Source organism: Haliotis rufescens, unplaced genomic scaffold (assembly GCF_023055435.1).
Source record: "Haliotis rufescens isolate VD_foot unplaced genomic scaffold, xgHalRufe1.0.p SCAF_8, whole genome shotgun sequence".
Classification (NCBI taxonomy): Eukaryota; Metazoa; Mollusca; class Gastropoda; order Lepetellida; family Haliotidae; genus Haliotis; species Haliotis rufescens.
The window spans coordinates 52,784,549-52,856,637 of record NW_025964372.1 but is presented as its reverse complement, the minus strand read 5'-3'; the positions used below and the strand labels follow the sequence as shown (position 1 = coordinate 52,856,637).

Here is a 72,089-nt window from a genome sequence, read left to right as displayed (position 1 = left end):
GCACAAGCACTCTAAGACAGGTGTGAGGTCCAACATGTGAGTCATTGCACGACACACCCTCTAAGACAGGCGTGAGGTCCAACATGTGAGTCATTGCACGACACGCCCTCTAAGACAGGTGTGAGGTCCAACATGTGAGTCATTGCACGACACGCCCTCTAAGACAGGCGTGAGGTCCAACATGTGAGTCATTGCACGACACGCCCTCTAAGACAGGCGTGAGGTCCAACATGTGAGTCATTGCGCGACACTCCCTCTAAGACAGGTGTGAGGTCCAACATGTGAGTCATTGCACGACACGCCCCCTAAGACAGGCGTGAGGTCCAACATGTGAGTCATTGCACGAAACGCCCTCTAAGACAGGTGTAAGGTCCAAAATGTCAGTCATTGCACGACACGCCCTCTAAGACAGGCGTGAGGTCCAACATGTGAGCCGTTGTACGACACACCCTCTAAGACAGGCGTGAGGTCCAACATTTGAGTCATTGCACGACACGCCCTCTAAGACAGGCGTGAGGTCCAACATGTGAGCCGTTGTACGACACGCCCTCTAAGACAGGCGTGAGGTCCAACATTTGAGTCATTGCACGACACGCCCTCTAAGACAGGTGTGAGGTCCAACATGTGAGTCATTGCACGACACGCCCTCTAAGACAGGTGTGAGGTCCAACATGTGAGTCATTGCACGACACGCCCCCTAAGACAGGCGTGAGGTCCAACATGTGAGTCATTGCACGACACGCCCCCTAGATAGGCGTGAGGTCCAACATGTGAGTCATTGCACGACAAGCACTCTAAGACAGGCGTGAGGTCCAACATGTTAGTCATTGCGCGACACGTCCTCTAAGACAGGCGTGAGGTCCAACATGTGAGTCATTGCCCGACACGTCCTCTAAGACAGGCGTGAGGTCCAACATGTGAGTCATTGCACGACACGCCCTCTAAGACAGGTGTGAGGTCCAACATGTGAGTCATTGCACGACACGCCCCCTAAGACAGGCGTGAGGTCCAACATGTGAGTCATTGCACGACACGCCCCCTAAGACAGGCGTGAGGTCCAACCTGTGAGTCATTGCACGACAAGCACTCTAAGACAGGCGTGAGGTCCAACATGTTAGTCATTGCACGACACGTCCTCTAAGACAGGTGTGAGGTCCAACATGTGAGTCATTGCCCGACACGTCCTCTAAGACAGGCGTGAGGTCCAACATGTGAGTCATTGCACGACACGTCCTCTAAGACAGGCGTGAGGTCCAACATGTGAGTCATTGCACGACACGCCCTCTAAGACAGGTGTGAGGTCCAACATGTGAGTCATTGCACGACAAGCACTCTAAGACAGGCGTGAGGTCCAACATGTTAGTCATTGCGCGACACGTCCTCTAAGACAGGCGTGAGGTCCAACATGTGAGTCATTGCGCGACACGTCCTCTAAGACAGGCGTGAGGTCCAACATGTGAGTCATTGCCCTACACGTCCTCTAAGACAGGCGTGAGGTCCAACATGTGAGTCATTGCACGACACGCCCTCTAAGACAGGCGTGAGGTCCAACATGTGAGTCATTGCACGACACGTCCTCTAAGACAGGTGTGAGGTCCAACATGTGAGTCATTGCACGACACGCCCCCTAAGACAGGCGTGAGGTCCAACATGTGAGTCATTGCACGACACGCCCTCTAAGACAGGTGTGAGGTCCAACATGTGAGTCATTGCACGACACGCCCTCTACGACAGGTGTGAGGTCCAACATGTGAGTCATTGCACGACACGCCCCCTAAGACAGGCGTGAGGTCCAACATGTGAGTCATTGCACGACACGCCCTCTAAGACAGCTGTGAGGTCCAACATGTGAGTCATTGCACGACACGCCCTCTAAGACAGGCGTGAGGTCCAACATGTGAGCCGTTGTACGACACGCCCTCTAAGACAGGCGTGAGGTCCAACATGTGAGTCATTGCACGACACACCCTCTAAGACAGGCGTGAGGTCCAACATGTGAGTCATTGCACGACACACCCTCTAAGACAGGTGTGAGGTCCAACATGTGAGTCATTGCACGACACGTCCTCTAAGACAGGCGTGAGGTCCAACATGTGAGTCATTGCACGACACGTCCTCTAAGACAGGTGTGAGGTCCAACATGTGAGTCATTGCACGACACACCCTCTAAGACAGCTGTGAGGTCCAACATGTGAGTCATTGCACGACACACCCTCTAAGACAGGCGTGAGGTCCAACATGTGAGTCATTGCACGACACGCCCTCTAAGACAGATGTGAGGTCCAACATGTGAGACGCTCTCTAAGACAACAGGTGTCATTACCAACGATTTGTTGTGTTCTCCCATGAGTTGTATTGCAACCCCATACCATAACACTTCCACAACAGACGACGTTGAGGAACGCAAGCGTCGCTAAAACGTTCACCAGGACGCCTGTAGACCCGTGAACGACCACCAGACCTGGACTCATCTGTGAACAGTATACTGTCCCAGCCTTGTCTTCTGAGTCCCAGACGCTGTCTACATCCAGCTTGGCGGTCCTGACGGTGACGTGGAAACAAAACTGGGTGGATCTCTTGACGTCAGGGCCGGATGTTGCGCTCCTTCAAGCGGTTGCGTTCGGAACTGTCACTAATTGGTATCAATTCCGTAGATGCACCAACCGATTATGGTTGTCTTGTTAACGTGATGTCACACATGGAGGACCGTCCCGTGGCAAGTTATGCGCGGTGCCCAGCTGTAGATAACGTGAGTGAGTGAGTTTGATTTTACGCCGCTTTTAGCAATATTCAAGCAATATCACCAGAAATTGGCTTCACACATTATAACCATGTCGAAAATCGAACCCGGGTCTTCGGCGTGACGAGCGAACGCTTTAACCACTGGGCTACCTGACCGCCCCCTGTTGATAACATCTCTAAAGGGATGTTAGTGTATTTCGATGAAAATTGATACAAATGATGCAAGATACAAATGAGTTAATTCGTAGTTCATGACAATAGACCAATAATACAAAGTTACATAGTTACACATGTTGTCTGCTGAGAGTTACACAAAGTTTACAATTCTTCCCGTATTTTAAATACACATGTGAGATTTTGGCAAGTGTAATTATATAATATGAGAATCTAGATTAGAGATTGAACAAACAGATGTGCTACGTGTTTGGGGGAGTAACACATCTCTTATACTGTTATATAACACATAGTTATACAATATATGTGTTTCATCTTCCGGCACTTTACACATTTTACATAACGCATCATCGTTATTTAACTCACATAGTCCTCCCCAGATGCCTGGGCTATTGTACCGACTTATAAATTATGTTAGGATTCTTTTATATCTAAATTATTCTGCAAGTAATAAATAATATGCACAGGCAAGGATAGATGTAAAGGTGCTGTACATTTCTAAAGATTTGTTGTTAAGCTTATCAGACCACTTTTAGAAAGCACAGTCTTTCATTCTTTGGTGAAATGTATACAGACATCTAACAGGATCCCCCACTTGCTTAGTGCAATCTTCACATACCCAAAACCATGATGGAATGGTATCTTTGTGACGTTGGTAGCTCAATTTTGGCGTTTTCTATCAATTATGCATTGATATCGGCGCCTCTGATGTGACATTCTCAAGAGACGAAGCCAGTATCTGAGTTCAAGATTTATAATAAATAGCGGTTGTCTACCAGTCTCCCCATATGTAACACAGTTTGAGGTTCTATAGCCTACAGCCAAGATAAATTTACAATATTTCCTATGTACAATTTCATTTCTTTCATTACAGTAAATCCGCAAATTTCTTAACCATATGTCAGAATAGGTACGTTCTTCTTATCAAACATCTGGAAGGCAATCGAAATTTTCAGGGAATATATTTAATGTCTGATTCACTCAGGGAATATACATAATCCCTAACATTTTCAGGTATTAAACATATTCCCTGATTTAACAACAAGTTTTTTAGACATATTCCCTGAAATTATTTTTGAGGCTCTTATATAGTCAAACTTGATAATAATAAAAAAAATTATTTATGAGAAGACAAATTTATTTGACATGATAACAAATACCTTTCACTTAACTTAACAATTACTCTTCACTGTAATCAAAACAATGCTACCTCAAACATAGGATAGACTTAACAAACAATTTTTTCGGAAATTCTCCTCTAACTACATCTTGAAATTGTGAGGTAATTCTGTACTGTACTGTTTTGGGGGTTTAACGACCGCTTCGGGGTAGGTGGGGAAAATAAAAAATAAATAATATTTTAATATAGGTAAACACCATACCCCAGACCCGGTGAGAGGGGCATAAACCTAATCCTAAACTACGGCTATAATGTACAGCATGTGTATTAAAATATATAAAGAAAAGATAAGTTAAATGGTAATATAATAAGAGAGTAGAAAGTGCTATATAATCTATCCTAGTAATTGTAAGCTATACTTGAAACAAATGTAAATCATAGTCGGAGGTAACAGTTGTTGCATTAAGTGTTTAAGAAGTCGCCTTCTGGCTAAGCACTTTCGTCTGACCTGTCCCTCTTTGGGACTCCTGTGTGTGAGTAGGGTAGACATATCTATTGTGAGTTTGGTATTTACATAATTTCTGTTTTCGTATTGATATAATTCCTATTTTCGTATATTGATATCATTTCATTTTTATCCTTGGCTGCTCTGTTTATATACGTTCGAGTAGTTGTCCATCTCTCAGAAATAGAGTTAGTTTGGCCTTCGCTATTGCATCTCTTGGCTTAAGGAGATCTATGACAGATGGCAGATCTAACTGCAATTCTTGTTTTATCCAAGCCCGGGCTGGGGCGTGGTCTTAACATTCTAGTAACACGTGAGCAATGGTTTCAGCCTGATTGCAAGAGGAACAAGCCTTGTCATAGTGCTTTTGACCGTGTCTGAGGCATCAGATGGCAATTTCAATTTTCCTTTCATTTGAGTAATGTCACTATGAGTTTGGCTTTTGTTGGACCTTGGGTTGAGGTAATACATAATGTCAGCAGTTTTATACCTTGAATTTCGCATGTTGTTGCAGCTGCAAACTCGTTTGTTTTTAAAACTATTTTTGTATTTCATATGCTAACACTGATTCTTTGATGGCAATGATAACCATTTGTTGTTACAACAATTACTGTAAATCTTGTCTTTGTTCTTTGCGACTGCGTCAAAGGCCGACATGTAAGGTTGGATTAAGGTCAGGATTCTCCTGTATTTCCTTTAGATATAAATCCACTGATGCTTGAGAGGAGGGGTGTCGCATTCATATTGAGTATTATAATCTCATTTCTACCTTAGGTCTTGATTACAGTTAAGACTAATTGTTAAGTTAAGTGAAAGGTATTTGTTGTCATCTCAAATAAATTTATTTTCTCGCTTTTTTTTATCAAGTTTGACCATATGAGAGCCTCAAAAGTAATATCAGGGAATATGTCTAACAAACATGATGTTAAATCAGGGAATATGTATAATACCTGAAAAATTAGGGATTATGTATATTCCCTGAGTGAATCAGACATTAAATATATTCCCTGATTATACTTATTTCCTGGAACATATTTACTCCGTCTTGAAATGAACTGTTACAATGGGTACCGAGTTCATTGATGAACAAAGAGAATAATATGGGACAAAGTGCACTGCCTTGTCTTCCACCACAGGCACTCTAGAAGATGTTGATTTGACATTTTCATACATATTCTTTATAATCTTAAAGTATTTGCCATGAAAGCCATTCTGAAGCATGGAGTATAGGAGCTTGTTTCGGTTAACCATACCAAAGGCCTTTCTAAAATCTATAGGGGGGCACGGGTGGCCCAGTCGTCTTTGGCGCCGCGATTCGCTGTGCAGAGTTGCGTCCCTTGGGCACGCCAGAAACCTATGATTGTAGGTTCGAATCCCGGTTCGCCCCAATTATGTTTCTAGGTGTGTCAGCACCATACCCGAGCTCGTGGAGTTTCACCGAAGTGGTAAACGTCTTAGACCTGCATCACTTCGGGCCTTCCTCCCACATTAAGCTGACACGCCGTGATATAACTAGAATACTGTTAAAAGCGGCGTTAAACCCAACTCACTCACTCACACTCTAAAATCTATAAATGCACAATATACTTTTCCTTTCTGACTCTTTGTAATACAAACACATTGTTCACTGCTGAATGGTCCTTTTTGAAACTTCCATATTTTTGTATTGAAATGTCCAGCAACTTTGCGCCATTCATGTTTGCAGCATACCCACGGCGTGTAGACGCTGATTTCTCAGCAAGTCGAGGCATTGCGTGGACATTATTTACGGTTAAACTAAAGTGCTATTATGAGCTCCTGACAGCTTTACAATTATTGTGTGATGTTCACGTAAAAAAGCCATGTGTGTGAGTATCATGATGCCAACACGGTGAGATGAGATACGGTTTAACCTCGCCACCAGATTATTGCACTGATATAGCGACGTGCATGCATGAGTGTGTGTGTGTGTGTGTGTGTGTGTGCGTGCGTGCGTGCGTGCGTGCGTGCGTGTGTGTGTGTGTGCGTGCGTGTTTGAGTGTGTGTGACTGCTTGTGCTAGTCTGCACTAATGCCGATGTTATAGTCAACCAACCAGCCAACCGGTCCTTGTTTTAGCCCCTTAATGCCGATGGACAGGCAGGGTAACAATAGGTACCATATTTTAACGTCTTTTGGGATGACCCAACCCACGACGACAGACGCGCTATCCACGAGACCATGGAGGCGGTCTATGCTCCCACTAAACACGCACCCATCCAAATTGTGTGTCGAGCATTAACATGCACGTGTAAACTGTGAATTAAAGGAGATGTCTTCAATCTATATTTTAAAGATTATTTCTGAACATATGTGTTTATATTGAACTGTATATGAAATACAGTTGCTTGTGTCCGTCAGTAGAATGTCAACACATTACATCACATTGCAACATAACTGTATTTATTCCTGTAGTAGAGCGGCGTGGACACATGACACAGCTGTGGGTGGTAAGGCGCTGTATCATCCCACCAGGATATGGTCCACTATGGGCTGAGTGCCTGTTGCAAACAAACATAGATAGAGATTAGTACCCAGACATGTGCCTCCTACTCAGTTCACGGACATCGTACGGTCCGAAACAAGCGAGTTAACCAAGCACGAGTATGATAATGTTTGTTTGTTTACCACTGCACTCAGCAATATTCCAGCTATATGACGGCGGTGTGTAAATACAATCCAGTGATTCACATCATGAGCATCGAACCACGCAATTGGAATACGATGACATGCATCAACCAAGTCAGCGAGCCTGACTGTCCGATCCCTTTTGTCGCCTCTTACAAAAAAATATATTTAACAAAAATGCGATGTACATCCAAATATATACAAGTCTATCTAAGACACAGGGGTCGACATGGCATCAAGAATACTGGCTGTGATGGCATAAATATTGTGTCATCACACATGGCATGAACCATCTGTATGACGACTGACACAGACCGCGTGACATCATTACTACACGCGTGTAGACATGGATTTATATCAACTTGTCTTGTTACATTTAAAACAAACCGCTCATTACGTTACCGTCCACATATCGAACACGCATGCATACATACACGTCGATACGCCTACACAATTAGGGAGAGGATGAGTGTAGTTTTACGCCGCTTTTAGCAATAGTCCAGCACTATACCAGAACATGGGCATCACACATTGTTTCCATGGAATCTAACTGGACTTCCGTGTGGAGAGCGACCACTTTAACCACAACGCCACCCGCCTCCCCAGTGATCTTCGGACACTGGAGACACTCACCTGATCCGCTGAGAGACACCGTCAGATCCACACCCGCCTGCCCCAGGGTGAAGTCCTCCTCGCGGATAACCTTCCCATGATGCTTCACTCTCAGTTTGTACTCTCCCTTGAATGCCCGTATGTTAACGTCGTGGTCACGTGATATCGGGAGTGTCTGATTGGTTCTCCAGTCTCCCCAAACTAACTGGCGAACAATCTTGCCGGCAGCGTTCGGCTGAAAATATATATATATTTTTTTAAGAAAACGTACAACTTTAAGGATAACAACTTCTGGTTTAATGCATATAGCGACGTTTCGATGCAGATTCTAAACGGAGTAAGACTCTACATCAAAAAGTCGCTAAATGCCAAAAATAAACCAGAACTTGTTATTTATATAATTGTACGTTTTCTTACTTACTCGCCAACTTCAAGAATGCCAATCAGACAGTGTGTATTATCTTTTCTATATGAACTGTTCTATTACATATAACCGTTCCATAGAGCATGTATGGGAAATATTCACTGCCTAGTCAACCATGTGATAAAAAGAACTTAATATGTTTGTGCAGGTTACGTCTGATACCGAGTAAGTGAATTAATATGGTTTTACGCCGCTTGTAGCAATATTCCAGCAATATCACGGCGGGGGACACCGGAAATGGGCTTCACACATTGTACCCATGTGGGGAATGGAGCCCGGGTCTTCGGCGTGACGAGCAAAAGCTTAAACCACTAGGCTACCCGACCGCCCCTTCTGATACCGAAAACGTATGATGTGAGTTCGGGTGATACTATCTAGCTACGAAGAGTCTGGTATGAAATATTAACCTGGTAGAGCAATACGACATAGCGAGGTATTCACAGCCCTATTAAACAAAGTCATTATGTTTTTATCCATGGAGGAGATTGTAGAAAACCAATAAAGCCTTTAATACATGACATGCTAGAGACTCATTGAACGCCCCTGAATTGCAGGAATTCCCATCGATCAATATTACCGTGACGTTTGGCCCCGAGGTGAGGCTAGCGTTCGGCTTCTTGATGCCCCTGTCCCAAAAGTGCCACTGCGTGATCCCCTCCACGGCGGGGTGGCTGAAGTACAGACGGTACAGGGACTCGTACATCCGGGCCTTCTTCGTCACATCCGGCTGGTTCACGTTCAGAGCGGCGATCATGATAGGAAGACCGACCTTGGCCACTTGGTCCAGCCGGAACTGTGACAGGGAGACAACAAAGTAGACCCAATGTATGGATAACAACTTCTGTATTTACTTAAGGCTACGTTTTGGTATAGATCCTTATACCGTTGTCAAGCAAGGCTGAATAATGAGCATGGTACAAAATATATATAGTATCAAAATGCTGTTACAGTATTATCCTTATGTTGTCATTACCTAACCTACTCTTGTTAATCTCTTTCACATATACAATTATTGTTACTGTGAATCCTCCTCCTACTATATATATATATATATATATATATATATATATATGTCTTGAAGATGTCTTGTATGTGTATACATTCTTAACAAATGTTTTACAGTGTGTTGTAAGAAGTGAGTTTTACGCCGCTTTTAACATTATTCCAGTTATATCACGGCGTGTCAGTTTAATGTGGGAGAAAAGCCCGAAGTGATGCAGGTCTCAGTTGTTTACCACTTCGGTGAAACCCACGAGCACGGGTATGGTGCTAGAAAACATAGAAACATAATCGGGGCTAACTGGGACAAACAATTCATGAGACATAGGGGTTTGGGACCAGCTAGGAATGATGGACCTGCAGACCCTCTTCACCTCATAAGACACAATATTAATTATTTGTCTATGGTGTATGAGGTATTTCATGGACACTCTTTCAGCATAACATTTACACTGAACAAAACCAGTTACAGATCATTTTGGGGGGATATTATTATATATATTATGAAAGTGTGTTCACGATCCCCAACTTCCTTTTGTTCAGTATAGATCATTTTGCAATGCTGACATCTTCGGCGCTGTCCACACAGTTAATACTGAGAGAAACTTTTCCGAGATGATATAACTAAACGCTCACTGAAACCACGCTCACTCACAAGAAAATCGTGAACATTATACTCACAGTGACTGACACAAGTTCACATAGTTATATTGACTCACACGCTTGTACTGACTCACATCCCCACTCTGACTCACGTTCTTACTGACTCACACTGACTTAAATCGACTCACATACTTACACCCATTTACATACCTGACTTACATTGATCCACATCCCCACATTGACTCACATATTCGCACTGACTCACTCACTCACACTGACCCACACTCATATTGACTCACATACTCACACTGACTCACACACTCACACTGACTAACATACACACACTGACTCACATATTCACACTGACTCACACTCACACTGACTCACACACTCAAACTGACTCACACTCACACTGACCCACATACTCACACTGACTCACACACTCACACTGACCCACATACTCACACTGACTCACACTCACATTGACTCCAGACTCACACTGACTAACATACATACACTGACTCACATATCCACACTGACTCACACTCACACTGACTCACATACTCACACTGACCCACACTCATATTGACTCACATACACACACTGACTCACACTCACACTGACCCACACTCACACTGACCCACATACACACACTGACTCACACATTCACACTGACTCACATACTCACACTGACTCACATACTCACACTGACTCACACATTCACACTGACTCACATACACACACTGACTCACACTCACACTGACCCACACTCACACAGACTCACATACTCACACTGACACACATTCACACTGACTCACATACTCACACTGACTCACACACTCACACTGACCCACATACTCACACTGACTCACACTCACATTGACTCACATACTCACACTGACTCACACTGACTCACATACTCACAATGACTCACATACTCACACTGACTCACACACTCACACTGACTCACACTCACACTGACTCACACACTCACACTGACCCACACTCACACTGACTCACATACTCACACTGACTCACACACTCACACTGACTCACACTCACACTGACTCACACACTCACACTGACTCACACTGACTCACATACTCACACTGACTCACATACTCACACTGACGCACATACTCACACTGACTCACACTCACATTGACTCACATACTCACACTGACTCACATACACTGACCCACACACTCACACTGACCCACATACTCACACTGACTCACACTCACATTGACTCACATACTCACACTGACTCACATACACTGACCCACATACTCACACTGACTCACACACTCACACTGACGCACACTCACACTGACTCACACTCACATTGACTCACATACTCACACTGACTAACATACACACACTGACTCACATATTCACACTGACTCACACTCACACTGACTCACATACTCACACTGACTAACATACTCACACTGACTAACATACACACACTGACTCACATATTCACACTGACTCACACTCACACTGACTCACACACTCACACTGACTCACATACTCACACTGACGCACACACTCACACTGACTCACACTCACACTGACTCACATATTCACACTGACGCACATATTCACACTGACGCACACACTCACACTGACTCACACTCACACTGACGCACATATTCACACTGACGCACACACTCACACTGACTCACATACTCACACTGACGCACATATTCACACTGACGCACACACTCACACTGACACACACACTCACACTGACTCACATACTCACACTGACGCACACACTCACACTGACTCACATACTCACACTGACTGCTGCCAAGTCCATGTCCTCCTCAAAGTGACTCTGTATCCCAACACCATACACGGGCACTCCAGCGGCAAGGAACGTCCTGGCCTGGTCGACGTACGACTACAACATGAAGAGCAAATTCAGCTGTAGCTGATCTACGTTTCAAGTGAGTGAGACCCGTGAAGATCCCGTAGAATAGGTCTTCAAGCAACCCATGCTTGCCATAAAAGGCGACCATGCTTGTCGTAAGAGGCGACTAACGGCATCGGGTGGTCAGGCTCGCTGACTTGGTTAATGCATGTAATCGTATCCCAATTGCGTGGATCGATGCTCACGATGTCAATCACTGGATTGTCTGGTCCAGACTCCATTATTTACAGACCGCCGTCACACGCTAGAATACTACTGAGTGCGGCGTTAAACAACAAACAGCCCCGACCGTATATATAATGTCTAATCTTTCCGTGACCACATTTAAGAGTCAAAAAAGTGTCGGTAGCACATAATAAGACATTGGGATTTTTCGCACCAGAGTGTAGTGGTGGTTTTTGCTGACGATGCCGAAGTCGTTGAGGAAAAGTTTTGTGTTGGGGTCGGCGGCGTGAGCTTTTTGGAACATCCACATGGTGATGTTAGGATCCTGCAGATGTTGCTCGTAGAAGTCGTTGTGTTGGTTCTCGTTGTTGATGTCCCAGTGCAAGACTCTGAATAACAGATGTGAAGTTGACATACGTCGGGCTACTGCTCAACCCATACAGTTAGGTCAATAATGTATATGGTCAATGTTGTATACAGCTAGCTCAATGATGACTTTAGATGGGTCTCTTGTTATATGGCAGTGTATTTTATTGTTTGACAATGATTGTTACTGTTCCTGTTGAGATTTGGTTGACGCTCGTTGCATTGTGTTTGGGCAGTGGGCAGTCGTCAGGAAGTTACTATATTTAGATGCCAGTGTGGTGTGTAAACTTCCGGTTATCACGGACGGTGATAAAATGTTGTGGAACGTTCTTTAATGTTCTCGTGCCGCTGGACTGGTGAGGCAACGGTGGAACTTTCCAGGATCTGTTTAGACAATGTAATTGGACAATAGTATGTTTCCTCATGCTCTCACACGCATTGTCAACACGTCAAGACTGTCAATGTAGTGGGACAAAAGCGTGTTTATCTCTCACACATTTCGTCGCTCACGCATTTTCATCGCTTTGATACCAGCTTTTATGTGAGGATCGCTCATCATCCCTGTCTTCCTGCCTAGCCCATCTCGGAAGCTTGACCACTGTCGCCGCTGCGTGAATATATATTAACACTGACTTTTGCTATCACCACTGTATTTTTATGTTTGATACTGACCACTGCCACATATTATTTATTGCCACTGAATATTGTACTACCACTATATCGTTTACTGCCATTGTAGTTACTGTGCAGTTATTGGTTTGTAACTTGTTAACTGGATTAACATATCGTTTCAATTTAGGGATCAACACGTAACACTATGTTGTACATAGCTGGGCCAATTAAGGTAGCACTTAATTTGAAACACGTATCGCTCCAGGAACATGTATGATAAACTTGGTCGAAAGATACACGGTAGACGTGTGACGGTCGCCATGAGATCAAATGATGGCTAGCAGGTTTGCCCTGCTGCCCTTGCCACCGGAACAAAACACAATCTTTGAAATCACAAGGGTGTAAGTGTTGACATTGTCAAGGTCCTACTTGCAACAAGGACTTGAAGAACAGTCACGTCAGTGACGGTGTACAGTGTGAAGCAGTAGGGGACACTACTTGTAACGATGTGGATGCTGCATCTAGAGTATGTGTGTATCAGGTAGCCTCTGTTCTGTGTCCTCGTATATAAAGCATGTGTGAATGTTGTTCACAGAATGACCTAACTTACCTCCCCTTGAATCCACCAATTACTTCCTTGGTCCTCCTCTCCATTGTAGCCCGGATGTCCGCAGCAGGCTTGTGTTTCAGCCAATTGGGGATGTGTTGGGGGTTGTCCCAGAACAGATTGTGTCCTTCAATCTTCTTTCTGGCAACATCGAAAATCAACACCTGAATGTAGTGTTCTCTTCTAACCACACGTCTGTGTCCGTGGAATATCCAACAGTTAACACGGGAACGTGTAGGGCCCTTTCATCTTTTTCCTTGCAAAGTTATCGCGAAAATGTACTTGTTGGTTTAAAGTGAAAGACATTTTGTCCATTGAAGACATCATTGATATGCGTCTGTTCTTTGTTAAATCAATTGGGAGTTTCTGTACCCTGGCGAAATAAAAACACATATTGATTCTACAATTATTGATACTACAGTATTGTAATTACAAGTATCTGTACGACAGTCACTCACACTACAGCTGTTGTTATAACAAGTATTGATACTATAGTTGTTGATACACTATGTATTCATACTACAGCTGTTGTTAAAGCAATTCATAACACCACGGTGGGGCGGTCGGGTAGCCTAGTGGTTAAAGCGTTCGCTCGTCACGCCGAAGACCCAGGTTCGATTCCCGACATGGGTACAATGTGTGAAACTCATTTCTGGTGTCCCCCGCCGTGATATTGCTGGAATATTGCTAAAAGCGGCGTAAAACCATACTCACTCACTCACTCATAACACCACGGCTACAGCTGTCGATACTACAGATATTGTTATAACAAGTACCGGTACGACAATCACTGATACTACAGCTATTGTTATAACAAGTATTGATACTATAGTTGCTGATACAATATGTTTTCATACTACAGTTGTTGTTGTTGTCGATACTACAGTTATGTTACTACCCATGTGCTAGGAGTATATCCACTGTCTTGTTGACCTTGCTGTAATCCGGGTGGCCCTGGAATAAGAGTTGCAGTTTTGGAAAGAATGTGATTATAGACAAAACAATGAAACTATGTGTAACAAAGTTAACGACGCCAGCTGACAGTAAGTCTATACCCGGTGATATTGGGGTCCCGCCACGCCCGTCTCAAACAAGGTGATGGTATTGGAGAGGTGACCCAACTGATCACAATATGCATATAAACAATAACTATCGTCTCTAGATCACAAGGTAGGGTATTCACCAGCATCATGGACCACGACCTCCACTGCATCTGTGTGTAGTAGTGTAGCTGTGAGTGCACCAAGTACACTGACGGCTTCCTTGAACACGTGGGGGAAGAAAGTCTCTAGGGCCAACAGCAGGTCGACATCATCCTTCACTAAAGGTGAGACATGAGAACCGTGGTCGCGTTTAAAACTCACCTCGCACAAACCTGCTCAGAGCCACATAGGGATTTTAGCACTACAGTTGTCGTAATCCTATGTTTCAGGCTGGGAGTTATTGTGCCTCGTGGCCCAGGTGGGTCAATTAAAAAAAGGGGGCGGATTTATCAGGTAAATATTCGTCGGGGAGGGGCGTCAATATACCGGGGACGAATATCTTTCACGACACCGGAAAACGTCCACCCGTTTCCGGAATATCTGGTGTCATCTTTCTTTGAAAGACACCCGGTGTCGTCAGTTTAATTATAAAAAGAAACCTCAGAGTATTGGACTCTTTCCTTGAGGTTGAGGTTTGTTTTGTTTGACGTCAAGTGTGGGAAGTGCGGTTATTGATGACGGGGACCTGCAGATCTCACCTCCCTGCTCTCTGACTGGTGCCACTGGAAGCCGTCAGGTACCACCCACTCGAAGTTGTCGTAGAGGTAGTCACGGTAGGCCGTCAGAGTCGGGTCCAGGAACAGTTTTGAGTCAACAGCGGATCCGGTTATAAACTCACTGTATGTCTGCACAAGCTGTTGGATAAACACAGTATCATCATGACGTCGCACCCTTAAAACTGGCAACCAACTTTCCATTTCGGAGATAAACATACTGTATTTTGAAATGTGATGTCGTCCCACTGTAGAGTAGATACCTCTTTATTTTAATTTGGCACCGAGCGCTTTAGCCATTTTTTTATAAATCGATAGGTAGGCTATCGATGTATTCATGCACGCACATTTTTTTATTGAAACGGCTTACTGTATCTAAAAGGGGTTTCCGTAGCAAAAAGTGAACCTCTTTTAACCAATCAGAATACAGCATTCTTTAATGTCATGGTCGAATTTGTATCATCAATTATCAACCAATACAGTTCGTCGTCCTGTCGTCCTTCCTGACCAGTTCCAGTCCACCCTTTCCATTCAAACCGTTCTCATTTCTTCTGTCCTTTATCACTGTTTGCATATCTCTCTTGTCCTTCCAAATATTTGTCCTTTCTGTTGTCCACGGAAACACCTCCACTGTACTACTTTCTGTCCTGTCTGGTCCTTCCTGGTCCTTTCCTCGTCATTATGTATTCTTTCTTTTTCCTTCGGCAACCTTATCAAACCCCAACTTTCCTGTACTTTCATACCCATCTCCGTCGTCTCCTCTCCTCCTAAGCCTATACCTATGTTTTCGTCTTTGGTCCGCCTCCTTGGTCTAGCGGATAGGCCATCGGGATGCGGAAGGTCCGTGGTTCGATCCCAGTCCGCGTCATAGCACATGACGTCAACAGATAACCCTAGACTAGAGCTTGGCATTGAAGGGATAAATCGGAGGGTCGGCCCGGAGTCCGTATACTGTGTCTGATTTGGGTATCCATGTAACATGCGGCATGTTATATCAGTGGTCTAGCACTATAGGTTCTACTACACCAAATCAGAACTGGTTGTGACAGTGCGGTTTTCGTAGTTATCATTGATATCCAAACTCACCAAAACATGTCATTTAAGAGATAAATATTGATATTTGGTGGTTATATTGGATTTATGCAAATGACTGTGTATTCCACATGCATCCTTGGGTCTGTTTACCCCAATGTAGAAGTTAAAATCACTCAAATATGTCATCAGAGACCAACAGTGTCTTGATATTCTATGTCTCGCCATCAAACTCTTGGCGGCCATCTTGGAATTTTGGGCCACCAGGGGCATCTGGTGATGGAATTTCTAATCTTAAAGTGTTAACTATACTTCAGTGAGTAAGTGTGCCAAGTTATATGCATATAGGTCCTAGCACACCGTTTTAGAGTTAAAAGATTCAACAGTGTAAACACATATTTAGGAAACTTGTCGGCCATCTTGAAATTGGCGGTCACCTTGAATTTTTGCAGATTTGTCAATAGTCGAAAACGTTCAATTGTTGTGAGTATCTTTTTAGAAACATAATATGGCTATTTCGCAATACAGCATATGCATATATCTAAACATTGACCCTCTTCTGAAATATGGAAGACATATTGATAATTGGTGGCCATATTGGATTATGCAAATTAGACATATTTCCCAAACTGGGATTGCTTGGGACTTTTAGTATGTTGTTTTCGGGACCTTGAAAAAATGCATTGTGGTAAAATAAATTCTGTTGCAATTTGTTCCAAGTTTATTGAAAAAATGGCCTAGATTGCCTGGACTATCAGGAAACCTTAAGCTATATCACAGCGGCATGTAAATAATCCAGTCTGGACGAGTCAAACCAGTGACTGAAGTCTGACAATGGTCAGTGAATGACCATCCAGTCAGCCAGCCACAGACCACCATCACCTTAGTTGCACATGAGCTACATGGGAGATGAACGGAATCCCCGACTGAGGGACTGAGGAACTGTAAGATGAGGCTACCTCCACTTCAAGCTGATCAGCAGATTGACCGTTTTTGTCCAACCTATTAAACAAAGAATGTATTATCTGCATGGAAACATCGAAACAATCCGATACAGACTATACCAGACTATACCAGACTATGCCAGACTATACCAGGCTATACCAGACTATACCAGACTATACCAGGCTATACCAGACTATACCAGACTATACCAAACGGTGCGATAAATACTACACGGATGAGTTATTTACTTTTCAGGGGACAGGGTTAACGACTCAGTGATTGTTTGCGTTCTAGTTGTAAGAGCGCAGGATGAGATGCATCACATGCATCAGAGAGAAGTGGAAACAGGTACATGTATTAGGATATATATTAGCAGCCAGTGGTTTAACGCTCACTTACTCACTCACTCAAACAAACTCACTCACTCACTCACCTGACCGTGACGTTGGCTTTCCTGATCTTCTCAATCCTGTCGTCTGCTTCCGCCCTGAAGTTAGTGAGTTGCGGAACTTCCATCAAGATGGCCGTGTCCATCAGATAGTCCACCTGAGGTGGTTCCACGTCAATGAATATCTCCGCGCTCTTGGTGTCTACCAACAATAACATGATGCGAGAATTGTCTGCTAGGACCTTGAGCACCAAACAGTCGTCATCACTAGTTAATTCAGTCAACCATACAATTCGGAAACTCACTCACTCATGCCTACTCACTCTACAACTCACTCATTCTGTCCCAGTCAACCACGCTCGCTCACCCCTCTCTCACTCATTCTGTCCCAGTCAACCACGCTCGCTCACCCCTCTCTCACTCATTCTGTCCCAGTCAACCATGCTCGCTCACCCCTCTCTCACTCATTCTGTCCCAGTCAACCACGCTCGCTCACCCCTCTCTCACTCATTCTGTCCCAGTCAACCACGCTTACTCACCCCTCTCTCACTCATTCTGTCCCAGTCAACCACGCTCACTCACCCCTCTCTCACTCATTCTTCTCACTCAGTCATGTACTCAGACATTTGGTCACAAGACAAGTGTTGCGCTGCCTACCACCCACAGTTTACCCCGTGGTACTGGTAACTTAATGGACCGGGTTGTCAGGCTCAGTTACTTATGTGTTTTTTTGCGACGGCGTGAACGGTTGCTCATGATATCAATCAGTGGTTTGTCTGCTCCTGACTCGACTAATTACAGGCATCTTCCGTATGGCTGGAATATTGTTGAGTGTGGAAATAAACAAGAAACAAAACAAAAGCAAACATACATGTAGCAATTTCCTCGTCACCAGTCACTCACTCACTCACTCACTCACTCACTCACTCACCTGTGGGTACCAGGTAGTCCCCTCCAATGGCGTGCCACCCCGTGCCCAGCTGAACATACGGTGACCTACTCAAGATGTCATTTGTATGGTGTCCTAGAAACAAAATGGACGGAAAATAGAGGAAGGAACGGCTGCTGCCATGATCCGATTTGTCCTATGGTGAGGGCATGGTCCCTTTATAGAAGATAGCTACGCGAGAAATAGCAAAGAACAATGAAGAACAAAGAGTGTTTTATTTCACGATAAAACATTGTTCTATCATGACGTTACTTCTGGTGCTTCGAATATGCCCTCGCAACTTGATGACGTCATATAAAGACGACGTTATTTTTTAGAGGGAAGAGTCCAGTAAGTTGTGATCCATATAAGTAGATGGTCTATGCAGGAAAACGCAGTTGCCGAAAGATTGCATCCAAAAGTAGGAAAGATACGATAATCGGTATCAGGAGAAAAGGGGTTGTAAGAATATGCGGGAAATACCAAAATCCACCTGTCGTAAAATGGACAAAAACGTTCATTCCATCTAGATCTAATACATAAACTGACGTCCAAAAGAAACTTTACCAACTGAAAATATAAATTTCAGACAAAGTATAAAAAATTGTTCGATGATGTCTATCTAAAACACATAACCTAAATACAACAATAGTGTATGCAGAAAATGTTAATCGTCTGTTACATGTTTGCGAGATAACACGCGAAGAAGTGAAAAACACGTGCATCACGGACAGCTGCAAATGCACGTGCGGGTAAGGGTATAAAACGATTACAACGGCAAGTCAGACATCCACAGTGATAAAAAAACACAAAAGAAATGCCACGACTCACAGTCGAACAACGTGAACGAGCCTTAGGTATAGTACAGATGCGAGCCACCCACGCCCACATTGCACGAACCCTCGGTTGCTCCCGTGTTGCCGTTACCAACTTGATGCAACGTTACAGACAGACAGGGCGGACCGCTGACAGGCCAAGAACAGGCAGACCCAGGGTGACCACGCCACATGATGACCGGTACTTGCGTACCTTGCACCTCCGAAATCGCTTCCTGACAGTGACGTCATCGGCGACAAATGCCTTAGGTCTCAGGGTTAGTCGACAGACAGTGGCCAGGAGACTCAGGGCTCATGGAATCAGGGCTTTTAGACCATACAGAGGACAGCTATTGACAGCGCAACATCGTCGTCTGCGATTGAGATGGGCCCGGACTGTACAACGTTGGCAACGACGTGACTGGCAGAGGGTTTCTTCACTGACGAAAGTCGATTCTGTATGTTTAGGACCGATGGAAGACAACGTGTTTACCGCCGAAGGGGTGAACGAACGGCGGCGTGTTGCGTGCAGGAGGTCGTACCATATGGTGGAGGGAGTGTCATGGTTTCGTGAGGGATCTGTGGGCAGGAGAGGACACCGCTGGTCATCATTGACGGAAACTTGAGAGCTCAGCGTTACATGGATAACATTCTTCGTCCAGTTGTCCTACCATTTCTCCAACAGCAGCCACGTGGTGTCATTTATCAGCATGATAACGCTGGAGCCCATACAGCCAGAATTGTCACTTACTTCCTCGCAGCCAACAACGTCAACGTCTTGCCGTGGCCTGCACGCTCACCCGACATGTCCCCCGTAGAACACCTCTGGGACTTGATGGATCGGCGTGCTCGACAACGACCACACTCTCCAGCCAACCGGCAAGGAGTGACCTTGGCCCTCCAAGAAGAATGGCGTCAAATCCAACGTGACCTCATCAGACGACTGACTTTTTCTGTGCGTCGAAGAGTTTTTGCGTGTATTGAGGCATTTGGTGGTCACACATGCTACTAATGACTTGTTATTGAACGTGAGCGATTCTTTATGTACTCTGCCTATTGACCATGATTATGAAAGCTCGAGTTTTGTACCACACCAAACTTTGGGGGGCTCTGACGTCATTCTCGGTCGAGGTATGATTGTCATTTTCAGTGTTGATTATGTTGATATATTGATCTTCTCAATACACCTTACATCTAGCATGTATATTTTGTTGTTTTTGAGCAAGAGTGATTTCAAACTCTGGTAAAGTTTCTTTTGGACGTCAGTTTAATATCTTTATCCTACTTTGACATGTATTATTATCAGATTCGTATTTTTTACATATGTCCTCATCATACATTCAAAACACAAAACTGAAGAATAAATTGTGAAACGTAGTTGTCTAGGACCTTTCCGTTTCAAATTATCAGGGAAAATAATAATTAGGCAAGGAATAGATTTGCATTGTAATCATGTCCCGTAATCTTACCTTGTGCGTCGGTGCGTGAGACCTTTACATCCATCCCGTGGTACAGATACCCTGGCTGGGTGGTCAGCAGCTTAACGTGGGCCTGGAAGAAGTAGCGTGTTCCCGGGGTCACGGGCACTTGCTGGGACGGCCCACTGGACTTAGTCCTGTCAAACACAGACCTCGGTGTTGTAAACTATAGGAGTCTGTCAAACACAGATCTCGGTGTTGTAAACTATAGGAGTCTGTCAAACACAGACCTCGGTGTTGTAAACTATAGGAGTCTGTCAAACACAGACCTCGGTGTTGTAAACTATAGGAGTCTGTCAAACACAGACCTCGGTGTTGTAAACTATAGGAGTCTATCAAACACAGAGCTCGGTGTTGTAAACTGTAGGAGTCTGTCAAACACAGACCGCTGTGTTGTAAACTATAGGAGTCTGTCAAACACAGACCTTGGTGTTGTAAACTATAGGAGTCTGTCAAACACAGACCTCGGTGTTGTAAACTGTAGGAGTCTGTCAAACACAGACCTCGGTGTTGTAAACTGTAGGAGTCTGTCAAACACAGACCCCGGTGTTGTAAACTATAGGAGTCTGTCAAACACAGACCTCGGTGTTGTAAACTGTAGGAGTCTGTCAAACACAGACCTCGGTGTTGTAAACTGTAGGAGTCTGTCAAACACAGACCCCGGTGTTGTAAACTATAGGAGTCTGTCAAACACAGACCTCGGTGTTGTAAACTATAGGAGTCTATCAAACATAGAACTCGGTGTTGTATACAAGTGTGCTATCATGACGCTAGGTGCATGTGTCATATCATGACCCTGGATACAAGCGAGATAAGATGACGCTAGATTTCTGTTTTATATCATAACGCGTGATGTGACGGCACCTACCTGTGTGATATCATGACGCTGCATACCTGTGTGATATCATGTCAATGCATACCTCTGTTATCTGTGTGATACTATGACGATGACATACCCACGTGACAACATGACGCTGCATACCTGTGTGATATCATGACGTTGACATACCTATGTGACAACGTTAACATGACGCTGTGTTGACCTATGCAATATCATAAAGCTGCATATCTATGTTATAACATGACGCTTCATACCTGTGTGATATCATGACGCCGTGTTAACATGTGTGATACCATGACACTACATACCTGTGTGATATCATGACGCTGTGTTGACCTGTGTGATAACATGACACTACATAATTGTGTGATATCATGACGCTGTGTTGACCTGTGTGATAACATGACGTTACATACCTGTGTGATATCATGACGCTGTGTTGACCTGTGTGATTACATGACGCTACATACCTGTGTGATATCATGACGCTGTGTTGACCTGTGTGATAACATGACACCACATACCTGTGTGATATCATGACGCTGTGTTGACCTGTGTGATAACATGCCGCTACATAATTGTGTGATATCATGACGCTGTGTTGACCTGTGTGATAACATGACACTACATACCTGTGTGATATCATGACGCTGTGTTGACCTGTGTGATAACATGACACTACATACCTGTGTGATATCATGACGCTGTGTTGACCTGTGTGATAACATGACGCTTCATACCTGTGTGATATCATGACGCTGTGTTAACCTATGTGATAACATGACACTACATAATTGTGTGATATCATGACGCTGTGTTGACCTGTGTGATAACATGACACTACATACCTGTGTGATATCATGACGCTGTGGTGACCTGTGTGATAACATGCCGCTACATAATTGTGTGATATCATGACGCTGTGTTGACGTGTGATAACATGATACTACATACCTGTGAGATATTATGACGCTGTGTTGACATGTGTGATAAAATGCCGCTACATACCTGTGTGATATCATGACGCTGTGTTGACCTGTGTGACTGTCCGACGATGACGTTAGTTGACAGTGGTGACATTTCCAATTGTGGGAAAAGGATGAGCTCTCAAAATCCGCATTGTGCAACAAATTAGTTTCACACAATCCCCCAGACAGAAACAGTACGAGGAACACAGCTACACAGCGCATCATGTCTGAACTGTCTTCCAAGCTATCACACGTGTGTGGGTCTGGTAATACGTGACCTGGTCAGATGCCGTGCCTGTGTCGCACCTGCCTGGTGCACATAGATACGGGAATATAGGTTGGAATACTTAACCCAGAAACTGAAAATCTTTCCGAACAAAAAATGGTCTTTTTCGTCGAAACCCTATATGCCCCATGTACTGTTGACAGCAACTATACAACTTATCAAACATGCATATATTTCATAGATATAACATTTAGTAAGAGATATCGCATGATTTCATTGTAAACTGCACACGAACCGTACGAAAGAGGGCAAATTTTGATCAAAGCATTTTTAGTTGTTATTAGAAATTAAGTAAATGATTTGGTGATGAGCAACACTTACATAAGGATTCAGGATTCAGACAAATTGTTTTGTGTTATATTTATGCCACGTGAACTTGTGAAATGATTAAATCCAGTCGTAAAAACGGTTCTTCCTCTGACCGATATAATGTGTCAGACTGAGGTCAGTGGAGAGAGTTCAACCGTTGAAGTTTTTTGTCAATGTGCGACCTGCCATTCAAAAGCATCAACTCAAATATTATTCATCCAGATGAAAAAAAAGCAGTCAAATAAAAACTCGAGCATGAAAACGACAGATTCCTGCTGTGTGGTCAAGAGGTGTTTCACACACACCAGCACACTGTTTGAACAGGAATAAGTAAGTAGCTGGTATGACTATAGTAACGGCGGAGAGCCCTTGTTAATCTGGATACTTGCATGAGCATTACAGAGACAGAGTCGATAACAGCTAAACCGGCAACATATGAGTTTGAGAAGGAACTTCATCAAACTAATTCAGAATTGGATTTTCCTGAGGTGTTGTCATTTGTGAAAGACTTTATCCAATCCAGTTGTTTCGCACACGAAATATATGGAACAACTATCAGGAGGACGGCGTCTGCGGCGTCGCATCACATTGTGATCCTGCACAACCAAATCCCAGAGTAAATAAAGCGACAAACCCCTTTCCATATCCAATAGAAATCTCTGCATGAAGCAGAGTCGATTGTACGATTCCGACGAATATATGAATCACTATCAAAAAGTGATGATACCATGTGTTTGTGAAAAAGTCGGCGTATCCTGCCAAACCGGTGGCACCCGTCAAAAACACATGCCCAGACAAGTCAATTGTTCGCCTGAAGAACACGGGAACATATGGTATAGGTCAAAATAGAGGTTTGCATCGGACATCATTTTTGTCACCCTTCAAATTTGGAAATGTCCTCCACATGTCGACTATAAGACATTTTGTGAGCTTACTGAGGCCTTGAAGGGTGTAACCTTGACCAAGCAACTTCTGAACAAGAGTCAGATGACGCTCTTTCAAATCACAATGATTGTAGGTCAGTCAGCACTGGAAGACACAAGGTCACACACTGCATCTGCGCCACCTCCCCCACACAAAGGTCCCCCACACGGATATATCTACACAATAACCGACGACATACATAAATCACGGACAAACTGTCCCGAGGGAAATACTTTGGGCACAAGGGATCATACTTAATTTCGAATTGTGTTTCTTTTTTATATTCCGTAGTGTCTGTTTTGAACAAATGAAGAAACATGTTGCAGACATCAGCTCATTTAGCCTATTGATGGAACGACGTCAAATATATCGTTTGTGGCGACTATACAATCCTCTCTGGTTAGAAAACCACCTTTCGTCCTTCGGAAAATGTGGCATTATAACCAGGGTGGCATTATAACCAGGGTGACATTATAACCAGGATGGTATTATAACCAGGATGGTATTATAACCAGGGTGGCATTATAACCAGGATGGTATTATAACCAGATTGGCATTATAACCAGGGTGACATTATAACCAGGATGGTATTATAACCAGGATGGTATTATAACCAGGGTGACATTATAACCAGGGTGGCATTATAACCAGAGTGGCATTATAACCAGGGTGGAATTATAACCAGAGTGGCATTATAACCAGGGTGGCATTATAACCAGAGTGGCATTATAACCAGGGTGGAATTATAACCAGGGTGGCATTATAACCAGGGTGACATTATAACCAGGATGGTATTATAACCAGGATGGTATTATAACCAGGGTGGCATTATAACCAGGATAACATTATAACCAGGATGGCATTATAACCAGAGTGGCATTATAACCAGGGTGGCATTATAACCAGGATAACATTATAACCAGGACGGCATTATAACCAGAGTGGCATTATAACCAGGGTGGCATTATAACCAGGATGGTATTATAACCAGGATGGTATTATAACCAGGATGGTATTATAACCAGGGTGACATTATAACCAGGATGGTATTATAACCAGGATGGTATTATAACCAGGATAACATTATAACCAGGATGGCATTATAACCAGAGTGGCATTATAACCAGGGTGGGATTATAACCAGGATAACATTATAACCAGGATGGCATTATAACCAGAGTGGCATTATAACCAGGATGGCATTATAACCAGGATAACATTATAACCAGGACGGCATTATAACCAGAGTGGCATTATAACCAGGGTGGCATTATAACCAGGATGGTATTATAACCAGGATGACATTATAACCAGGATGGCATTATAACCAGAGTGGCATTATAACCAGGGTGGCATTATAACCAGGATGGTATTATAACCAGGATGGTATTATAACCAGGGTGACATTATAACCAGGATGGTATTATAACCAGGATGGTATTATAACCAGGATGGTATTATAACCAGGGTGGCATTATAACCAGGATGACATTATAAACAGGATGGTATTATAACCAGGATGGCATTATAACCAGGATGGTATTATAACCAGGATGGTATTATAACCAGGGTGGTATTATAACCTGGATGGTATTATAACCAGGGTGGCATTATAACCAGGGTGACATTATAACCAGGATGGTATTATAACCAGGATGGCATTATAACCTGGGTGGCATTATAACCAGGGTGGCATTATAACCAGGGTGGCATATTAACCAGGGCGGCAGTATAACCAGGGTGGCATTATAACCAGGGTGGCATATTAACCAGGGTGGCATTATAACCAGGATGGTATTATAACCAGGATGGCATTACAACCAGGGTGGCATATTAACCAGGATGGCATTAAAACCAGGATGGCAGTATAACCAGGGTGGCATTATAACCAGGGTGGCATACTAACCAGGGTGGCATTATAGCCAGGGTGACATTATAACCAGGGTGGCATTATAACCAGGGTGGCATTACAACCAGGGTGGCATATTAACCAGCGCGGACAAAACCAGTTCTTACTGACATGAAATAAGGCCTTGCATCCACAAACCCTGCTCACATCATGACCCTACACCCAGAATCCCTGTCTAAATAAGACCTTGCACCCACATACACTATCTAAATAAGGCCTTGCACCCACAATCTCTGTCTAAATAAGACCTTGCACCCACAATCTCTGTCTAAATAAGGTCTGCACCCACAATCCCTGTCTAAATAAGACCTTGCACCCACAAACACTATCTAAATAAGACCTTGCACCCACAATCTCTGTCTAAAAAAAACCTTGCACCCACAATCCCTGTTTAAATAAGACCTTGCACCCACAAACACTATCTAAATAAGACCTTGCACCAACAATCTCTGTCTAAATAAGACCTTGCACCCACAAACACTATCTAAATAAGACCTTGCACCCACAATCTCTGTCTAAATAAAACCTTGCACCCACAACCCCTATCTAAATAAGGCTTTCGCCCACAATCCCTGTCTAAATAAGACCTTGCACCCACAATCTCTGTCTAAAAAAGACCTTGCATCCACGAACACTATCTTAATAAAACCTTGCACCCACAATCCCTGTCTAAATAAGACCTTGCACCCACAAACACTATCTAAATAAGACCTTGCACACACAATCTCTGTCTAAAAAAGACCTTGCACCCACAAACACTATCTTAATAAAACCTTGCACCCACAATCCCTGTCTAAATAAGACCTTGCACCCACAAACACTATCTAAATAAGACCTTGCACACACAATCTCTGTCTAAAAAAGACCTTGCACCCACAAACACTATCTTAATAAAACCTTGCACCCACAATCCCTGTCTAAATAAGACCTTGCACCCACAAACACTATCTAAATAAGACCTTCCACACACAATCTCTGTCTAAAAAAGACCTTGCACCTACAATCCCTGTCTAAAGAAGGCCTTGCACCAACAAACCATGTCTAAATAAGGCCTTGCACCCACAATCCCTATCTAAATAAGGCTTTCGACCACAATCCCTGTCTAAATAAGACCTTGCACCCACAATCTCTGTCTAAAAAAGACCTTGCACCCACAAACACTATCTTAATAAAACCTTGCACCCACAATCCCTGTCTAAATAAGACCTTGCACCCACAAACACTATCTAAATAAGACCTTGCACACACAATCTCTGTCTAAAAAATACCTTGCACCCACAAACACTATCTTAATAAAACCTTGCACCCACAATCCCTGTCTAAATAAGACCTTGCACCCACAAACACTATCTAAATAAGACCTTCCACACACAATCCCTGTCTAAATAAGACCTTGCACCCACAAACACTATCTAAATAAGACCTTGCACCCACAATCTCTGTCTAAATAAGACCTTGCACCCACAAACACTATCTTAATAAAACCTTGCACCCACAATCCCTGTGAAAGCACGGGCCTAAATGTTGTCCACCCGTGCTGGCTGAAAAACGCATCCTGTTCATTACAACAACGGTTTGCTTCAGTCACAAGCTCTTCAAGCGGGGCTTCAGAAGCCTGATTCACACAGTCAAAGTCCCACCACTGTCAGTACCGCAGGATAACTGCTTCAGGGATGTGTGCATGGTACTTTGATCACAGCAGAATGAACACTCCATACACGTAAATTCGGGACGTTGGGGTAGCCTAGTGGTTATAACTTCCGGTCGTCATGCTGAAGGCCCGGTTTGATTCCCTTTTCTGGTGGCGTTGCTGGACTAGAATTGCGAAAGGTGGCGTATAGCCCATCCACGTATTACAATAACCTGGAATCACGCCTATAATATCTGCTGTATTGTATTGTCGTGACTTGTGCTTGGGACTACGTAATAATGTTGCAGTTTGCTGGAGATGTATGTCAGATCTGAATGGGATTCTCCCCATCATTGTAATGCCAAAACACGAACGTATTGTAAAATAAGGGAACACAACTTATATGCAATCTGTCCTGTCTTTGTGAATGCCTGGAGTACGTATTAAATCTAGGGAGCGAGACAAATAATTCGGCGTTCTCCAGAAGAACATTTTTTGCAGTTTTTCCACTTGAATGTCAACTATGAAGGGTGAGGAACCCCGAAATAATGTAGGCGTTTGCCACTTGTGTAATTCTTAGAGCACGGATATGGTGCCTATTAATTAGCTCATATTCAGGGAGATTCGAACTCACGACCATAGGATCCAGTCAGACATAAGAGTCGCAACCTGCACAGAGAACTTACCATTAAGTGTATGAGAACTAATAAAGGATCGAACCACAGTTAACACTTACTGTAAGTTCCAGAGTTAATCCTACATGGTATGAATGTGACCCGAGTCCAATGTGTGGCTATAGGGTTCGCTCGTCATGGCGAAGACCCGGGTTCGATTCCCCACATGGGTACAATGTATGAAGCCCCTTTCTTGTGTCCCCTGCCGTGATGGTATATTGCCACCTGCGGCATATAACAACATTCGCCCCTACAACTGGCGGGTGAGTGAGTAAGGTTTATCACCACTTCAAAATGTATACCGGGGCTGGCTGGGGTAGCTTAGTGGTTAAAGCATTCGCTCGTCACTCACTCACTCAATATTAAACATAAAACCCATCAATGTTATTTCCGTGAGTGGATGAGTTTGGCTGTGCAGCTGTATATTTAAACACAATTACAAGTTTGTAATGTTTATGCCCGTTGTTCAGGCGCCGATCTATCGATGGACATACCGGTCCTATACACGTTACATGTATGTTAGCAGGCGACCACGGTCAGTGCTGTAAACACGTCGTCAACAGTTTTCCTGCCCAACACTGTGAAATCATGGGTACTGTTGGTTGAAGTAGAACGCTTACAAGGAACTAGTTTGGGGTTATGTCCCTTTTCCGGAAGCCATCGACACGCATCAACACGTGCTTCACGGGATGTCACGTGGGAAGCAAGCTGCAGGACGTGAACAATGAGGGCAGCACAGTGGAGAGGGGCAGCACAGTGGAGAGGGACAGCACAGTGGAGAGGGCAGCACAGTGGAGAGGGGCAGCACAGTGGAGAGGGGCAGCACGGTGGAGAGGGCAGCACAGTGGAGAGGGGCAGCACAGTGGATAGGGGCAGCACAGTGGAGAGGGACAGCACAGTGGAGAGGGCAGCACAGTGGAGAGGGGCAGCACAGTGGAGAGGGCAGCACAGTGGAGAGGGGCAGCACAGTGGAGAGGGCAGCACAGTGGAGAGGGGCAGCACAGTGGAGAGGGGCAGCACAGTGGAGAGGGACAGCACAGTGGAGAGGGCAGCACAGTGGAGAGGGGCAGCACAGTGGAGAGGGGCAGCACGGTGGAGAGGGCAGCACGGTGGAGAGGGCAGCACGGTGGAGAGGGGCAGCACAGTGGAGAGGGACAGCACAGTGGAGAGGGGCAGCACGGTGGAGAGGGCAGCACAGTGGAGAGGGCAGCACAGTGGAGAGGGGCAGCACAGTGGAGAGGGCAGCACAGTGGAGAGGGGCAGCACGGTGGAGAGGGGCAGCACAGTGGAGAGGGGCAGCACGGTGGAGAGGGGCAGCACAGTGGAGAGGGCAGCACAGTGGAGAGGGGCAGCACAGTGGAGAGGGGCAGCACAGTGGAGAGGGCAGCACAGTGGAGAGGGGCAGCACAGTGGAGAGGGCAGCACAGTGGAGAGGGGCAGCACAGTGGAGAGGGCAGCACAGTGGAGAGGGGCAGCACGGTGGAGAGGGCAGCACAGTGGAGAGGGGCAGCACAGTGGAGAGGGGCAGTGGAGAGGGGCAGCACAGTGGAGAGGGGCAGCACGGTGGAGAGGGGCAGCACAGTGGAGAGGGGCAGCACAGTGGAGAGGGGCAGCACAGTGGAGAGGGCAGCACGGTGGAGAGGGACAGCACAGTGGAGAGGGGCAGCACAGTGGGGAGTGGCAGCACGGTGGAGAGGGGCAGCACGGTCGAGAGGGCAGCACAGTGGGGAGTGGCAGCACAGTGGGGAGTGGCAGCACAGTGGAGAGGGCAGCACAGTGGAGAGGGTCAGCACAGTGGGGAGTGGCAGCACGGTGGAGAGGGCAGCACAGTGGGGAGTGGCAGCACGGTGGAGAGGGGCAGCACAGTGGAGAGGGCAGCACAGTGGAGAGGGGCAGCACGGTGGAGAGGGGCAGCACGGTGGAGAGGGGCAGCACAGTTGAGAGGGGCAGCACAGTTGAGAGGGGCAGCACAGTGGAGAGTGGCAGCACAGTGGAGAGGGCAGCACAGTGGAGAGGGGCAGCACACTGGAGAGGGGCAGCACGGTGGAGAGGGGCAGCACGGTGGAGAGGGGCAGCACGGTGGAGAGGGGCAGCACAGTGGAGAGGGGCAGCACAGTGGAGAGGGCAGCACAGTGGGGAGTGGCAGCACGGTGGAGAGGGGCAGCACAGTTGAGAGGGGCAGCACAGTTGAGAGGGGCAGCACAGTGGAGAGTGGCAGCACAGTGGAGAGGGCAGCACAGTGGAGAGGGCAGCACAGTGGAGAGGGGCAGCACAGTGGAGAGGGGCAGCACGGTGGAGAGGGGCAGCACGGTGGAGAGGGGCAGCACGGTGGAGAGGGGCAGCACAGTGGAGAGGGGCAGCACAGTGGAGAGGGGCAGCACAGTGGAGAGGGGCAGCACAGTGGAGAGGGCAGCACGGTGGAGAGGGGCAGCACGGTGGAGAGGGGCAGCACGGTGGAGAGGGAGGGGCAGCACAGTGGAGAGGGGCAGCACAGTGGAGAGGGGCAGCACAGTGGAGAGGGCAGCACGGTGGAGAGGGGCAGCACGGTGGAGAGGGGCAGCACGGTGGAGAGGGGCAGCACGGTGGAGAGGGGCAGCACGGTGGAGAGGGGCAGCACGGTGGAGAGGGGCAGCACGGTGGAGAGGGGCAGCACAGTGGAGAGGGGCAGCACGGTGGAGAGGGGCAGAACGGTGGAGAGGGGCAGCACGGTGGAGAGGGGCAGCACGGTGGAGAGGGGCAGCACGGTGGAGAGGGGCAGCACAGTGGAGAGGGGCAGCACAGTGGAGAGGGGCAGCACAGTGGAGAGTGGCAGCACGGTGGAGAGGGGCAGCACGGTGGAGAGGGGCAGCACGGTGGAGAGGGGCAGCACCGTGGAGAGGGGCAGCACGGTGGAGAGGGGCAGCACAGTGGAGAGGGGCAGCACAGTGGAGAGGGGCAGCACAGTGGAGAGGGGCAGCACAGTGGAGAGGGCAGCACAGTGGAGAGGGGCAGCACAGTGGAGAGGGGCAGCACAGTGGAGAGGGGCAGCACAGTGGAGAGGGACAGCACGGTGGAGAGGACAGCACGGGGGAGAGGGGCAGGTCTGCAGCAGGTTTGTTCACAAGGAATAATAACATACATCTGGACCAACACTTTCATCAACCAGTCCAAGGGCGGATCCAGCATTTCTAAAAAGGAGGGGTCCAAAAAATCAAAATCCTCTCTCGGATGATTTTACTGGTTTTCAAAAGGGGGAGGGGTACGGACCCTTGGACATCCTCTATGCTGTTTCCTGAGCAGCAATACAGGTTATGTGATGTCATTTATATTTTACGGGGGCTTCACTCACTTGCATTCCGTCTAACATGAACAGCAGACAAAGTGTATGGCGCTGTCTCTAATGACAATATATTTTATCTGATGAACATAACCTTTGTTCCATCTGAGATTAAGGCAGATCGTGCAGAGTTCTTTCCCCTTTGCCATGTTGACAAGGTGTATGGTGCATATATCACTGGAAGGCAGCGCAAACGCAAACAAAATGTATATACACCAAGCCTTTGTGATGTGCATACATAAGCATAAATCCAAAGGGGGGAGTTATGCCCCTTTTCCGGAAGTGTTTGTGGTTACAAGGTGGCCTCAGACCACAATTACTTTCCTTCTTTGCTATGCACAGTGACATGACAGCCCACCATAATTTGTAGCGGTCGTAGGCCGTTCTCCTATTGCATGCTAACCAACCCGCCCCTATGTCACTCATTAGCAAAGTTTTTGGCATGGGTTGACCAGCTCCCTTTCTCAGTAACCACTGTCAACAGTGCTCACCGGAAGGTTCGAGCCGAAACACACAGAGCGGCCTTCAACTTCGGGGTCAAGTCAATACCTTCACAGGTTGTGGCTAACAAAAACATTTGAACATACTACAATGTCTACTCTTTCATTTAAGCTACCACAAGTCACTCCAAAGACATTAGCACAGGCTGAACAGCCCATTTGAACAGGGCATTATATTCTCCTATTTTCCTCCCAGTTCATGGTAAATCTTAGGGGGGGGGGGGGGGGGGGGGGGGACTGTGGTTTGAGGCCAGGTCATAATGTGAACAGGGCTTGACGAGGAAAGCAAGCTGAAGAACGGGAGTCTTTATATATTCAGCAAGATGGGATTGTTGGGAGGACACGTGGATGAAGGGATGGACTGATTGATAAGTGAGGTTGAAATGCCGCATAACTGGTTAATAGATCGTGAAGATTATTACACCGAAGGCCTAAAACATTACAGAGCAAAGGATGAGGACTTGAACGCTTTGAAGATACGCATGCGACTTATGTCAGATGAAGTTTAATGTCAAGAGAAGAGAAAGGCTTTACCTTGTTGTATTGCATGGCGTAACTCTGTACCTCAATGGCATCCGCATGTTTTATCCCTTCTTGTAGGCAGAAGAAAGATGACAGCACAAGACCTCCTTGTGTACAACTCTCAACCATGATACTCAGTCGTGGCGGAATAATTGAAATCCAAATTACCACAAATGAGAATATTTTAACCACTATGTGATTTTGTCCCGTACACTTCACCGTACACTTTGTTATCTATTTGTTTTACACGATCACCTGCAAACGAAATATGACGCTCTGGTGATTGAAAAACCTTTGTTCCAACATGGTGTGTAACGAGTGAGTGAGTAACTCTTGCTTGACGCCGCATCAGCAGTCTTGCAGCTATTTGCTTCGATGTGGTGTTTAACATACTTTTGCCATCATACTGATCAGTGTGCAATAAGAATAACACAACATCAGATAATGAGTATGTTCTGAGCATGTCCTTCAAAATTAAATTGTATATTTATTTTCAGTGTAATGAGTTCCAATAACATCTGATTGTACAGTCCAGAATAACGGATAAGCGAAAGCTTCGTAGTCATTATGGGATGATGTGTCGAGATTAGATATGTTCTCAGCTACATTAACAAACCCAGGTATTTTTCAACTTCATCAGAGCCCGAAGCATAATTGTTTTCACACACACACACACACACACACACACACACACACACACACTTCCCTCAACCACCCCTTGACATACCAACTATCAAATGGTCGGTCCTCCATGTCTCCATGCGACAAAGTTAAAACAAATACTGTAAATGTGTTTATTCAGGGAATCACATCACTGAGGGATGACAGTACCAGTGAGATGACGAGCAGGACACCTGTGCAGGTGTTTACCCAATTATCACTTGGGACACCTGGGGACGTGTTCCTGAAACACAAACAAGATCCTCTCTAAATGATTCTTAAAACAGAATGCAACAATAAGAAACGTTACTAAGAAACGTTACTGTTATGAAGTTCTTATTTATCAAATTGCTGTGTTTGAAAAGCGCAAACACAAATCGATGACTATATAGAGTGACGAGATATCTCACCTGATCCGCTAAGAGACACCGTCAGATCCACACCCGCCTGCCCCAGGGTGAAGTCCTCCTCGCGGATAACCTTCCCATTATGCTTCACTCTCAGCTTGTACTCTCCCTTGAAGGCCCGCACGTGCAAATCGCGGTCACGTGATATCGGGAGTGTCTGATTGGTCCTCCAGTCTCCCCATACGAGTTGGCGAACTATCCTGCCTGCAGCGTTCGGCTGTGAACGTGAAAAGTTGCAATCTACGAATATGAAGATGAACTACGAAACAATCTTTATTTATTTGTTATTTATTTGTTTTCAAGGTGTTTAACGGAACTGATATCCCTTGTTTTCACTTATTTGCAAAGGGCTTTTATTTATAGTCACGAAGTAAATAAATTAATTCAGTTACTGAGGGATGTTCATGCTGTTATCAGAGATAATAATTATTCAATTATGTCAGTACATTTTTTCTCAAGTAGGTCAGGTCACAGTTGACCTTACTCTCCCAGTCCTTCCAATGTGAGGTGAGGTGAAATGGGGTTTAACGTCGCGTCCAAGATTATTGCACTTATATAGCGACGTGCATGTACGTGTATGTGTTTGTGTGGCTGCTTGTACTAGTCCGGACTGATGCCGATTTATAGTGCTAGCCCACTGAGAGCATGCCGCAGTTTAACATGAATACCCCACTCAGACACAGTATGCATAGAGATAAGGGGACTCATTCTGCTAACAAATTCATCCCCAAACCAATCATCGCCTCCTTAAAAAGTCGACCTACACTGCCAAGTGACCATCTAACGTTTCACGCCATCACAGACCCTAACCTACACTTAGGGCTGACCTACTAAGCTTTGACCTTGACCTACAGTGATATTTGTTCCCTCCGCCAGCACCGCCTCAGGCTTCCAAGTCCTCCCACTCCAGAAGTGCCACTGCACGACTCCCTCAACGGCGGGATGACTGTAGGAGAGCATTACATACTGGACTTACAGTTTACAATATACAGTCTGTGTCTGGGTTCTGTATCAGAGTGGGTTAGCGATTCCACAGACGTGTTTCAGAGATCTGCAGGAATGACAGCGACGTGTCGGACTGGACTGCTCGCAGACTATGTGCAGGTACTGTGGTTTCATATCGAAACTCGCAAATTCAAATGAAAGCCTTAAGTTTTAGACTGTATTACGGATCAAACAAGCTGGTAAAGTGAGACATACATATTGGTAACCTTCATTGGAAGGTCGGACGGTCAGGTTAAACGTCCCCACCTGTAGTAAAGGCGGTTGAGGTTCTACATGGGAGGTCTATAACGTCCTCACCTGTTATAGAGGTCCTACATGGGAGGTCTGATAAGTCAGGTTAAACGTCCACACCTGTAGTAGAGGTCCTACATGGGAGGTCTGATAAGTCAGGTTAAACGTCCCCACCTGTAGTAGAGGTCCTACATGGGAAGGTCGGACATGTCAGGTTAAACGTCCTCACCTGTTATAGAGGTCCTACATGGGAAGGTCGGACATGTCAGGTTAAACGTCCACACCTGTAGTAGAGGTCCTACATGGGAGGTCTGATTAGTCAGGTTAAACGTCCCCACCTGTAGTAGAGGTCCTACATGGGAAGGTCGGACATGTCAGGTTAAACGTCCTCACCTGTTATAGAGGTCCTACATGGGAAGGTGTGACATGTCAGGATAAAAGTCCACACCTGTAGTAGAGGTCCTACATGGGAGGTCTGATAAGTCAGGTTAAACGTCCCCACCTGTAGTAGAGGTCCTACATGGGAAGGTCGGACATGTCAGGTTAAACGTCCTCACCTGTTATAGAGGTCCTACATGGGAAGGTCGGACATGTCAGGTTAAACGTCCTCACCTGTAGTAGAGGTCCTACATGGGAAGGTCGGACATGTCAGGTTAAACGTCCACACCTGTAGTAGAGGTCCTACATGGGAGGTCTGATAAGTCAGGTTAAACGTCCCCACCTGTAGTAGAGGTCCTACATGGGAAGGTCGGACATGTCAGGTTAAACGTCCACACCTGTAGTAGAGGTCCTACATGGGAAGGTCGGACATGTCAGGTTAAACGTCCACACCTGTAGTAGAGGTCCTACATGGGAGGTTTGATAAGTCAGGTTAAACGTCCCCACCTGTAGTAGAGGTCCTACATGGGAAGGTCGGACATGTCAGGTTAAACGTCCCCACCTGTAGTAGAGGTCCTACATGTCAGGTCAAACGTCCCCACCTGTAATAGAAGTCCTACATGGGAAGGTCGGACATGTCAGGTTAAACGTCCACACCTGTAGTAGAGGTCCTACATGGGAAGGTCGGACATGTCAGGTTAAACGTCCACACCTGTAGTAGAGATCCTACATGGGAAGGTCGGACATGTCAGGTTAAACGTCCCCACCTGTAGTAGAGGTCCTACATGGGAAGGTCGGACATGTCAGGTTAAACGTCCCCACTTGTAGTAGAGGTCCTACATGGGAAGGTCTGACATGTCAGGTTAAACGTCCCCACCCACAGTAGAAGTCCCACATTGGAAGGTCTGACATGTCAGGTTAAACGTCCCCACCTGTAGTAGAGGTCCTACATGGGAAGGTCGACATGTCAGGTTAAACGTCCACACCTGTAGTAGAGGTCCTACATGGGAAGGTCGGACATGTCAGGTTAAACGTCCACACCTGTAGTAGAGGTCCTACATGGGAAGGTCGGACATGTCAGGTTAAACGTCCCCACCTGTAGTAGAGGTCCTACATGGGAAGGTCGGACATGTCAGGTTAAACGTCCCCACTTGTAGTAGAGGTCCTACATGGGAAGGTCTGACATGTCAGGTTAAACGTCCCCACCTGTAGTAGAGGTCCTACATGGGAAGGTCGGACATGTCAGGTTAAACGTCCCCACCCACAGTAGAAGTCCCACATTGGAAGGTCGGACATGTCAGGTTAAACGTCCACACCTGTAGTACAGGCGGTAGAGGTCCTCGTAGATACGAGCCTTCTCCTGCTCGTCCGCTGTGTCCACATCCAGCTCTGTGATCATGATGGGAAGACCTGCCTTGGCCACCTGGTCCAGACGGAACTGCAGGCACACAGACAGAGGCAGATACATATATGTATACACAGACACAGACATAGGTAAGAACAGAAATACATACAAACATACAGTGATTCCTCAAAAGGACCAAGTAATGTGACTCATCTTTTCTTATAACATCTGTAGTTTCCCATACCCCATTGCTAGTAATAATACATGGTTAAAAAGGCTTGTCAGCGGTCAAGAACTTCACCACCTAGTACAATTTCTCGTGCCTATTTTTGGTGTCCCCAACCACAATTCTGTTGTAATGATACTGTTTAGCACACGTCACACCCAAACTCGATTAGTACTGAAGGATAGTATTGGTTGGTGCCTATACGCGGACATGTCAGATGAAGATTAGATTAAGCAGCATCTACCAAACTGACTGACCTTGACAGCAGCAAGGTCAACTGGTGGCGTCATATGACTCTGTATTCCAATACCACCAACAGGAACTCCAGACTTCCTGAAAGTCGTTGCCTGGTCCAGGTACGCCTACAAAATATGGATGGTATGACATTGAATATACTCTGAATGTAAATAACCCAAAACAAGATTTTATTAAATATATTCTTTTTAATATTCTTTTTTAAAGAACCCAAAATAATTGTTTTGGAAATTTCTGTTTTACTTGTAAGATGTAATTGTAAAAATCGTTCCTTGGTCCAGGCACGCCTAAAAACACAGATAAGTATTGAATATACATAGCATCTACATTGACAAGTCTAATATATAAATTGTCAATGAAAGAGAGTAATCAGCCCAGAATGGACCACTGAACAACGAGTGAGTGAGTGAGTGAGTGAGTGAGTGAGTGAGTATGGTTTTACACCGCTGTTAGTAATATTCCAGCGATATCACGTCGGGGGACACCAGAAATTGGTTTCACACATTGTACCCATGTCGGGAATCGACCCCGGGTCTTCGCCGCGCCGAGCGAATGCTTTAACATCTAAGCAAAGCATGCTACTATAAAGTTAGTTTCTCACTCTCCAAACAGAATCGCATGTTAGACTGTGGCTTGTCTGAAATAAAGATGCTCTCCGCATCAGTCATTTGTCATTCCCTATACATCAGGTTGTAACAGAATAGTGTTGTGTGTCTATTCTTTTGTGTAAGTGTTTACGTGTCTGCTGTATCAAACAGGGAAACAAGCCCACCACTGCCTTTAATCAATACATACGAATGTGTCGTAATGGCTGTTGACGATGTTGTAGTCGTTGAGGAAGAGTTTGACCGCTGGATCAGCTTTGTGCGTCTCCCTGAACATCCACATAGTGATGTTGGGATCTTTGAGTTTCTGCTCGTAGAAGTCTCCGTGTAGGTTCTCGTTGTTGACGTCCCAGTGTTGGAGCCTGGGGACACAGACAGTCACGTGTACACTTATATAAGATAACTGCAGACAGCTCTACGTGATTACACCCAAAAGACCAATGAAGAACAAAGCGTGTGTTTTTTTATAGATAAAACATTGTTCTATCATGACGGCATTTCCGGAGATTCGAATATGCGATCGCAGCTTGATAAATCATGAATTGGACGACGTTATTTTTGGGAGAGAAGTGTCTTGTAAATTGTTCCCCATAGACGTAACGGGGCTACGCAGAAAATGCAGTGGCCGAACGATCGCATCCAAAAGTGGAAGAGATGGCAATAGGTATTTGGAGAAAGGGTACAGATAATCGGTGTGAGGATTGTGAGAATATGCCAAAACCAAAATACCAAACGTAACCCACTTGTCCGTACAAGGGACTTGTCCGACATTTCCGAGGTCAGAGTCTATTCAGGAAGTCATCATTATTAACATTTGGGTAAAAAAAATTTAAAGCTTGTAATTTGATCAACATCCTTAAAGAGGCTGTACGTCATGTACTCTGCTTCGCCCCTCGTGGTTTATTCTTCTTGCAGCGTTTTGTTGTAACATAAACAACCCCAACTCGTCGTTTATTTCCTGAAATAAGAGGAGTTTGTAAAAAAATGTACGTGTATGCTAGTGCGTGCAAGATCGTGTGTTTACCGGTGTTGATGCTAGCAGACAGATACCACGTCGCCGTTAAACATGGATACTCCACTCAGACACAGTGTACTGACTCAGACTCCTTGGTCATCCCTTTAATGCCGAACGCCAGGCAGGGTAAGATCAAGTACCATCTTGTGACGTCTTGTGATATGACCTTCCTCTCTCCGGACAAACGCTGTATCCAGAGGCGGGCGAAAATGCAAACCACAGACAGTCAGACAGTTGAGACAGAAATAGAGCAAAGACAGACAGACAGTTGAGACAGAAGTAGAAGTGGTTGCAATGGGAGGACGGGGTATGGATTACGAGAGAGGTGTCACACACAGAGAACAGGTTAGTAACACAGACATAGGACAGGGTATGGAGTAAGAGAGAGGTGTTACACACAGAGAACAGGTTAGTAACACAGACATAGGACAGGGTATGGAGTAAGAGAGAGGTGTTACACACAGAGAACAGGTTAGTAACACAGACATGGGACGGGGTATGGAGTACGAGAGAGGTGTCACACACAGAGAACAGGTTAGTAACACAGACATAGGACAGGGTATGGAGTAAGAGAGAGGTGTTACACACAGAGAACAGGTTAGTAACACAGACATAGGACAGGGTATGGAGTACGAGAGAGGTGTCACATACAGAGAACAGGTTAGTAACACAGACATAGGACGGGGTATGGAGTACGAGAGAGGTGTCACACACAGAGAACAGGTTAGTAACACAGACATAGGACAGGGTATGGAGTAAGAGAGAGGTGTTACACACAGAGAACAGGTTAGTAACACAGACATAGGACGGGGTATGGAGTACGAGAGAGGTGTCACACACAGAGAACAGGTTAGTAACACAGACATAGGACAGGGTATGGAGTAAGAGAGAGGTGTTACACACAGAGAACAGGTTAGTAACACAGACATAGGACAGGGTATGGAGTACGAGAGAGGTGTCACATACAGAGAACAGGTTAGTAACACAGACATAGGACGGGGTATGGAGTACGAGAGAGGTGTCACACACAGAGAACAGGTTAGTAACACAGACATAGGACAGGGTATGGAGTAAGAGAGAGGTGTTACACACAGAGAACAGGTTAGTAACACAGACATAGGACAGGGTATGGAGTACGAGAGAGGTGTCACATACAGAGAACAGGTTAGTAACACAGACATAGGACGGGGTATGGAGTACGAGAGAGGTGTCACACACAGAGAACAGGTTAGTAACACAGACATAGGACGGGGTACGGAGTAAGAGAGAGGTGTTACACACAGAGAACAGGTTAGTAACACAGACATAGGACAGGGTATGGAGTACGAGAGAGGTGTCACATACAGAGAACAGGTTAGTAACACAGACATAGGACGGGGTATGGAGTACGAGAGAGGTGTCACACACAGAGAACAGGTTAGTAACACAGACATAGGACAGGGTATGGAGTAAGAGAGAGGTGTTACACACAGAGAACAGGTTAGTAACACAGACATAGGACAGGGTATGGAGTACGAGAGAGGTGTCACATACAGAGAACAGGTTAGTAACACAGACATAGGACGGGGTATGGAGTACGAGAGAGGTGTCACACACAGAGAACAGGTTAGTAACACAGACATAGGACAGGGTATGGAGTAAGAGAGAGGTGTTACACACAGAGAACAGGTTAGTAACACAGACATAGGACGGGGTATGGAGTACGAGAGAGGTGTCACACACAGAGAACAGGTTAGTAACACAGACATAGGACAGGGTATGGAGTAAGAGAGAGGTGTTACACACAGAGAACAGGTTAGTAACACAGACATAGGACAGGGTATGGAGTACGAGAGAGGTGTCACATACAGAGAACAGGTTAGTAACACAGACATAGGACGGGGTATGGAGTACGAGAGAGGTGTCACACACAGAGAACAGGTTAGTAACACAGACATAGGACAGGGTATGGAGTAAGAGAGAGGTGTCACACACAGGGAACAGGTTAGTAACACAGACATAGGACAGGGTACGGAGTAAGAGAGAGGTGTCACACACAGAGAACAGGTTAGTAACACAGACATAGGACGGGGTATGGAGTAAGAGAGAGGTGTCACACACAGGGAACAGGTTAGTAACACAGACATAGGACGGGGTACGGAGTAAGAGAGAGGTGTCACACACAGGGAACAGGTTAGTAACACAGACATAGGACAGGGTATGGAGTAAGAGAGAGGTGTCACACACAGAGAACAGGTTAGTAACACAGACATAGGACGGGGTATGGAGTAAGGGAGAGGTGTCACACACAGAGAACAGGTTAGTAACACAGACATAGGACGGGGTACGGAGTAAGAGAGAGGTGTCACACACAGAGAACAGGTTAGTAACACTGACATAGGAAAGGGTATGGAGTAAGAGAGAGGTGTCACACACAGAGAACAGCTTAGTAACACAGACATAGGAAAGGGTATGCAGTAAGAGAGAGGTGTCACACACAGAGAACAGGTCAGAAACACAGACATAGGAAAGGGTATGCAGTAAGAGTGAGGTGTCACACACAGAGAACAGGTCAGTAACACAGACATAGGAAAGGGTATGCAGTAAGAGAGAGGTGTCACACACAGAGAACAGGTCAGTAACACAGACATAGGAAAGGGTATGCAGTAAGAGAGAGGTGTCACACACAGAGAACAGGTTAGTAACACAGACATAGGAAAGGGTATGCAGTAAGAGAGAGGTGTCACACACAGAGAACAGGTCAGTAAAACAGACATAGGACAGGGTATGGAGTACGAGAGAGGTGTCACACACAGAGAACAGGTTAGTAACACTGACATAGGACAGGGTATGGAGTACAAGAGTGAGGTGTCACACACAGGGAACAGGTCAGTAAAACAGACATAGGACAGGGTATGGAGTACGAGAGAGGTGTCACACACAGAGAACAGGTTAGTAACACAGACATAGGACAGGGTATGGAGTACAAGAGTGAGGTGTCACACACAGAGAACAGGTTAGTAACACAGACATAGGACAGGGTATGGAGTACAAGAGTGAGGTGTCACACACAGAGAACAGGTCAGTAAAACAGACATAGGACAGGGTATGGCGTAAGAGAGAGGTGTCACACACAGAGAACAGGTTAGTAACACTGACATAGGACAGGGTATGGAGTACAAGAGTGAGGTGTCACACACAGGGAACAGGTTAGTAACACTGACATAGGAAAGGGTATGGAGTAAGAGAGAGGTGTCACACACAGAGAACAGGTCAGTAAAACAGACATAGGAGAGGGTATGGAGTAAGAGAGAGGTGTCACACACAGAGAACAGGTTAGTAACACAGACATATGACAGGGTGAGAGAGGTGTCACACACAGAGAACAGGTTAGTAACACAGACATAGGACAGGGTATGGAGTACAAGAGTGAGGTGTCACACACAGGGAACAGGTTAGTAACACTGACATAGGAAAGGGTATGGAGTAAGAGAGAGGTGTCACACACAGAGAACAGGTCAGTAAAACAGACATAGGACAGGGTATGGAGTAAGAGAGAGGTGTTACACACAGAGAACAGGTTAGTAACACAGACATATGACAGGGTGAGAGAGGTGTCACACACAGGGAACAGGTTAGTAACACTGACATAGGACAGGGTATGGAGTACAAGAGTGAGGTGTCACACACAGGGAACAGGTTAGTAACACAGACATAGGACAGGGTATGGAGTACAAGAGTGAGGTGTCACACACAGAGAACAGGTTAGTAACACAGACATAGGAAAGGGTATGGAGTAAGAGAGAGGTGTCACACACAGAGAACAGGTCAGTAAAACAGACATAGGAGAGGGTATGGAGTAAGAGAGAGGTGTCACACACAGAGAACAGGTTAGTAACACAGACATATGACAGGGTGAGAGAGGTGTCACACACAGATAACAGGTCAGTAAAACAGACACAGGACAGGGTATGGAGTACAAGAGTGAGGTGTCACACACAGAGAACAGGTTAGTAACACAGACATAGGACGGGGTATGGAGTAAGAGAGAGGTGTCACACACAGGGAACAGGTTAGTAACACAGACATAGGACAGGGTATGGAGTACAAGAGTGAGGTGTCACACACAGAGAACAGGTTAGTAACACAGACATAGGACAGGGTATGGAGTAAGAGAGAGGTGTCACACACAGAGAACAGGTTAGTAACACAAACATAGGACAGGGTATGGAGTAAGAGAGAGGTGTCACACACAGAGAACAGGTTAGTAACACAGTCATAGGACAGGGTATGGAGTAAGAGAGAGGTGTCACACACAGAGAACAGGTTAGTAACACAGACATAGGACAGGGTATGGAGTAAGTGAGAGGTGTCACACACAGAGAACAGGTTAGTAACACAGACATAGGACAGGGTATGGAGTAAGAGAGAGGCGTCACACACAGAGAACAGGTTAGTAACACAGACATAGGACAGGGTACGGAGTAAGAGAGAGGTGTCACACAAAGAGAACAGGTTAGTAACACAGACATAGGACAGGGTATGGAGTAAGGGAGAGGTGTCTCACACAGAGAACAGGTTAGTAACACAGACATAGGACAGGGTATGGAGTAAGAGAGAGGTGTCACACACAGAGAACAGGTTAGTAACACAAACATAGGACAGGGTATGGAGTAAGAGAGAGGTGTCACACACAGAGAACAGGTTAGTAACACAGACATAGGACAGGGTATGGAGTAAGAGAGAGGTGTCACACACAGAGAACAGGTTAGTAACACGGACATAGGACAGGGTACGGAGTAAGAGAGAGGTGTCACACACAGAGAACAGGTTAGTAACACAGACATAGGACAGGGTATGGAGTAAGAGAGAGGCGTCACACACACAGAACAGGTTAGTAACACAGACATAGGACAGGGTACGGAGTAAGAGAGAGGTGTCACACACAGAGGCATAGGAAACGCAACGTACTTCCCCTTGAGGTCCCCCACAACCTCCTGGATTCGTTTCGCCATCAGAGACTTCAGTTCAGTCGCAGACTTGTTGTACTGCCATGTAGGAACGGACTTCTTTACATCCCAAAATATGTTATGACCTTTCACCTTCTTTCTGGAACACAATCCTGATATGCTGGCACCAACGTTTATCGGAAATGATTTGGCGAATTGCCTTAATGTTTTCGTAAAATGACGCACTTTCAAAGTGAGCGAAATAAATTCCTTGAAAACATCCCCTCCTTACCCATCTGTAACCATACGCAAAGGTCCACACATAATCAAGGTCAGACGTGACGTACTCATGCATGTATGAAACAAGAATAAATAAAATTTAAATCTTTAAATCATTGGAGAGGTGATATTGACAACAGGTGTTTTACAGATAAATGCACATGCCATAGGAACAATTGCTGCTTCTTTCAAAGATATAAAATGGACAAAACCTTTTTCATAATGATAAATCTTTGCTGAAAGCAGAGTGTTTATGAACTTCTGTCACTGCCATCATAACAACTAACAGACCATAAAGATCGTTATACCGACCCCATAGTGCCCTGCAACTACTGCAGCAGCCAGGACGTACCCATGCTTCAGAAGGGCGTCCACGGCAGCGAAGGTAGTGAGGATGTCCCTGTGAAAAGAAATATTTCCCTGACATGTGTCTGTATGACAACTACATCAGTCATACCCCCACCATCGGGCCTTCAATGTGGTAGCACAAACCGTAAACAGGATGACATATGTCTGTATGACAACTACATCAGTCATACCCCCACCATCGGGCCTTCAATGTCGTAGCACAAACCGTAAACAGCATGACATATGTCTGTATGACAACTACATCAGTCATACCCCCACCATCGGGCCTTCAATGTCGTAGCACAAACCGTAAACAGGATGACATATGTCTGTATGACAACTACATCAGTCATACCACCACCATCGGGCCTTCAATGTGGTAGCACAAACCGTAAACAGGATGACATATGTCTGTAGGACAACTACATCAGTCATACCACCACCATCGGACCTTCAATGTGGTAGCACAAACCGTAAACAGCATGACATATGTCTGTATGACAACTACATCAGTCATACCACCACCATCGAGCCTTCAATGTCGTAGCGCAAACCGTAAACAGCATGACATATGTCTGTAGGACAACTACATCAGTCATACCACCACCATCGGGCCTTCAATGTCGTAGCGCAAACCGTAAACAGCATGACATTTGATCAGAAAAAACCACATCTACAGACAATTTCGTCAGCCATTTTGTATGGGCTTTTACAACTGGTCAATCATATAGCAAGATTCTTTCATGAGTACGATAAAAGTGAATACATCTTTGTAGAGACCACATTAACATGATGTGAAAAACAATTTATGTTTTTTTTTCAAATATATTTATGAAACAAAGCCACATGACACAAAAAAAATTGGAACAGACATATGATTTTCATATTCTGATAATCTCAAATTCATTCAACAGGAAGTTGAATGCAGTAGTTTCCATGTTTCTTGGTGTTATCTAGGAAGGCTTCTGTATTGGGGCTCTACCTCAACGTGTTCAGTGCCTTTCCACTTGAGAGCATTAGAGGGCAGCCCCCACTCAAAGTTCTGGTAGAAGAAGTCCTGGTACTTCTTGTAACTGGGGTCCACTATCATCCTGGCATCTATAGCTGAAGCGATGATGAACTCACTGTATGTCTGCTCCAGCTGAGTATCAAACATAACTTCAGTGTAATCGTTTTTAATACTCCAGTATTGACAGTCTTATATGAATTCTGTTATGTTGTCAACTGTATTGTCTAGCTAATGAGATAGGGTCATTATGAGTTGTCTGTCCTGAGTGAACTATTTTTAAGGGACAGAGAATCCGTCATTTCGAGATGTGTTTAGGTTATTCGTTACATTTTGCCGACCGCACTTGCTATAGCTTGTGACGCAGGACTCCAGACATATGACCGACGGGACTGTCGTGATTACATTTCAAGTCTCCTCAATCATACAATTTACAATCTGGCAAACTGGAGTACGAGTAGTGGATCTCTTTTTGATCCACGAGAACAGCAACATTTATCATATAGAAACATGACGAGGAACAAGAACTAGAGTTTTCTTTCTTCTCAATTCTCTTGCATTTCTCTATGCATCAAAATGTGCAAAGGTATGAACAAAATATGTCCACAATAAAGATAATGTATATAATGTATACAAACGTATATATATTTAAAATAACATCTTGGGTGCACGGGGGGCCCAGTCGTCTAAGGCGCCGCGATACGCTTTGCAGAGTTGCGTCCCCTGGACACGCCAGAAACCTATGATTGTGGGTTCGAATCCTGGTTCACCCCGATTATGTTTCTAGGTTTGTCAGCACCATACCCGTGCTTGTGGGTTTCACCGAAGTGGTAAACGTCTGAGACCTGCATCACTTCGGGCTTTCCTCCCACATTAAGCTGACACGCCGTGATATAACTGGAATAATGTTAAAAGCGGCGTTAAACCCAACTCACACACACTTAAAATAACATCTTGGTTCAAAGACTTGCTCATAGTGTGTTTCTCTTCTGAGTCGTCAGTTCTCAGTGAGCCATCGTTCATATCAATGTTTTGAATAAAAAATGAATTTAAAAACTGACATTTTCAAGCTGCAAATATGTCCCCTTACTTATCATACTTTACTTAACTTACATCAACAGTCAATCCAGTTGGGTCGATGTGTGCTCCAGCTAATCTGTAACAGGTGTATTGAAGTAGTGAAGCATTCGAGTGTGGTCGGAATTATGGTAGGTGCTAACACGAATAGTCTTGAAAATGTCATCTTAAAACAATTTTTTAGAAACACTTGAAACTTAATATTCAATAAATATTTTCATACTAAACATGTATCCAGTTCTAAATGTACAAATACTTGCTCAATGGGCAATGCACACCTTGTCACTGATCTTTGTAACTGGCAATCGACTAGTGTCAGTGTTTACCATACATGCAGACATCTGTCACAACAGTCACGATGGAAACCTACTTGATGGTGACGTTTGCTTTCCTCAGCTTCTCTATCCTGTCGTCTGCTGCAGACCGGAAGTTGTGTAGAGGAAGTACTTCCTCAAATGTGGCAGAGTCAAGTAGGTAGTTGACTTGTGGTTGATCGATTTCAATATACACCTTAAAGGTTTTGGTGTCTGAAATTGATGTAAATCCTTATTTCAGTTTTAAGGATATCTTCTGTCAATGTTACAATAAATAAGCATCATATATGACAAGTCTTGCAGTTAACTGTGCCTATGTGTGCCTGTTCTGCCACTGATGAGTCACCGGCTGTCGTCCATATATGGGATATTGTTACCACACTTACCATTAGGTATGAGATAGTCCCCTCCTATGAGGTGCCACCCTGTGCCAAGCTGTATGTGGTGAGACTTGTTACCACACTTACCATTAGGTATGAGATAGTCCCCTCCTATGGGGTGCCACCCTGTGCCAAGCTGTATGTAGGGAGACTTGTTACCACACTTACCATTAGGTATGAGATAGTCTCCTCCTATGAGGTGCCACCCTGTGCCAAGCTGTATGTGGTGAGACTTGTTACCACACTTACCATGGGGTATGAGATAGTCCCCTCCTATGAGGTGCCACCCTGTGCCAAGCTGTATGTTGGGAGACTTGTTACCACACTTACCATTAGGTATGAGATAGTCTCCTCCTATGAGGTGCCACCCTGTGCCAAGCTGTATGTGGTGAGACTTGTTACCACACTTACCATTAGGTATGAGATAGTCCCCTCCTATGGGGTGCCACCCTGTGCCAAGCTGTATGTAGGGAGACTTGTTACCACACTTACCATTAGGTATGAGATAATCTCCTCCTATGAGGTGCCACCCTGTGCCAAGCTGTATGTGGTGAGACTTGTTACCACACTTACCATGGGGTATGAGATAGTCCCCTCCTATGAGGTGCCACCCTGTGCCAAGCTGTATGTAGGGAGACTTGTTACCACACTTACCATTAGGTATGAGATAGTCCCCTCATATGAGGTGCCTGCTCGTGCCAAGCTGTATGTAGGGAGACTTGTTACCACACTTACCATTAGGTATGAGATAGTCCCCTCCTATGAGGTGCCACCCTGTGCCAAGCTGTATGTAGGGAGACTTGTTACCACACTTACCATTAGGTATGAGATAGTCTCCTCCTATGAGGTGCCACCCTGTGCCAAGCTGTATGTAGGGAGACTTGTTACCACACTTACCATTAGGTGTGAGATAGTCCCCTCCTATGAGGTGCCACCCTGTGCCAAGCTGTATGTAGGGAGAATTGTTACCACACTTACCATTAGGTATGAGATAGTCCCCTCCTGTGAGGTGCCACCCTGTGCCAAGCTGTATGTAGGGAGACTTGTTACCACACTTACCATTAGGTATGAGATAGTCTCCTCCTATGAGGTGCCACCCTGTGCCAAGCTGTATGTAGGGAGACTTGTTACCACACTTACCATTAGGTATGAGATAGTCTCCTCCTATGAGGTGCCACCCTGTGCCAAGCTGTATGTAGGGAGACTTGTTACCACACTTACCATTAGGTATGAGATAGTCTCCTCCTATGAGGTGCCACCCTGTGCCAAGCTGAATGTAGGGAGACTTGTTACCACACTTACCATTAGGTATGAGAGAGTCCCCTCCTATGAGGTGCCACTCCGTGCCAAGCTGTATGTAGGGAGACTTGTTACCACACTTACCATTAGGTATAAGATAGTCTCCTCCTATGAGGTGCCACCCTGTGCCAAGCTGTATGTAGGGAGACTTGCCCATGTTGCCGTAATGATGTTTACCTGAACATAGAAGTTAGATTTGTAAGTCACACTTTATATATTGTTGGGTTTTAAAATACATTGGAAGCATCAAGGTTTTTCACTGGGAGTCAAGGGATCTTTCCTTCGTGCTTAAGCAACAGAATCGTGCAATATAAAAGTGACCTGGGGTAATAATTGCCCTTTTATACTTCAAAACTTTTGCCATTACCGGCATAATGAACGACTGGGTTATTTAATTAAACAAATACCGTTTGTGTGGACAATGTCGATCATGATGTTGACGCCATGGTAGAGGTGGCCAGGAAGCTGGTTCAGCAGCTGGATGTAGGCAGTGAAGGAGTACCTGTGTCCGGGCTGCACGGGGACCACCTGGGCGGGACCAGAGTACTTGAACTTCCTGGAGGAGGACAACGTGAGTGAGTGAGTGAGTGAGTGAGTGAGTGAGTGAGTGAGTGAGTGAGTGAGTGAGTGAGTGAGTGAGTGAGTGAGTGAGTGAGTGAGTGAGTGAGTGAGTGAGTGAGTGAGTGAGTGAGTGAGTGAGTGAGTGAGTGAGTGAGTGAGTGAGTGAGTGAGTGAGTGAGTGAGTGAGTGAGTGAGTGAGTGAGTGAGTGAGTGAGTGAGTGAGTGAGTGAGTGAGTGAGTGAGTGAGTGAGTGAGTGAGTGAGTGAGTGAGTGAGTGAGTGAGTGAGTGAGTGAGTGAGTGAGTGAGTGAGTGAGTGAGTGAGTGAGTGAGTGAGTGAGTGAGTGAGTGAGTGAGTGAGTGAGTGAGTGAGTGAGTGAGTGAGTGAGTGAGTGAGTGAGTGAGTGAGTGAGTGAGTGAGTGAGTGAGTGAGTGAGTGAGTGAGTGAGTGAGTGAGTGAGTGAGTGAGTGAGTGAGTGAGTGAGTGAGTGAGTGAGTGAGTGAGTGAGTGAGTGAGTGAGTGAGTGAGTGAGTGAGTGAGTGAGTGGGATTTATCTATATTTGGAAAATATGTTTCATCCGTATTGTAATGTTCATTGATTATGAATTGTTTTACATCCTGTCTTCGTAACCGTATCACTCCAACTTGGGATAAACAAGACTACATGGCAGATGACAGAGTGATAATCATGTTTATAGCTGTTCGGGGCAACAAACAGCTTGAGGTGTGAGGTGTCCGATGTGAACATAGTTTTAGACATATCTGCTGATCAACATGTTACTGGAGGAACGGTGTCACGTGATTATATTCCTTGACATCCCGCGTCCAGTATCACGTGACTCTGTATAACAACATGGCGCAGAGTAGGACGTCATTCAAGAACGTTTGCACCAACCACAGCCTTTTCTCAGTTAAATCATTACGTCACTGAGGAATCTGATTGATCGGCATGACTGTACCCTGTTTGCATGACGTTTGATGTGTTATCACTTACTTGCTTTTTATTGAAAGTGTTTAGTGACGGGTGCAGATGTATTTGTTTATCTCACAATCGCACAGGAAATACAAATGTGTGAACTTGTCAGCTCCCACATATTTGTCTATTAATGTGTCAGTAGCTGAACATTCGTTTGCTTCAATACATACAATTTGACCTTGAATCTCAGCAGCCGCTGAACACAGTGTCCAGTAGGTGATTCCGTCTTCATGCTAAGTATGCATTTATGAATCACTATTTAAATAATTAGTGGTAATATCAGGTATTTGTGAAAAGGTGAATGTGTCCTACCCCATCGGTGTCACAAACACATACAAAGGCAAGTCAGCTGTTCACCTTGACTCAGTAACATAGGTACAGGTACACTGACTTGATCAGGATCCCTCCAGAGTGGAGCAAGTACTTCTAGCCCGGGGGACTACCTGTTGAGAACCTTGACACTTTGACCTCCGGTGTGGCTGTCTGGTGTCAAGGTCATGTCGCACGAGGAACACGCCCACGCTTTGGTGAGATTCCCAGCCTCGAAATCGCCATCTTGCAATAAATTCAGAGCACACCAAGCCCTAGTGATGCTTAGGATAAACACAAGCACAGACAACATGTCTGTCGCAGGTACGTTAGGCCTAATCCCAGCACCCGTGTTGCATGATAGACACAGCGATCCTTATCGTGGTATAAAAATAAATATACTTCTAGTTGACCTGAGATAATATCTTACTTCTGGTGAACTTTAACACCATTGAAGACAGCCATGTTCTTTTAAAGTTCTATAACTGTTAAACCAACAATGCGCATGTACATGTAGCAGGGCGTGGAGTCGTCTCACAGATGACATCCTTACCTTGTCAGCTGGCTGACGGGGTTAACCTCTTTGGTCATGTGGACAAGGCGTCCGACCTCGAATCAGAAGGTCCGTGGTTCGAATCCCAGCACGGGACTCGGAAATATTATGGCCGCTACATACATATTTAAACAACAGACAAACATACCTCGTAAACATATCTCGTAATTGCAACGTGTGTTGTATGTGTTTATTACAGCCATTAATGGAGAGATCATTACAGTGTGTGAAGACGAACTCTCAGAAAGCACGTGCAGGTGTTCATCCGATCAGCACGTGGGACACCTGTGGATATGCACCTGAAACACACACTGATACACTTCCGGCTACTGTTGTCAGTGCCCTGTAGTACCTGCTGCCTTACAATGATAATTGCACCGATTTCTCAATGTCCGATCTATCATTGTGGGAATTAGACTGACATCTATTTACAACCACTAGATGTACTAATCTTCTGTTAAAATTGTCCTTCTTCCATCACTTTGAGGGTGGGAGGTAAAATTACAGGTTTGCTTTTTACAAAGACATAAAATTTCATTTCCCAAATCTAGAACAAGGAAAGGTCTTAGTGCTGTTCACACACTCACCTGATCCGCTGAGAGACACAGTCAGATCCACACCCGCCTGCCCCAGGTTGAAGTCCTCCTCGCGGATAACCTTCCCATGATGCTTCACTCTCAATTTGTACTCTCCCTTGAATGCCCGTATGTTAACGTCGTGGTCACGTGATATCGGGAGTGTCTGATTGGTCCTCCAGTCTTCCCATACGAGCTGGCGAACTATCCTGCCTGCAGCGTTTGGCTTCAACCACAGACAATTTTGAATGTCATGCCTCTATTTATACTATTCTAGGATGACACAACCTATGTGGTGGTTAAACCTATGATCACGGCTGTCCGTATATATGTATATAGTTCTATATATGATGTGAAGAGTGATGAGTAGAAGGAACAGAAGGTCCAGTTGTCCATAGTACAACCAGTGTCCGGGTGGAAGACAGTCACTGCTGGGTCAACCAACCAACTCCTACCCATACTGGACCAGTGTCCGGGTACAAGACAGTCACTGCTGGGTCTACCAACCAACTCTTACCCATACTTGACCAGTGAGCACACATTTAACAAGCAGAGGACACTGGCATCAAAGTTTGCTCAAGATGTTTTCTACCTCCAAACCGACCGGGAAGATCCTGGTTAGAATAGGTATTCAGCAACCCATGCTTGCCGTAAAAGTCGACTATACTTGTCGTAAGAGGCGACTAACGGGATCGGGTGGTCAGGTTCGCTGACTTGGTTGATGCATTTCATCGAATCCCAATTGCGTGGATCGATTATCATGATGTTTATCACTGGATTGTCAGGTCCAGACTCGATTATTTACAGACCGCCCTCATATAGCTGGAATATTGATGAGTATGGCGTTAAACAACAAACAAACAAACAAACAAAACCTCAAAACCTCTGCCTACTTAGCTGTGACCTAGACCTACCGTGACATCCGGGCCCTCTGTCAGCACTGCGTGGGGTTTCCCAATCCCCCCGCTCCAGAAATGCCACTGTACTATTCCCTCAACAGCGCGGTGGCTGTAGAGGAGAGTCAATGATGTCATGAAGCCATTGGATTGGAATTGTATCGTGAACTAAAACAAGATGTTGATGACATACATGACAGAATAAGACATACATGTCAGGTTAAACGTCCCCACCTGTAGTAGAGGTCCTACATGGGAAGGTCTGACATGTCAGGTCAAACGTCCCTACCTGTAGTACAGGCGGTAGAGGTCCTACATGGGAGGTCTGACATGTCAGGTCAAACGTCCCCACCTGTAGTACAGGCGGTAGAGGTCCTACATGGGAAAGTCTGACATGTCAGGTCAAACGTCCCAACCTGTAGTACAGGCGGTAGAGGTCCTTCATGGGAAGGTCTGACATGTCAGGTCAAACGTCCCTACCTGTAGTAGAGGTCCTACATGGGAAGGTCTGACATGTCAGGTCAAACGTCCCCACCTGTAGTACAGGCGGTAGAGGTCCTACATGGGAAGGTCTGACATGTCAGGTCAAACGTCTCCACCTGTAGTAGAGGTCCTACATGGGAAGGTCTGACATGTCAGGTCAAACGTCCCTACCTGTAGTACAGGCGGTAGAGGTCCTACATGGGAAGGTCTGACATGTCAGGTCAAACGTCTCCACCTGTAGTAGAGGTCCTACATGGGAAGGTCTGACATGTCAGGTCAAACGTCCCTACCTGTAGTACAGGCGGTAGAGGTCCTACATGGGAGGTCTGACATGTCAGGTCAAACGTCCCCACCTGTAGTACAGGCGGTAGAGGTCCTACATGGGAAGGTCGGACATGTCAGGTCAAACGTCCCAACCTGTAGTACAGGCGGTAGAGGTCCTTTATGGGAAGGTCTGACATGTCAGGTCAAACGTCCCTATCTGTAGTAGAGGTCCTACATGGGAAGGTCTGACATGTCAGGTCAAACGTCCCCACCTGTAGTACAGGCGGTAGAGGTCCTACATGGGAAGGTCTGACATGTCAGGTCAAACGTCTCCACCTGTAGTAGAGGTCCTACATGGGAAGGTCTGACATGTCAGGTCAAACGTCCCTACCTGTAGTACAGGCGGTAGAGGTCCTACATGGGAAGGTCTGACATGTCAGGTCAAACGTCTCCACCTGTAGTAGAGGTCCTACATGGGAAGGTCTGACATGTCAGGTCAAACGTCCCTACCTGTAGTACAGGCGGTAGAGGTCCTACATGGGAGGTCTGACATGTCAGGTCAAACGTCCCCACCTGTAGTACAGGCGGTAGAGGTCCTACATGGGAAGGTCGGACATGTCAGGTCAAACGTCCCAACCTGTAGTACAGGCGGTAGAGGTCCTTCATGGGAAGGTCTGACATGTCAGGTCAAACGTCCCTACCTGTAGTAGAGGTCCTACATGGGAAGGTCTGACATGTCAGGTCAAACGTCCCCACCTGTAGTACAGGCGGTAGAGGTCCTACATGGGAAGGTCTGACATGTCATGTTAAACGTCCCCACCTGTAGTAGAGGCGGTAGAGGTCCTCGTAGATACGAGCCTTCTCCTGCTCGTCCGCTGTGTCCACATCTAGCTCTGTGATCATGATGGGAAGACCTGCCTTGGCCACCTGGTCCAGACGGAACTGCAGACACACAGACAGAGGCAGATACATAGATACATACAAACATACAGTGATTCCTCATACAGACCCAGTAATGTGACTCATCTGTTGTTATAACATCTGTAATTTCCCATACCCCACACGCCACACCCAAACTCGATTAGTACTGAAGGATGGTATTGGTTGGTGCCTATACGCGGACATGTCAAATGAAGATTAGATCAAGCAGCATCTACCAAACTGACTGACCTTGACAGCAGCAAGGTCAACTGGTGGCGTCATATGACTCTGTATTCCAATACCACCAACAGGAACTCCAGACTTCCTGAAAGTCGTTGCCTGGTCCAGGTACGCCTACAAAATATGGATGGTGTGACATTGAATATCCTCTGAATGTAAATAACCCAAAATAAGATTTTTTGAAATATTGATATTGTTTTACTTGTAAGATGTTATTTTTAAAATCTTTGCTTAGTCCAGGTATGCCTAAAAACACAGATAAGTATTGAATATATTTAACATCTACATTGACAAGTCTAATATATAAATTGTCAATGAAAGAGAATAATCAGTCTAGATTTTCTGCCGAAACACATTCTGCTTGGGGTAAAGGATAAACAGAGGTGGAAATTATATGAATAGATCACTGAACATCTAAGCAAGCAGATACATCATTACCCGTCAGTCAACACTCTCAATAAAAAGCAATGTCACTAAGACAAACTATCTTACAACAGAAGAATTCATCTAGTAAATGGATCTATTGTAAGTTCTACAAACCTGTGTTGTCTACTGAAAGCTTTTAATTGATGCCCTCCTAAGACAGCTTAGAACTTCATATACTTTGATGAAGTGCATAAAGACTAGAGAGGCACAGTAGCACACTCAGAAATCAAAGAGTGTGAACGCAGTTTAATTTAGATTCAATGAAGGATGAATGCTGCTTTGTGTTGGTATGTAGAACTTACGAAGGTGCTCATCTGACTCTTCACAATGTTGTAGTCGTTGAGGAAGAGTTTGACAGCTGGATCAGCTTTGTGCGTCTCTCTGAACATCCACATGGTGATGTTGGGATCTTTGAGTTTCTGCTCGTAGAAGTCCCCGTGTAGGTTCTCGTTGTTGACGTCCCAGTGTTGGAGTCTAGAGACAAACGCAATCACAACAGGCAACACTCAGATCGAAAAAGCTTATAAGGCAACCAGCGTGAGCATCATTGTTCCAGAGAATGAAAATGTTGTCAAAATATTAAATTTTGTCAGAAGCTTCTCTTTATATATTCTATTATATTCTAGTGGGCTGCTTTCGTGGAGGGAGTCACGTTTCCAAGGCGACAGTTGCCCTGGTTACAGTAGGGCCGGGGAAGTCAGTCTGCGTGATTAACCAACATTTCCAAACAAACGCATTCAAGCAGTTTTGCCAAAACATAAAAACAGCATGTTTAAACCACCAAGCAAAATAGAATGACAGGCAGGACAAACAATTATACAAGACTACCTACTTCCCCTTGAGCCCGCCCACCAATTCGTGGATCCGTTTGGCCATGAGACGTTTGAGTTCAGCTCCTGACTTGTTGTACTGCCATGTAGGGATGTTCTTCACGACGTCCCAAAATATATTGTGGCCTTTGACTTTCTTTCTGTAACATTAACACGTCATACAGAAGGCTGGAGGGTGTGCCATGGAAGCGGTCATTCAACAGGAAATACAATGAGGCAACACTTTGAAAAATCAATGTATACAAACCATGTCAACATGTTCCTGAAATGTACCTTTTGTACCTCCTATGTGAGATGGCATTATTCACACTATGACGATCACACTATGAAGGAATGGAATAATACAACTCCATACAAGCAAACAGTAGATGTCACGTATTGAGCAGCTTCTTAGAAGTGACGATTGATTGACTCATCAAGGCTGTGGTTGGAACATCTTGCATCTTAGGTTTTGCTGAAGGAAATGTCAAATGTATTTGGTGCCTTTTTAATGGAAGATGAATTTCGCTGACCAATATTTCACAACAGTCATTGGTGCTGACGATTATTTCACAACAGTGATTGGTGCTGACCATTTCGCACAACGATTGGTGCTCACCATCACTTCATAACAATAAGTTGTTATATGACAGTGTTACAGTGTTACACAATGACTGTAACTGAAGTACATTGTTTCTGTTGAGATTCAGAAGAAGTTCATTGCATTGTATTGGACAATTATTAGTTGTCAGGGCAAAACTTTCCGTGTCGTAATAGCCATTGTGTGTGTCAGTGTGCGATGAATCTTTTGAGTGTTTTCTTTGCCTGACCCCGACTTGACAATGTGCAGGCAATGGAGACATGACTATTATACTGCTGAATAAGACAACACGCAACATTCCCTCACTCTCACCTGTCTCCCTTTCCTCTGTCTCCATACCCCCTCCACCCACCCATCCCCTCCACCCACCCACCCCCACCCACCCCCTCCTCTTGTGACAACACACAACATTCCCTCACTCTCACCTGTCTCCCTTTCTTCTGTCTCCATACCCCCTCCACCCCACCCTCCCCCTCCCCCTCCTCTTGTGTCATGTTTGTGTGTGACATACCCGTGTTTAAGGAGGGCGTCGACGGCAGTGAAGGGCTTCGAGTACCGGAGATGTCCCTGTGGAAAAAGCATTGGCTATGTATAAAAAGAGTCAAGATTCTAAAACTTCAAAGAGTATATCTCATGACCTTTAGGACAGATATATGATTTGTAACATCTGTTAAATTCATATTTTGCAAACCATAAATTACCAGCATCTGAGAAATGACAAAACATGATCAACTAGAAACAACTAAATAGACTACTTTGTAAATTGTAGATGTTTCGAGCAGCAGATTTTCAGGTGAATTTCAAAAGGTGTTAAAGCCATGAAGGTTTGTTGGGGTATCCCAATGATTAAAGCATTTGCTCATCCGATTAGACAGGTTCGATTCCAAAAATAAATAAAGGTTGGAAGTGGCATCCTAGGAAGCAAAACAACTAACTCACTTGCTTAAAACATGAATATAAATATTTTCATTCTCTGTGATAAACTAATGACAAAAGATCTCAGAAAGGTGCATCGTTGCATGTTCCACACAGAGAAAAGAGCCTTTGGTCAGCAGGTCGTATCGAAAAAGACATCAGAACATAAAGCTATTGAAACTATTAAGTAGGGTTATGTTTGCTATTGCTGGTTTCTAGAAAGGTTTCTGTATTCCTGTTGCACCTCCTTTCGTTCAGTGCCTTTCCACTTGAGGGCATTCGCTGGAACTCCCCACTCAAAGTTCTGGTAGAAGAAGTCCTGGTACTTCTTGTAATTGGGGTCCACTATCATATCGGCGTGAAGAGCTGAGGCGATGATGAACTCGCTGTATGTCTGTTCCAGCTGAAAATAAAACACGACTTCAGTTTTCTGTTGTCTTTGAAAGTCCCTAAGTATTTCCAGTCATGGTATCAAGGTATGCCATGTATTATGCTGCAGCAACATAGGTAGTGATGATACATGGTGGAGAACTGTCTCTGACATCCACACAACAGAAGGCCTGACTTACAGATGAGCTGACTTCAACTCTCTGTATCATCACGTCCACGAAGGTGTTGTGCCCCCAACTCGTGCCAGTGTCCTATTGTCTTCAGTTCAAATCGCATTGGTTGGTCCATACCCATGTTCGGGGCACCACCAAAGGTAAACATTTATCATTTCACATTACATCACACGTATTTCACATGTTTGTTTGTTGGGGTGGCCCCTTATAGTAAGGCCCCTCCTCACTCAGTAATATTCTATCTATATAACGGCCGTCTGTAAATATTTGAGTCTGGACCAGACAATCAAGTGATTGACATCACACGCATCGATCCATGCATTTGGGATGCGATGACATGCATCAACAAAGTCAGCCAGCCTGATCACCCATCCTGTTTGTCACCTATTAGGACAATTACAATCGCCTTTTTGACGATAGGGGTTAAAAGGGGTCATCGTTTATGCCAGAAGAACTATACTTGAGAGGGAGTGTTCGAAATCTGCCCGTAGGCCCGAGGCCAACAGATTTGTTCTCGGGCTGATAGGCTTCCAGTTTATTTTAAGCTGTAAATATGGTTAATGAATCATTACACTGACATTGCTTAGTGAGCCAGCATGCAGCTTCAAAGTACTCTGCTCGCTAACTCTTCAACAACGCATGCAGCAGTGAAGCTTCTGGTTAACTGGTTGTGTTTTGTAATTTATATTGCAAGAGTATGTCTCCCTTCTCAGCTAAAACGTTTGGGCCTGCAGTTTCCCACTAGGCCTGCAGTTTCCCACTGGGCCTGCAGTTTCCCACTGGGCCTGCAGTTTCCCACTGGGCCTACAGTTTCCCACTGGGCCTACAGTTTCCCACTGGGCCTACAGTTTTCCACTGGGCCTACAGTTTCCCACTGGGCCTACAGTTTCCCACTGGACCTGCAGTTTCCCACTGGGCCTACAGTTTCCCACTGGGCCTACAGTTTCCCACTGGGCCTGCAGTTTCCCACTGGGCCTACAGTTTCCCACTGGGCCTGCAGTTTCCCACTGGGCCTGCAGTTTCCCACTAGGCCTGCAGTTTCCCACTGGGCCTGCAGTTTCCCACTGGGCCTGCAGTTTCCCACTGGGCCTGCAGTTTCCCACTGGGCCTGCAGTTTCCCACTAGGCCTGCAGTTTCCCACTAGGCCTACAGTTTCCCACTGGGCCTACAGTTTCCCACTGGGCCTGCAGTTTCCCACTAGGCCTGCAGTTTCCCACTAGGCCTGCAGTTTCCCACTAGGCCTGCAGTTTCCCACTGGGCCTACAGTTTCCCACTGGGCCTGCAGTTTCCCACTAGGCCTGCAGTTTCCCACTAGGCCTGCAGTTTCCCACTGGGCCTGTGTGAAATGTGCTGTCCCTTAAGGCTCTCAGTTTACTCTGCTGAGTTTCAGGTGAGAGGACAACACAAAGTGATACGGTTCTTAGATGTAGATTTTTGGGAAACCCACGAGCACGGGCATGGTGCTGACAAGTTTTTAATGGAACCGACTAGCACTGGTTTCTGGGGCGCCTAAGGGACGCAACTCTGCACAACGATGTTCTGTGCCATAGATGAATGGGCCATCGTGTCCACTTCATTTGACACATTACTCACGACTCACTGTACTTACATCCACAGTTAATCCACTCGGGTCGATGTGTGAGCCAGAGAGTCTACAATCAAACAGACTTGGTGTCATTAAGCTGTGAAAAGTGTCCTGTGTGTTTACATGATAAAATGAAGCACACAGCTCTATCACTACTCACCTTAAGGCACTTTCTGGATTGGACCAGTGGACTTGCGAATGTGACTTTAAACGATGAACATATAGAACTTGTTAAGATGAAACTATCTAGCTATTGTTTTCAATACATAACACGTCACACTGTCAGTAGCCAAAATGTCAGGTGAAATCAAAGTATGCACAAAAAGGAATGTAATACATGCAGACATCTGTCACCATGGAAACCTACTTGATGGTGACGTTTGCTTTCCTCAGCTTCTCTATCCTGTCATCTGCTGCAGACCGGAAGTTGCGTAGAGGAAGTACTTCCTCAAATGTGGCAGAGTCAAGTAGGTAGTTGACTTGTGGTTGGTCGACTTCAATATACACCTTAAAGGTTTTGGTGTCTGAAATCGATATATATATATATATATATATATATATATATATATATATATATATATATATATATATATATATATATATATATATTTACTATTATTCCATCAGGTATCTCCTGCCTGTTATAGTGAGTGAGTATGTTATTTTCGCCTATTTCGGGGCACACAAAACTTGGGCTTCACTCTCAACACCGTTGTGGAGAATCGAACCGGCTCTCGTGACGAAAAAACGCTTTCAGTACGTGTTTACCCTAGTGTTAGCCTTACGACATCACGTCGGTATTTTATAATCCCTGTGCCAACCTATGCCACGGAGGATAGGGGGTGGGGGGTGGGGGTGGGGGGTTCCTTTCACGGAGATTCCACTTGATTAACTAGCTTCTCTTGATCAGTCACTTTTGGGTGGTCCCGGAGCTTGATATGATATCTTCCCATGCTTGTTGATTACGCTTGTTGAAAATAGTTGCTTAAGGAAGCATCCTTTTGATGTGTATTGGGGGTGGCAAGCTGTATCAATTAAACTATTTTATACCCAACACCATCAAATAATCTACTCATTTTCACTTTAAACACACACAATAATTGACCTTGGGTTTTTTTCCACAAGAAAAAACTATTCCTTGTTTTCCCCACTGCCATCAAACTATTCATGTTGAGCATATTTCTGAGCAAACAATTTTTTTAAACACACACCAAACACAACCCCATCAACACAACCCCATCAGCACAACCCCATCAACACAACCCCATCTACACAACCCCATCAACACAACCCCCCACCACCCCCACCACCCCCAACCACCTCCAGAAATGAAATAGTGAGACTTGTTACCACACTTACAATTAAGTATGAGATAGTCCCCTCCTATGAGATAGCACCCTGTGCCAAGCTGTATGTGGTGAGACTTGTTACCACACTTACCATTAGGTATGAGATAGTCCCCTCCTATGAGGTGCCACCCTGTGCCAAGCTGTATGTAGGGAGACTTGTTATCACACTTACCATTAGGTATGAGATAGTCCCCTCCTATGAGATACCACCCCGTGCCAAGCTGTATGTGGGGAGACTTATTATCACACTTACCATTAGGTATGAGATAGTCTCCTCCCATGAGGTGCCACCCTGTGCCAAGCTGTATGTAGGGAGACTTGTTATCACACTTACCATTAGGTATGAGATAGTCCCCTCCTATGAGATACCACCCCGTGCCAAGCTGTATGTGGGGAGACTTATTATCACACTTACCATTAGGTATGAGATAGTCTCCTCCTATGAGGTGCCACCCTGTGCCAAGCTGTATGTAGGGAGACTTGTTATCACACTTACCATTAGGTATGAGATAGTCCCCTCCTATGAGATACCACCCCGTGCCAAGTTGTATGTGGGGAGACTTATTATCACACTTACCATTAGGTATGAGATAGTCTCCTCCTATGAGGTGCCACCCTGTGCCAAGCTGTATGTGGGGAGACTTGTTATCACACTTACCATTAGGTATGAGATAGTCTCCTCCTATGAGGTGCCACCCTGTGCCAAGCTGAATGTAGGGAGACTTGTTACCACACTTACCATTAGGTATGAGATAGTCTCCTCCTATGAGGTGCCACCCTGTGCCAAGCTGAATGTAGGGAGACTTGTTACCACACTTACCATTAGGTATGAGATAGTCCCCTCCCATGAGGTGCCACCCTGTGCCAAGCTGAATGTAGGGAGACTTGTTACCACACTTACCATTAGGTATGAGATAGTCCCCTCCTATGAGGTGCCACCCTGTGCCAAGCTGAATGTAGGGAGACTTGTTATCACACTTACCATTAGGTATGAGATAGTCCCCTCCTATGAGGTGCCACCCTGTGCCAAGCTGAATGTAGGGAGACTTGTTACCACACTTACCATTAGGTATGAGATAGTCCCCTCCTATGAGGTGCCACCCTGTGCCAAGCTGAATGTAGGGAGACTTGTTACCACACTTACCATTAGGTATGAGATAGTCCCCTCCTATGAGGTGCCACCCTGTGCCAAGCTGAATGTAGGGAGACTTGCCCATCTTGTCGTGGTGATGGCTGCCTACACACAGAAGTAAGTTTGCCTTTTTAGTGTACTGGTTCGTAAAGGGCTGCCTTAACACTTCAATTATAAAAGTAAAAGTAGGAGGGATATAGCCACGTGTCCAGGGAGCGTCTCTGAAAGGAGAATTCCACATATTTGGAGAAACCAACATCATATTTCTTTTCAGGACATCAACAATTACTTTTGGAAAATCACTGGAATGTTTTCAGGAAAGCAAATATTTTTCTTAGAAATGAAAAGGAATTTATGCAAATGATTATCTTTGTAAACAACGGGCAATAGAATATGCGTGCCGCACATTAACCAGACATCACTTAACGACGTCAAATGTTTCGCTGTCCAGGGAGATTTGACCTGAGCAACACATCAACATACTCAATATTAATATTTGGGGAGATTTGTGAAATAGATAACGACATGTCATCTTTCTCTACATTAGTAGGCAATGTACACTGACAGAAATTAAACGTAAAGTTTACTAACTTAGTTATTGAAATTGACTGTCCACTCAGACATTAACATGTAACTAGACTAATCAGTTGGTATTTTCTTTACTAAAAAGGTTAAGCAGTAATCACATCTACTTTCATTGTCAGCTTGCATGTATGAGAGAAATACTATCCGGCACAACGCAACAACACATTGATGACGGCGTGTCAGCTTAATGTGGGAGGAAAGCCCGAAGTGATGCAGGTCACAGACGTTTAACCCTTCGGTGAAATCCACGAGCACGGGTATGGTGCTGACAAACCTAGAAACATACTCGGGATGAACCTGGATTTGAACCCACAATCATAAGTTTCTGTCGTGCCCAAGGGACGTAACTCTGTACAGCGAATCGCGAGGCCTTAGACGTGTGTTGTAAGAAGTGAGTTTAACGTCGCTTTTAACACTATTCCGGTTATATTGCGGCGTGTCAGCTAAATGTGGGAGGAAAGCCCGAAGTGATGCAGGTCTCAGACGTTTACCACTTCGGTGAAAACCACGAGCACGGGTATGGTGCTGACAAACCTTGAAACATAATCGGGGCGAACTGGGATTCGAACCCACAATCATAGGTTTCCGGTGTGCCCAAAGGACGCAACTCCGCACAGCGAACCGCGGCGCCTTAGACGACAGGGCAGGATAAAATATACCTTCTGGCCGCTGTTACTTATTAAGTAGGAATACGCAAGACTTCTGTCTCACTAACTATTCAGGACAAATACATGTCATTTGTGTTCTACAATATACATATACATTTTGGTACTTTCAACAATGTCCCGCGTTTGTTTCTCTGTTTTCTATTTAAACCCGTCCCAAGGGATGTGTGGGGCCAATCCTACCTGTTGTTGTGACCACGTCTACGTTGATGTTGACGCCATGGTAGAGGTGGCCAGGAAGCTGGTTCAGCAGCTGGATGTAGGCAGTGAAGGAGTACCTGTGTCCGGGCTGCACGGGGACCACCTGGGCGGGACCTGACCTTGACCTTCTGGAGAAGAGAGAGTGAGTGAGTGAAGGAATACCTGTGTCCGGGCTGCACGGGGACCACCTAGGCGGGACCTGACCTTGACCTTCTGGAGAAGAGAGAGTGAGTGAGTGAGTTTGGTTTTACGCCGCTTTTAGCAATATTCCAGCAATATCACGGCGGGGGACACCAGAAATGGGCTTCACACATTGTACCCATGTCGGGAATTGAACCCGGGTCTTCGGCTTGACGAGCGAACGCGTTAACCACTAGGCTACCCGACGTCCCTCTGGAGAAGAGAGAGGTCACTTGTTACATCACGGGTTGCAAGTCACGGGTTCGCTCTTTTAGAAATAATATAAAAAACATACACATGTATATTTGACACGATACTTGTTGAGACCAAGATAGGATAGGTTCGTGTAGGATATATACCGCCAGAGCGAGACCAAAATAAACAGAAACCTCCAAGACACACATACTGAGTAGGTTTGTCACAAACATACTGACACGCACTGACAAGTCCCTTATGCTACCATCACACCAAAGTATTCCCTCATATACTTTGTTTCGCAATAGGACCAACGTCATTTATTAGTTGGAAAACGCACTTCATCCACCATTGAATATACAGGGTGAACGCTAGTGAATCACCAGTCTCGATTATCTGCTGAAAGAGATTCCACTAGGTATAAAGTGATGAAATTGTGATGCAAATTACATGAAAAGATCAGTGAAAATCAGTGATAACACGAGGCGTAAAATGATAAGTATGTCCTGCCCCGTCGAATTCAGCATTAAGAAATGCTGAATAACTTCTCATTCGTAGGACCTAAATGATTAACAGAACTGCTTCGTGAACGACTTTCGTAACGCCATGTCTTATCTGTAGTCTGAATATCTCGACACAAGGTGAAAGGCTCTCTAGCCTGCTGGCGGGTACTCTCTCCCGAGATAACAAAAAGTCCAACATTCACTGTTCCGGTTATTCTGCCTGCATCAGTATTCCAGGTACCTCATACATGCAGTATCTCCCTAAAACTTTTCCGTTAAAATTATTGTTAGTATACATGGAGTGAAACAAACTGCACATTCACCATTCGTGCTCAAATATCCAAGCGACTTTCTCCTTCCCAGCCAAGCGTGGATGCCGTACATGATCACCGCTACCTTGGAATAGCAAGCCTTAAGGAGACTTGAGTTAGCAGCACGGCTACATGACGTAAAATACTGAAATATACTTGACGAACCATTGTTAGGTACAAACCTGGCGGCAGACTGACGTCTGTAGCTGGTGAGAATTTACAGTACGAGATTGCGGCAAAGGATGACATTGTGTCGTGTGTAGAATAACGTGTTGACCCGCCATGTTGGCTTATTTACCCTTATATTGCTCTATTAACCCTTATATTGTTCTATTTACCCTTATATTGTTCTATTTACCCTTATATTGTTCTATTTACCCCTATATTGTTCTATTTACCCCTATATTGGTCTATTTACCCTTATATTGTTCTATTTACCCTTATATTGTTCTATTTACCCTTATATTGTTCTATTTACCCCTATATTGTTCTATTTACCCTTATATTGCTCTATTTACCCTTATATTGATCTATTTACCCCTATATTGCTCTATTTACCCTTATATTGCTCTATTTACCCTTATATTGCTCTATTTACCCTTATAGTGTTCTGCTATAATCAAAATGTCTTCCAGAGATAGATGGCATGACCGCCCTACGACACTGTTGCATTGTTCCTCCTTCCAGAGCAGTAACCCATGGTTACAGACACACTAACCCTAAACTGGCGTTACATAGCTTCAACGGGTACCTGGACACCGACGAAATACAATTAAGAAATGACAGTCACTTAATGTGAGTTCAGTGGAGTATGAACCTTAATAGAATGAGGGCCAAACTGTATGAAGGTGGGAGCTTGCGTGTTTACACTGACAGCCTTACAACAACCAGCTGTATCGCGGAATAAAATAGTTCCCCAAAACGAGAGGTGTATGAGCGTATCTTTGCTCAACTTGCTTTACAGGAACTGCTGTTGTAGTTCGGTCACAAGAAATGTATTCAAATAATATCATCACTTGGTGTGAAAAGTCTGTTAAGAACTACCTCAGTACATCAGACACAATGATAGCGCGTCGTAATACATTTACATAAGACACATGACGTCAAAATGAACAACACGATAAACGTGACGGGGGAGATTTCCGAAGTTGTTAATTGAACCTGTGGCGGTTACATGTGTTAGTCATCATAGATCATTGGAAGGCGATTATGGAAATGTGTCAAGTAGATACTAAGGTAAATCCATAGATTGCTGTAGACTGTAACTGTAAGTCCAGACCACAGTGATTACATTAACACCATTTGAATATGAAACCGTTACAGTAATATGACGTCAGTGGGCACTTGTTAATACGACTACCTGTTGTGAACCTTGACACTGTGACTTCCGGTGTGGCTGTCTGGGGACAGGGTCATGTCACACGAGCACGACCACGCCCTGGTGGGACTCCCAGCCTCGAAGTCGCCATCTTGTAATACATTCGGAGCACACCAAGCCCCGACCAGGGTCAGGACGAACAGAAACACAGCCACCATGTCTGTCTCTAGAGAAACACTTAGTTTCTTATCTCGGCTGATACTATACGACCATGACCTTTAACCTTCATAGATGACCATTATACACAAATACACGTTATGTTCAAATGCTGCTTCTTAGATTAAAGTCTGATGTTCTGGCACGCTACGGCCGGCGGTGTTGTATAGGCCTATTCATGGTGTTTCACATGCACAACCTGCGGGTGCATCGATCCCGTGTTTTTCATGTGTTGTACGTTTCTGGGGTGTTACAGATGTAACAACTCAGTATAACATGGTGTACTGATTGTTGCTGCGTTTTGAAGATTCCAACAATAACATAACATGGCATCAAAAGGCATATTCATGTTGCATGTATCATTTATGTGCAAATATATTCCATACATATATAATCTTTCTTCTTTTTCAGGACCCGTGCAGATCCGGGTTAGAATCACTGAATTGTCAGGTCCAGGCTCGATTATTTACAGACCACCGTCACACAAAGAAATATTGCTGAGTGCGGCGTTAAACAACAAACAAACAAAACAAACAAACAAACATATCTTCTTTGGATGAGCATCCCAATCTCCTTCTCCGAGTTCACAATCAGATTGAAGACTTTTTCGAGAAAGAAGGATGTTACCTCTTAGGAAATGATATGGGCGTCATGCATGTAACCAGTTTTACTTACCAGCTGTATGTTGCTAAACTGATAATGTCCTTCAGGGTTGGCGTTGCCCAAAATACATTTTTCACATTCCTTATAAATTGAATCTGGCAGATACCTGGAGTAGAAATGGATCATAGATATTTTATATAAGGAAGAGAACTTATGGATATCAGCTTCTCTATTTTGTTGAAAACATAACGTTTCGGAGTATATGCTTGCTCCTTCATCAGGTGAATTAACCATAACTTCTCTTCCTTATGTGTATCACTTCTAAATGCCTTTCAAAGACTAGATATTCCATGGCCTGTACAATATTTTGTATTGAAGCTGACTATAACTTAACTCTGACATGTAATAGCTTTCACACCCAACGAGTGATCGCGTTATATAGCCAACAAGGCACAATTACAAATGTCTTCATCATGGCCAATATTGTACAGCATGTAGCAATGTACAGTAAATATAGCATGCAATGTTTGTACCAACTTAAGCCGTGAAGATCCGGGGTAGAATAGGTCTTCAGCAACCCATGCTTGCCGCAAAAGGCAACTATGCTTGTCGTGCCGACTAACGGGATCGGGTGGTCAGGCAAGCTGATTTGGTTGATGCATATCAAGGTATCCCATTTGCGTGGATCGATGCTCATGATGTCATTTCCTGGATTATTTATAGACCGCCATCATATAGCTGGAATATTGCGGCGTTAAACAACAAACAAACCAGTGTAACAAAATTCACTACACTGCAATAAGGAAGTGTGAAGTCTCTTTGTATTCTACACACGTTGTACTTGGGCCCATGGCTGACACACGTTGTACATGGCTGACACACGTTGTACATGGGACCATGGCTGACACATGTTGTACATGGCTGACACACGTTGTACATGGGACCATGGCTGACACACGTTGTACATGGGCCCATGGCTGACACACGTTGTACATAGGCCCATTGCTGACACACGTTGTACATGGGACCATGGCTGACACACGTTGTACATGGCTGACACACGATGTACATAGGCCCATTGCTGACACACGTTGTACATGGGACCATGGCTGACACACGTTGTACATGGCTGACACACGTTGTACATAGGCCCATTGCTGACACACGTTGTACATGGGCCCATGGCTGACACACGTTGTACATGGCTGACACACGTTGTGCATGGCTGACACACGTTGTACATGGGCCCATGGCTGACACACGTTGTACATAGGCCCATTGCTGACACACGTTGTACATGGGACCATGGCTGACACACGTTGTACATGGCTGACACACGATGTACATAGGCCCATTGCTGACACACGTTGTACATGGGACCATGGCTGACACACGTTGTACATGGCTGACACACGTTGTACATAGGCCCATGGCTGACACACGTTGTACATGGCTGACACACGTTGTACATAGTCCCATGGCTGACACACGTTGTACATGGGACCATGGCTGATACACGTTGTACATGGCTGACACACGATGTACATGGCTGACACACGTTGTACATAGGCCCATTGCTGACACGCGTTGTACATGGCTGACACACGTTGTACATGGCTGACACACGTTGTACATGGCTGACACACGTTGTACATGACTGACACACGATGTACATGGCTGACACACGTTGTACATGGCTGACACACGTTGTACATGGGTCCATGGCTGACACACGTTGTACATGGGACCATGGCTGACACACGTTGTACATGGGACCATGGCTGACACACGTTATACATGGGACCATGGCTGACACACGTTGTACATGGCTGACACACGTTGTACATAGTCCCATGGCTGACACACGTTGTACATAGGCCCATGGCTGACACACGATGTACATTGCTGACACACGATGTACATGGCTGACACACGTTGTACATGGGCCCATGGCTGACACATGTTGTACATGGGACCATGGCTGACACACGATGTACATGGCTGACACACGTTGTACATGGCTGACACACGTTGTACATGGCTGACACACGATGTACATTGCTGACACACGATGTACATGGCTGACACACGTTGTACATGGGCCCATGGCTGACACACGTTGTACATGGGACCATGGCTGACACACGATGTACATGGCTGACACACGTTGTACATGGCTGACACACGTTGTACATGGCTGACACACGATGTACATTGCTGACACACGTTGTACATGGCTGACACACGTTGTACATGGGCCCATGGCTGACACACGTTGAACATGGGACCATGGCTGACACACGATGTACATGGCTGACACACGTTGTTCATGGCTGACACACGTTGTACATGGCTGACACACGATGTACATGGCTGACACACGTTGTACATGGCTGACACACGTTGTACATGGGCCCATGACTGACACACGTTGTATATGTCTGACACACATACAGGAATTACGACGTCTTCAACACTACTCGTGACGGTGGGGCAGCCAAGTGGTTCAAGGTTCGATTCCCCACAAGGGTACAATGTGTGAAGCCCATTTCTGGTGTCCCCCGCCAAGATCTTGCTGGAATACTGTTGCGTAAAACCATACTCATTCACTTGTGGCGGACATGGTGGAAACTGGCCAACTGTGACTTTTTTTATTCCTGCTCTCTGAACGTCCTTCCGTCAAAAAGGACATCATCAATTTGAGTGAATGAGTGCGTTTGCGTTACCGCCGCTTGGAGGAGTATTTCAGTTATATCGCCAAAAGCCTGAAGTGATGCAGGGGAGAGACTTCAGCACTTTGGTGAACCCCACAGCCCGGGGGATGATGCTGATCAACCTAAATGTACAAACAGGGCGAATTGGGGACGTGAATCTACCTAGGGGACGCAACTCTGCGCAATGAATGGCATCGCCTATGACGTGACTTTGAACGCCTTTCACATATTTGTTTATGCGGCGACAATGTGACAACGCAACATAAAATGCTACAATTGGTCAAAATGTCGCGTGTTGGTCAATTGTGTCACATTGTGCCTGGTTTTGTAAGGGCGATAACGCGACAATGTCCCTTCTAGGTTTCCATAATGTCCGCACCATACATGAACCGTTATGTTTGTTTACTCGCTGCAGTATTCACATTTAAATCTGCTCATTAAGGAAACAGGAATTGAGATTGTTGTCAAGCCAACGCCCCGCACATTACGTGCATATCGCGATATAAACATCCTAGTCTACACTGCCTTATTTGGGCAACACAGGTTATATTCAGAAACATTTCACCGTACCAGGCACTAGGCCGAGTGAGATTCTAATTAGTGTTACATACTTGTACAATGTAACATGACCCGTCGTTATCTCATAACCCTGTGCCTCCCCCCCCCCCCCCCCCCCCCCCCCCGTCCCTCCACTGGGAACGATTGTTTACTGGGCGACACGGTCTTGAACTGAGGTGTAGATCTGACCCTCTCGCTGTGTACGAACGATGTCAGCTTGCTCTCTCCTGTAGCATCAACACTCGGATATTTCAAGATGGCGGCCACCGCCATTGATCTGTTAGCAGTTGTCTGGATGGGGACGTTTGCTGCCAGGTATGTCACACTCACTGGAGTTACTTGTTTGTGTGCTTGGTGGTATCTTGTGGGTTAGTTCCATGTGGTGATGCAGGTTTCACATCACTATAGACTGATGAACACAATGTATAGCTATAGACTGATGAACAGTAGTATACCAATAGACTGATGAACACAATGTATACCTATAGACTGATGAACACAATGTATCATTAAGACTGGTAAACACAATTTACCACTATAGACTGATGAACACTATGTAAAGCTAAAGACTAATGAACACAATGTATCACTATAGACCGATGAACACAATGTATAACTATAGACTGATGAACACAATGTATCATTAAGACTGGAAAAGACAGCGTTCGACTATAGACTGATGAACACTATGTATAACTATAGACTGATGAACACAATAAATCACTATGGACTGATGAACACAATGTATCACTATATTCTGATGAACACAATGTATCATTAAGACTGGAAAAGACAGCGTTCCACTATAGACTGATGAACACTATGTATAACTATAGACTGATGAACAGTAGTATACCAATAGACTGATGAACACAATGTATACCTATAGACTGATGAACACAATGTATCATTAAGACTGGTAAACACAAATTACCACTATAGACTGATGAACACTATGTATAACTATAGACTGATGAACACAATGTATCACTATAGACCGATGAACACAATGTATAACTATAGACTGATGAACACAATGTATCATTAAGACTGGAAAAGACAGCGTTCGACTATAGACTGATGAACACTATGTATAACTATAGACTGATGAACACAATAAATCACTATGGACTGATGAACACAATGTATAGCTATAGGCTGATGGACACAATGTATAACTATAGACTGATGAACACAATAAATCACTATGGACTGATGAACACAATGTATCACTATATTCTGATGAACACAATGTATCATTAAGACTGGAAAAGACAGCGTTCCACTATAGACTGATGAACACTATGTATAACTATAGACTGATGAACAGTAGTATACCAATAGACTGATGAACACAATGTATCATTCAGTCTGGAAAAGACAGCGTTCCACTATAGACTGATGAACACTATGTATAACTATGGACTGATGAACACAATTTACCACTATAGACTGATGAACACAATGTATTACAACACTATGGATTGACTGACATAGATCTGTGTACAAGTATGGACTGACTGACACACATCTGTGTACTAGTATGGACCGACACATATCTGTGTACAAGTATGGACTGACTGACACACATCTTTGTACTAGTATGGACTGACCGACACACATCTTTGTACTAGTATGGACTGACTGACACACATTTTTGTACTAGTATGGACTGACCGACACACATCTGTGTACAGGTATGGACCGACTGACATTCATCTGTGTACAAGTATGGACTGACCGACACATATCTGTGTACAAGTATGGACTGATTGACACATATCTGTGTACAAGTATGGACTGACTGACACACATCTTTGTACTAGTATGGACAGACTGACACACATCTTTGTACTAGTATGGACTGACTGACACACATTTTTGTACTAGTATGGACTGACCGACACACATCTGTGTACAGGTATGGACCGACTGACATTCATCTGTGTACAAGTATGGACTGACTGACACATATCTGTGTACAAGTATGGACTGATTGACACATATCTGTGTACAAGTATGGACTGACTGACACACATCTTTGTACTAGTATGGACAGACTGACACACATCTGTGTACAAGTATGGACTGACTGACACACATTTTTGTACTAGTATGGACCGACACATATCTGTGTACAAGTATGGACTGACTGACACACATCTTTGTACTAGTATGGACAGACTGACACACATCTGTGTACAAGTATGGAGTGACCGACACAGATCTGTGTACAAGTATGGACAGACTGACACATATCCGTGTACAAGTATGGACTGACTGACACACATCTGTGTACAAGTATGGAGTGACCGACACACATCTGTGTACAAGTATGGAGTGACCGACACAGATCTGTGTACAAGTATGGACAGACTGACACATATCTGT

At 45.1% G+C, this 72,089-nt stretch overlaps 5 protein-coding genes across 7 annotated transcripts in view; 2 read left to right on the top strand and 3 right to left on the bottom strand.

The window, feature by feature from the left end:
- Window positions 1-6,939: 6,939 nt before the first annotated feature.
- Window positions 6,940-22,933, bottom strand: LOC124145600 (anti-sigma-I factor RsgI6-like). Of its 3 annotated transcripts, none has more exons than XM_046515431.2 (13): window positions 22,705-22,933; window positions 20,847-20,992; window positions 18,566-18,658; window positions 17,680-17,836; window positions 17,261-17,303; window positions 15,255-15,410; window positions 14,412-14,467; window positions 13,517-13,654; window positions 12,143-12,317; window positions 11,629-11,733; window positions 8,800-9,015; window positions 7,820-8,033; window positions 6,940-7,059 (listed from the first exon to the last, which is right to left on the bottom strand). In XM_046515431.2, the coding sequence occupies exons 1-13, from the start codon at window positions 22,887-22,889 to the stop codon at window positions 7,022-7,024; spliced, it is 1,722 nt and encodes a 573-aa protein (XP_046371387.2). In that variant the 5' UTR covers window positions 22,890-22,933; the 3' UTR covers window positions 6,940-7,021. The 3 variants fall into 3 exon arrangements, with proteins under 3 accessions (XP_046371387.2, XP_048245677.1, XP_046371389.2); XM_048389720.1 differs by lacking the exon at window positions 22,705-22,933 and adding an exon at window positions 22,005-22,049; XM_046515433.2 differs by lacking the exon at window positions 22,705-22,933 and adding an exon at window positions 21,724-21,738.
- Window positions 22,934-29,120: 6,187 nt separating this feature from the next.
- Window positions 29,121-32,827, top strand: LOC125377059 (glutenin, high molecular weight subunit PW212-like). Its single transcript, XM_048389872.1, has 4 exons — window positions 29,121-29,681; window positions 30,010-30,296; window positions 30,780-31,158; window positions 32,813-32,827. Exons 1-4 carry the CDS (start codon window positions 29,121-29,123, stop codon window positions 32,825-32,827), a joined length of 1,242 nt encoding a protein of 413 aa, XP_048245829.1.
- A 687-nt stretch (window positions 32,828-33,514) lies between these two features.
- On the bottom strand, window positions 33,515-44,400 carry LOC124145604 (anti-sigma-I factor RsgI6-like). Its single transcript, XM_048389521.1, has 8 exons — window positions 44,381-44,400; window positions 43,812-43,949; window positions 38,037-38,208; window positions 37,244-37,348; window positions 36,732-36,853; window positions 34,654-34,747; window positions 33,805-34,018; window positions 33,515-33,638 (listed from the first exon to the last, which is right to left on the bottom strand). Exons 1-8 carry the CDS (start codon window positions 44,383-44,385, stop codon window positions 33,601-33,603), a joined length of 888 nt encoding a protein of 295 aa, XP_048245478.1. The 5' UTR covers window positions 44,386-44,400; the 3' UTR covers window positions 33,515-33,600.
- A 6,666-nt stretch (window positions 44,401-51,066) lies between these two features.
- Window positions 51,067-65,862, bottom strand: LOC124145602 (endo-1,4-beta-xylanase 3-like). The gene is made up of 14 exons (XM_046515435.2): window positions 65,650-65,862; window positions 63,083-63,228; window positions 61,662-61,754; window positions 59,536-59,692; window positions 59,193-59,235; window positions 57,265-57,423; window positions 56,617-56,672; window positions 55,528-55,665; window positions 54,998-55,169; window positions 54,279-54,383; window positions 53,929-54,050; window positions 52,380-52,473; window positions 51,478-51,691; window positions 51,067-51,189 (listed from the first exon to the last, which is right to left on the bottom strand). The coding sequence occupies exons 1-14, from the start codon at window positions 65,823-65,825 to the stop codon at window positions 51,152-51,154; spliced, it is 1,713 nt and encodes a 570-aa protein (XP_046371391.2). The 5' UTR covers window positions 65,826-65,862; the 3' UTR covers window positions 51,067-51,151.
- A 3,976-nt stretch (window positions 65,863-69,838) lies between these two features.
- Window positions 69,839-72,089, top strand: part of LOC124145601 (complement C3-like) — a 61,418-nt gene continuing 59,167 nt past the window's right edge. The window contains exon 1 of the mRNA XM_048389141.1: window positions 69,839-70,013. Within this exon, the coding sequence (XP_048245098.1) occupies window positions 69,955-70,013 (59 nt within the window). The 5' untranslated portion in view covers window positions 69,839-69,954. The remainder of the gene's footprint in view (window positions 70,014-72,089) is intronic.

Bases quoted from the DNA above. Each gene is read 5' to 3' on its own strand.
- LOC124145600 (XM_046515431.2), bottom strand. From the start codon at position 22,889: ATGATGCGCTGTGTAGCTGTGTTCCTCGTACTGTTTCTGTCTGGGGGA. The intron at 18,659-20,846 runs GTAAGATTACGG...TTTTGTTTCTAG, and splicing joins CTCACGCACCGACGCACAAG to GACACCATACAAATGACATC. The intron at 17,304-17,679 runs GTGAGTGAGTGA...TTTGTTTAATAG, and splicing joins AAAGCCAACGTCACGGTCAG to GTTGGACAAAAACGGTCAAT.
- LOC125377059 (XM_048389872.1), top strand. From the start codon at position 29,121: ATGAGGGCAGCACAGTGGAGAGGGGCAGCACAGTGGAGAGGGACAGCA. The intron at 29,682-30,009 runs GTGGAGAGGGGC...GGAGAGGGGCAG, and splicing joins CGGTGGAGAGGGGCAGCACA to CACAGTGGAGAGGGCAGCAC. The intron at 30,297-30,779 runs GTGGAGAGGGGC...GGGGCAGCACAG, and splicing joins CAGTGGAGAGGGGCAGCACG to TGGAGAGGGGCAGCACAGTG.
- LOC124145604 (XM_048389521.1), bottom strand. The intron at 38,209-43,811 runs GTACGTTGCGTT...CTGTGTCCCCAG, and splicing joins GTGGGGGACCTCAAGGGGAA to GCTCCAACACTGGGACGTCA. The intron at 36,854-37,243 runs GTCAGTCAGTTT...GTGTGCCTGCAG, and splicing joins TTGACCTTGCTGCTGTCAAG to TTCCGTCTGGACCAGGTGGC.
- LOC124145602 (XM_046515435.2), bottom strand. From the start codon at position 65,825: ATGGTGGCTGTGTTTCTGTTCGTCCTGACCCTGGTCGGGGCTTGGTGT. The intron at 56,673-57,264 runs GTGCAACAGGAA...CTTTTTCCACAG, and splicing joins AAGGCACTGAACGAAAGGAG to GGACATCTCCGGTACTCGAA. The intron at 52,474-53,928 runs GTGGGGACGTTT...TCTCCTCTACAG, and splicing joins CTCTACCGCCTCTACTACAG to CCACCGCGCTGTTGAGGGAA.